The sequence below is a fragment of the Ctenocephalides felis genome, unplaced genomic scaffold, assembly GCF_003426905.1.
Source record: "Ctenocephalides felis isolate EL2017-DRISC unplaced genomic scaffold, ASM342690v1 CF-g0.4_SCAFFOLD_01886, whole genome shotgun sequence".
In the NCBI taxonomy this organism is placed as follows: Eukaryota; Metazoa; Arthropoda; class Insecta; order Siphonaptera; family Pulicidae; genus Ctenocephalides; species Ctenocephalides felis.
The window spans coordinates 33,344,528-33,397,316 of record NW_020538040.1 but is presented as its reverse complement, the minus strand read 5'-3'; the positions used below and the strand labels follow the sequence as shown (position 1 = coordinate 33,397,316).

Sequence of the window (52,789 nt, the reverse complement as noted above, 5' to 3'; positions counted from 1 at the left end):
ATAGAATTGGAAATGATGATCTTCAATGTTTGATATAATATTCACGTAGCATTTACACTCATGTTTGAAGTACTCTTGTCAGTTTCTTTAATAGATGTAATTTCCATATATATTTTCCAAGGAATCAAGTTGAATTTTCTGCTGTTGTTTTAAATAAATGGATTTATAATACATTCACACTATATATATATATATATATATATATATATATATATAATTGAGTATTTTGATTCGGGCAGTAACACCAAGTAAAAAAAAACTAAAGCACTTGTAAAAAAGCTTTATTTAACCATACGTTTCGGTCTTCGTCGAGACCGTCATTCAGCGGAACAACTAAAGATTTTATAAATAATGTAGGAGGGAAAATGATTTAAAGTAAATAGTCAATATAAAACAATACTAACAGATCACATTAATGAGCTCAAACATAACATAGATTTTTTCAATCTCACGATCCTACATTTCGAAAATAACTTACTTAAAAGATGATTTAGCGAAGGATGCCTAATATTATTACACAATGAGACTGCCATAAATAAGAGAACAGACAACAATTCGCTTTGCAATGACTATAAAATAATCCATTTTTCAAAACACCACCATATCTGAATGAAGCGTGTATTTTATTATTTTGTTATTTTACCAAAAATATATGTTTACCAGTCTTTTTACACTTTCACAAACAAAATTGTAAACACAATTAATTCAGTATTTAAATCATTTTTTATTATTTTAAAATCAGAACGGAAATTTGTAGTTATCGGGTTGGCAACAAAGTGCGCATTGTTGTTAGAAAATTAAAGATTTTTGGGTGGAATTAAATAGCATTGTTCTGTAATGTATTTACCATTTTGATAGATGACCTTTTGTTATCTTCAAAGAAGCATCATTATCCCACGTTTATAAAACTTATAGTTTTTATTAGCAAAAACTGAATTATAGGCACAATTTGACATCATATTTTTTTTTTAATTCAAGGGTTTTAAATAGTGGTGTATGGCATCGTGCCTTAAGGCAAATGGCTGGAACTTTCCGTACCAAAAACTAATTTTTTTAGAAAAAGATTTTTTTTTTAATATTTGAAAAAAATAGATTTTTGAGAAATTTTAAATTTTTGAAAAAAAAAATGACTTTTTTGGAAAAAAAAACTGTTGAAAAAAATGGTTTAATAAATTTTATTTTGAAATATTTTGGAAATTTTAAACTTTTTTTCAAAGAAATCGCACTGTTTTAGCTGCATAGAGACGAATTATCAAACCTTAATAAGATCTAAGAAGCATTTTTTGTTAAATGTTTTACTGATACTATACTACATTACATTCAAATCACCAACATTTTCATATTGCCCCCCGTTGGGGCGTGCGCCCCACGTTGGGAATCACTGCACTAGAATGTAACAAAAAATTGTCAAAAATCATTAGTTCATATTATTTTTCTCCTACATTATTTATAAAATCTTTTAGTTGTTACATTGAATAACGGTCTCGACGAAGACCGAAACCTATGGTTAAATAAAGCGTTTTACAACTGCTTTAGTTTTTTTACTTGGTGTTACTGCCCGAATCAAAATAACTCATCAAAATATATATCAACACCAAATTCACATACTTCAATATATATATATTATAAATATTATAAATATATAATAATGGCGGAATAACCCACCTGTATCTCGTTTTGCCTGGCCCTGCGCCGCCTACAACCACCTAGCCGAATAACCTATTTTTGTCTTGTCGTTTGACGTCTGACCATGAGAATGTGGACATGTTTGCAAACATTTTTCATTTGGTAATACTATTAATATTACATAAAAATTATTTAATTAGCAATAATTTTTTTAAATTTTGCATTAACAAAGGTCGGTTGTCCGAGAACACTTTGAAGTAGGCCCACAAAAAAATTCGTAAGTGTTTCTTATCGTGCATATTTTATTAACTATATAAAATGTCAAATAAAAATGAGATTATTGTATAACTAAAAGCAGTTTTTGACATTCTACTCGCTTTGTATAGCTGATAGGGTATGGCGGGGTACTAAGGTCCAATTTAACTTTAAGCAATTATATTGTAAAAATCAAACCCAATTATATCACAACAAATAACACATATCAAATGAACAACTATCTGTCTATATTCAGTAAAACTCTTACTGATTTCATTATTGTAGAAATTTATTTTTTTCTGATTTTCAACAATTTGCCTCCTGGTCCTTTTTACCGCATAGGTGGGGTAAAATGGCACGGCCAGGGGGCTATAGGTCTAATGTCTTATTTTTAATTTTAAATGAATTTTACGAAATAATTTCAACCAATGCAAATCATAAATTTTATGGGTACAGAGATAACATTGTATAAAACCTTGATCTGGAATTTTGTCAGAAATATTCATCAGCAGAGTTGAAATAACTATTAATTTCATTTATTTTTTCTAAAATCATTTCTTTTAACTGTTTTTACATTTTTATTCACGATTATTGTTTACGGTTTTGCTCAGGATATAAAGGTTAAGTTGATACTTTGTACCCCATCCATGTGTAAACTATTATATAAGTTATATAAAAAAAATTGAATCTAACTTGAAATTATTAATACATCCTGTAAAACAGTTAAATAACTAAAACCTAAAGATTATATTAAAGTCTCATAAATTAAACAACAGTGCTCACAACCAAAGAAAACAATAACGAAAGAAAATATTTTTGTCATGGATTTTCAAACATTGCCGTTTATCTTCCGAAAGCAACAGCGTAAAAATCAAGGCGAGGGCTGGTTATACATTTTTCCCCTCTACTTTCAAATATTGTTGTTAAATAATTCTTATCTTTTCTTGTTTTTGAGATAATGTTGGTGGACCTTTTTATCTCTGGATTTTTAAGCCCCGCTCTACCCTATATGTAGTATTTATCCGCTTGTTGGAGTATACGTAAAAAAATATTTAACTATCTTTAAACTAAATAAAATTATTTTTAATAATTGTTTAAATTTTGGTCTGCATCAAACGCTGTTTCGAACATCCGGCCCTTGTCGAAAACATTCATACTTTCTCTGCTGAATCCTTTAGGAGCCCTAAAAGTGAAAATATAATATTAATAACAGTTTTTTATATGTCAGAAATGAATATTTAGTTTTACAATTTAAATTTCAAAAATGCTTACGTGAGTCTACTTTGAAATTTTTCGATTTCTAGTAAAAGATCATCAAGGGCCTCGTCGTCCATATCGACGTTCAAATCGTATATATCTAATTAAATAAAGTCGACCATTATTACAATAAGAAATAATTAAGCAAGCATTAATTGGTTGATACTGACCAACTGGCAATCAACGTCATCTGCATTACGCCACTCCTTTATATGATTTTGACCTTTGGCATAAAAGACTTGCATTCCGAAGCACGGAATCTGTTGCACAGCTACAAAAGATTTGCGGTCTGAACCAACCTAATTGAAATGTAATATTTGTTTTAGGAAATAATCAAATACAGCAGTAGTAGTTTAAATCTTCATGGTTATGCGTTGGGTTAACTATGTTGAAAATGTTATGTGAGCTCCAAAATATGAAAGCATTAACACGTTCGCGGACGTGAAGTGAACAGTTTTATTGTGTTACAGAATGACGTAGATCAGTGATTCCCAAATTCATTTCAACTACCGCCCCCTTTTCTGAAAAAATATTACTCAGCGCCTAATTTTTTTCATTTCAATATTAGGAATTAATAAAGCATATAAAAATTATTGTATCTGTAAAAGATAAATTGACGAATAAGAAACAAATTTTGATAGAGTATACTATTTTAATAAATCATAAAACATTCGGAAAAAATTGCACCATCAATGAATTTGAAATTTTCTAGGCCCGCAAGTCACTATATTGAATTTTACAGATATATTACGGGTATAATTGTAATTGGTACATCACTGCTGACGTAAACGTTTTGCAAAACATTTGATCATTAATAATAGACGTTATTAAAATTAATCTTTTACTCTTTCAAAAAAGGTTGTAAAATAACATCAAATTCTGAAATTATAAAACTATATTCAGAATAAAGATACAAAATTTTAATTTTAATGTGAGGGATGAATCTGGTGTGCTGCTACCAATTCAGCAATTTTCGGTTCTAGTAATAGTAATCTAATCCTTCGTTAATAGTAATCTAAAATCACCATGATCGTCTATTTTTGTTCATAAATTAGTTACAGCGCTGAATCCACGCTCCACTAAGTATGATGACGGAAATGCAATCAGAAATTTTTCAATGAATGCTACCAGAATTGTTGGTAGCTATTTTAGAACTTAAATTTCAATTCATTATTTGCTACTATCACCATCAATTCTTTTTATAGCTATAAAGAATCTTTTGTAATATCACTTGAAAAAGGATCGAAAACACAATCAAGTTTGTTCATTTGCATAATATCTTCGAAATCAAAATCGCTATTCTATAAATTGGGCGTTAAATCTCAATCCACGAGCCTTAAGCTCCACGGTGTTGATGGAATTTCAACAAAATTGAATAATTTTATAAATTTAGAAATATTTAATAAAAATAGTACATTTGCAAAAAATATAAATGCCTTTGTATCGAGTCCACCCGCGCAGCGAATCCAAATTTCTGAACTAAATCTTCCTAATGGATTGAAACTTTCGGATCCGCACTTCAATATCTAGTGCAGTAAACAGAGAGGGAAAAAGGGTATAACCTCTGAATTTTTTTTACTGTGCTCCGAATTGAATGAAATTTTGGAATTAGGTTCATCTTACCCTCAAGTTCAAAAGTGAAAACAATTCGGGTTGCGCCATCACCCCCCGGGGGGATGACACCCCTTCTCAATTGTGTAATTACATTTTTCTCACTCTCAATTACATAAAAACTCACGATTTCATAAAAACTTATTTTTCATTTTTTTTTAAAATCGAAATTATTTTCATTATATCTCAAAAAGAATAAAATATACGTATAAAAGCATATAGATAAAAATCAAAGGGATCTTTCTGGCTTATTATTGTTTTTTATTATTAAGTAGTAAATACTAAGAAAATTTAAAAAATTTTAGTTTTAATAACCTCAGTAGAGTAATTGCAAATTACTTAATATATTTTTATGATTGCATCATAGTTCACGAAACGAGACAAACGAATAGAAGTCGCAACATTAAATTCGGTTTTACAAGCTTTTATGCAACAAACCGATCACTCGCGTTTATGAAGATGATTCAGATACTTTCAATCTATCACTGGCTTGCTAATTGTGTTATCACTAAGAATAATAATAGATTTTCAATTTTTATTTAAGTCAGCATTAAATTATGTATCAGGGCCGACAGTGACAAAGTCGAAATCTAAAGAAATTTACTAAAACGGGATTTGTAGTATTGTTAACTAAAGTATTATAAAATTGTTTATATCATATATGTTTGAATAATTTTAACTAAAAATTAAAACTAAAAGCGTCCACTTTGGGAACCACTGACGTAGATGATACAGCCAAAGATAAAAGAAGAGGCTACAGCATCCATCGATCGTATGACGATTAAAATGTGATAATGACAACCAATATAATACGAATTTAATATGAATACATTAACTTATTCTTAATCAACAGCGTTTATTCATATTTTGGATTTTGGATATCACAACCAAATTAAAAATAATATGAATGTCAATTTTTGTACCTTGCTGAAGCTTTTACTGTCCGCGAACGTGTTAACTTCGCTTGTAGTTATAAGTAATTAATCTTAACCGATTTTTCTTAAGGGGGGCGATACATGTAACAAGAAAAAAAAAATCGATTTTTTTTTTCATAAATCGTTACAATAACATCTCAAAAATATGCCTGTAAATATTCAAAACAAAATTATCATTATTTATACAATAAAAACTCATTTAAGTGCCACGCCTCAACTCGACGCTTGAGTGCTATTGTACCATTATCTGTTTCTGTGTCAAAACTTTAAACGCGTTTTTCTCAAAACGACATTTTTGAAATTTGCGGGCGGGATAACTCAAAAAGTTCTCAACCGATTCCAATGAAATTTTGCACACATCTACTTTACAGTAATAGCTTCTAGTTAAACCTCAAACATTCCAAAAAAATTTCCAAAAATTAACCCTTTTACCAAAAAAAACATTGAAAAAAAGGTGAAAAATCGAACTTTTTTTTTCTAAGGTGTGCCAATTTACGATTTTGTGACTTTTTTAAAATTTTTTTGGTTTAATTAGAAGATATATGTTTTATGAACACGTACAAACTAATTTTTTTAAATTCAGATAACCGTACGAAAAGTGAGAACGCCCGCAAATTGATGGCGTTTTCCGAGAGGGTCTTGGCAGATTTATTTTTACGGCAGCCATTTAAAAAAAAAAATAAAAAAATAATTTTTTTTGTGTATTTTAATATATAATAAATAACCCTAAAAAAGTTCAAAAAGATTCAATCATTCCTTCCCAGTTTAAAAAGTCCTCAAAAAATGGTAAAAATTAAGGCGACTACATGTATCGCCCCCCTTAAGCATATCATGTGAAATATTGATGGTATTATTAATAATTATTTTAATTGATAATACAGCACAATTATTACAATAATAATTTGTTTTAAGTTTTAATTATTAACAATAATGAATTATCTTACGTTCATTTGAACAGGCATAACTACACTCTGTAGTGCTTTGCGACGTCTGATTCGATCCGCCGTTAAGAGCGCAGCAGCCACTTTTCTAACCTTTGGATAACATGATTAAAGTTAAATCAAAACATTTAAATGCTTAAATTTATTTCTCGAGATTGAATAATCTGCTTTCGCCGATCTTCGCACAATTTGAGTAAAATGTGCATAGTTTATAAAATACTAACGAAAGCGATTATCACAATCGGATTCGAAACACTGTATAAACGGTCGTCTAGCCTCCAAAGTATCGATTGAGCTATCGATTGAGTATTATATTCAAGAAAAAATATTTGTATTGAAAAGACGAGGAAGTCAGATCTTGCGGTTTCGGAGATCTAGTAAAAAAAGTAAAAAGCATGGTATCGTGCTTTAAGGCAAATTGCTGCAACTTTCCGTACTAAAAATTAACATGTTTAAAAAAGATTCAATTTCGGTCGGCGGTCAAAAATGATCATTCATTAGACATATGGACATCAGATTATCAGATATGTTATGGTGATTTTATTAATGTGTATCAATTTTATTAACATTTTTGTGGGTTCCGTAAAATCGTATGTCCGTTAGACGGCGACGCGGCGCTTACAGCATCAATATTTCGTCTCTATGCAGCTAAAGCAGTGCGATTGCTTTGAAAAAAAAATTCAAAATTACCAAATTATTTTAAAATTAAAAAAACATTTTATTTCCAAAAAAGTCATTTTTTTTCAAAAATTTAAAATTTCACAAAAATCTAATTTTTTCAAAGTTAAAAAAAAAACTTTTTTAAAAAAATTAATTTTTAGTACGGAAAGTTCCAGCAATTTGCCTCAAGGCACGATGCCACATACCACTAGTTTAGAATAATATTGAACGTGCATATAAATCATTATTTGACACTATTAACATTGAGCCTTACGTTTATATTCTCTGGAAAATCTGCCAGTTTTTCATGCATTTCAGGATCGTCAAGGAATGGCCATGTTATGCGCCCTGTATGCATTACCATGAGCAAGAGCTTCAAATATAGATTGCGCAACCTTTTGAGTTCAGGACTAGTAATTCTCCTTAAGAATTGAATCCATCTTACAGCTTTCACGCGTTCTGTGTAAATAAAATTAGAGAATTTTGATAAAATTTAAAATTGCGGACCGTATACATATACTGCGATTATTTAAATAATATAGAAACAATTGCATAGTTTCACATATGTTTTCAGTTATCTTATATATAAAAATGGAGCTCTCGATCAAATGATTCGGTAAAACCCGAAAACGGCTAAACCGATTTGGCCAGTCTTAGTCTTGAAAAATTCGTGCCAATCCAGAGATGGTCGGAAAGGTGAGATATTGTTTCAAAATCGCGTAGAAACTTTACATTTTTACTTTGAAAATTTTTGTAGAGGCGTAATTTAAATAAAACAATGGACGGTGGCTAATACGTGAAATGTCAAACATTTTTGACAGATGATGTTCAATTACATTTAATAGGATGTTTTTCTTGAATATTATTTAATTATGATTAAACTGTAGTAAGTAGTTTTGTTTGCAGTTTTATTTATATACAAAAACATTAGTAAACGGGCCGCAAGTGTTACTAGAGGCTCAAAATATCAACTTTTTTTGAAATGTTAATATGTAAAATGCACTTTTTGGCATATTTTTCTCAAACATGGTGCTCTCATTTGTATAATTATATACTCATTGATATTTATAAAACTTTTTCTAGGTTATATTATTTTTTATTTATTTTAATTAAATTCAGAACCTAAATTTGGTATCGATCAAATGGACATTTTGTCGAATAACATTTTCCCAATTATAATTTTCCAGAATTTATCGAAGAATAGTTAGTAATATATAAAGGTCCGGGGTTAAAAAGGTCTACCACTGATGTGTCAAAAATCAGTAAAGTTAAGCATTGTTTAACAACAATATTTGAAAGTAGAGGAAAATGACGTATAACCAGCTAATAACCTTGGTTTGAAAACGGTAATCTTTGAAATGGGGGAGATGAACGGTAATCTTTGAAAATCCATAATAAAAGTATTTTCTTCCGTTGGTAGTTTTTTAGCATTAGTTAAAAATGTAATTATTTTGTAAAATACCTTTAAAATTATAATAAGGCTTTAAACCTTTTTGCCACCTGCCCGTTACAAGTTACCCCCCCTATAGGGTAAAAAGGTCTAGATTACAAATGTTTGAAAGATATAAAAAATCATGTTCGTTTGATATGTGTTATTTGTTGCGATATAATTGTTATGATTTTCGAAATATAGTTTATATTTGTTCAAAGTCAAATTGATATTAATTCATCGAATGTTATTTGACTTGAATGTTGTTTTCAAAAAACAGGTCAAAGAAGAAGTACTTATAAGTATTATAATTCATTTTCTATCTCTCCTCGCAGAAATATAAAAAGTTTGTATAAGCTCAGTAGTATTATTTACAATTATACTTGAAAAACTTGAAACGTAATCAATAAGTCGAAAGACCAAAAAAATACTCGGATGGATTTACTATGTTTTCTATAGAAAGTATATAAATCTTCCAGTTTGATTGTATTGACAAAATATGAACAAACTGATGGGGTTTATGGTTTTTATAATACTTGTTTAAAATAATTTGTTTTGAATATACCTTACTTAGCAAAACAACGTTTTCCGGGTCAGCTAGTATATTATATAAGGCGGGCGAGCGGTTAAGTCCCGGGTTTGATACCCACTTTGAGCAGCCTGTTGTCAGGCAGCAGTGACAACGATTTTCAGTTGGAAATATAGATGGTAATATGTTTCCAAGTGAAAATAGCCCTTAATAAGGCATTGCTGCATCAACAAAAAATGTCAGTCCTATTAGATAAATTCTAATAATACAAAATCATCAAATATTGATGGATTAACCATTGTGTTACAATCTAAGAATACGTAGTTTCACCTTAGCAGCTTACAGGGCTTAAGGTTCTGATTGCTGTTAAAATATATATATTAAAAAAATTAATACCTGCAATATACCTGCGATTTTGTTCGCGTGTAATTTAACAAAAAAATAAACTTTTTTTTATTCTTATTTTAATTGTCTTTATTTTCGGATTTTTGTATTAGCTTTATTGAACAATTTTTTATACGCAATATAAGGTATTGTGTAATACTTTATTATGTTTTTAAACACATTTGACTTTCTTAACATAATTAGTGTAAATCTGAAAAATGAAAAATCAATCCTGTATACAAAACCACCTAATAATTATATCCAAAATAATTGACCTATCTCAATATGAATATTGAACACAAATGTAATTAATTTATGTAGGTAGTTATAAATATTACTTAAAGGCAAAAAATAGTAAAAATGTAAAAATAGTTTTGATATTTATATGATATAATATATAACAATTTTAAAATATTTTGAAATAAAATAATAAGTTAAGGCAAAATGTAAAAATCACAAAAAAAACTAAATAAACTATTTAACTTTTTGTTAAATTTCACGCGGATGAAATTTTGGGTTTAGTCATTTTGTCTAAAATAAAAGTAGATTACGCCCAATTACGTCATCTATCCGCCTAAATAGTTCATTCAAATTCGGTCCAGCTGTTTCGGATAATAGTCGCAACTGGACAGACAAAAATTTAAAATAACCTGGTATATACCTATATCCTGTGCATATTTATGTGCATGTAGTAAAAGGTTCTTTTAATATTACAATTAGACTCTCCAATTTTATTTATATGTTAGATTTTCAAAAGTTATTCTCGCAGCATTCCATGTTTTTTTGCTGAATCGGCAGTACAAATAAATATGATTTTATATCATTATTATCTGAAAACCAGTTCCTATCCCCATTACAAGTACTATGTGATGAAATTCTCGTTTGCCTACTTTGACAATTTCCCAACAATATTCAAGCATACTTAATAGAGTAATTATGAAATAGGCTTAATAGGTCCGCAATATCAAAGCTATTGCTGATTAAATTATATATGATGATCTATTTTATCGTAATTAAATAAAAGCTGTACAAACCTTCATGATCGAGTACAGAGAATAGCATATTTCTCACAGACGATAGATATATCCGATATTCCCTTTCTATCATGTGGGCGGCAAACATTTTGACTGAGAATTTGTTAATGATTGAACAGAACGGTATAGTAAAGCAAAATTTTATATATTATGCATATCCAGTTAGGTTTGAATTTTGTTATTTAAAAGTCATGGCCCTCTCTGTTTTACCCACAGATTTTATGATTTAGTTCATAGCGTGCGCGATTGGTTCGAATTTTTTTTAACTACGTGTAAGTGGCATTTTGCTTCACGACAAGTTGCACGAACTTTCCGGCACGTGTAAAAAATCGACTTGTGAGAAACAGAAACTATTGCATTCAATTTAGACTAATTTCCAAAACATGCGATAGTTCGTTCGAGAAATTGTTTATATAATACACATTATTAAAAAATCAACATGGGCCTAATACATACACAGAGTGTTTCTAAGCGCGCAGCGATTAATCCAGGCTTTAATTAATTTTTTTAATTAAACCACTCGAGGAACATTAGAGGACTACTCTAATATTTTAGTATGTTTGGACCAGAAACCCAATGCCAAACAAGGTCTCACTAAAATCGCAAAAAAGTTTAAAATCAATTACGAAGAAACGAATTGACCGATTTATTCCAAAAACTTTTCCAATTACGATTTCAAAATTAACCACGAACGGCTCGGCTGATTGTCGCACAACACAATGAGCTAGCTATTCCTCATTGTGTTACATGGAATGGGTTTTAAATTTTTGAAATAGGTTCAGCCGTTTTTGAAAATGTCGATGAAAGGTGTAATAAACATACAAACACATAATTTTTCAAAATTTGTTTCAAATAATTAAGAATGACATGAAACGTCGAGTAAACATTAAATTCCTGAAAAATAAATTACAGATTAATTAATTAAATATATATTAATATATATATATATATATATATATATATATATAAATTATAAGCGAGTAATATTTCAAATATAAGCTATGAAATTAATTTGAAAATATATTAATCTCGGTTAAATTATAGTTTACTTATGTATAACCATAAACCTTTGAACTTCTAGAAATATAACTTATGATTTTTTACAATATCTGCTACAACTGCTAAATAATATAACATTTAGTAACATAAGTGAATAATAACATAAATATAAATAAAATAGAGTACAAAACAAAGTATTTTCATTAAAATGATATCCGTATTATGGTGATTTAATATAAAATAAAAGCAAATAATGATAATAATAAAATTAATAAATAAAATTTGTAAGTAATAAAAATAATACTAGAAAAACAATAAAGTAGACTAAAAGCAATAAGTGACAAATAATAATAAACATAACAAAATAACAATGTTAGAAATAATAAGTTAATAATATAATAATAATAATATCAATATTATCGTTTACAAATGGCATGCGCGGTATATTTGAATACATTTTTCATTTGCTCATAACAACCCGGTGAGTAATGGGTAAGAGTAGGTCGACCATTGTTTGACCCGGCGGGTAACGTATGGGTCTAAACCCACTGGGTTATAAATTGGCCCATAATGGGCTTATAATAACCCGGTAGGCTGTAAATGGAACCAAACAGGTCGATCATTGTTTGACCCGTGCTGTATGGGTATTTATGAGATCATTGGGAATTTTTCGTTTTAGCCTGATTGGGCGCACTTCTGAAAATACTTTCTGTGCCAGTTTAGGTGTTCGTTAATTCTTCTCTTATAGTTTTCTGATTTATGTTCAATTTCTTCATTTACTATCATCATGGTGCTGTTTATACGCACATTGAATATAAAAAGAAACAAATCCAACTGAAAATAAAAGATTTTTACTGGCTTTTTGGGAGGAAATCTGAAATCTCTCCGATAACAAGGTACTTCTGTACAAAACTATCATAGTGCCCATTTGGACTTATGGAATCGAACTATGAGGTTGCTATTGTAAATCAAACATAAACATTATTCAAAGGTGCCAGAACAAAATTCTGCGTATTCTAACTAATGCGCCTTGGTATATTTCGAACTTTTGCCTACATAAGGATTTGAAAATCTCTACAGTCAACGAAATGATCAAAATCAGAAGTTCATCTTTCAACAATAAATTATTCTAGCATACAAATCCTATTATTCAAGCGATTCACAGACGATTAAGCAAGAAATGGCCTTCCGATCTACCAAACACCTGGCCCAATGTCTGCACGCGCCCTGACTTAGTACGCGGCATACATCATCACTTCATATTTAATTTATGTTATTATTTTTGTATTCCTGTTATTATTTTATTTTTATTTCAACTTTTTTAATGCATTATCAATTTATTGTATTTTTCTGTATTTTTTCTTTTTTTTTGGACATATCAATTTTGTAAATAAGACATTAAAGTCTTGATTAACAAAAATAAATTATAACAAAAAAAAATTGCTGTCCTGGATATTGGCTTTTTGGACGGGAAAATTCATTAAAGTAAATAATTAGCTTGTTTTTCGTCGTCAGTTCGGATCGTTTATTCAGCAACCATAATTTAAGAAATAGAAGAAAAATATAATGCAAAGAGGGACTAATTATAAGGTATGGAGGCGTTAAAACCATAGGTAAACAAGTATGGTAAAAACTGGCGATAAAGGTATTAAATATTATAGTCATAGATAAATAAACTATCAAATTATAGTTAAATTGTCGTTAGATAACAACAATTTACTTGATGTCAAAATTAACATATTATGAAATATCATAGAAAAATTGGGTAGTTGACTAAAATATCGTAAAAACTGTGCAAAACGGTTAGTAATTTATCTTGGCATTCGGTGAGCATGCGTCCAGGTCTTATATTTATTTATCTCTTGTTCATTTATGAATACATCATATGCTTATATTGTCTAGGGAAATTCTTGAGATAAGAAAGTATAGAAGTCGTGGCAGAAATTACATAATTTTTCTTACATTTTTGTTCAAATAAAACTATCATATTTCTGTTTACATCATACAAAAAATTATAAAAAATGCATGGTGTTGACAAGTTAGTTGTATAAATGTTAGTGCCAATTTCTAGTGTTGTGTACACTTCTCTAGATGTAACCTACCAACGTAATATCCACTGATGATGACATTAAATTGAATGTCGAAACGTTTGGAATTAAAGATTATTTTATAAATCTTTGCCTTTTATTTGTTTGATGTATCGCCCTCAAAAACTCACTCATATATTTCAACATCAAAATTAACTACTAAATCATATATATATATATATATATATATATATATGTGTGTGTGTGTGTGTGTGTGTGTTTATTTACCTATAGCATATGATCTTTTTTATCTATGAATAATTGAATCAATTTGAATTACAAGCAACTACACTGCATTATGTTTACTTATCTATGCAACTACAAGACGTGTCGTTGCGGTTACAGTCACTGCGTGGCGCTGCTTTAGGTGAAGTGACAGTTAGGAATTATGTCCACTCTCTATATAATATGAAACGTGTACTATGAAAATATAGAAAACGTATGAGCAGAACGACCAGAACTCATCTATCAATTGTCAATATTTTTTGTATTTATTTTTGGCGCAATATATTTTCCTCTTTATGTTTTTGTATAAAAGATCACAGTTTATATTTTTATAAGCAAAAGTGTATATTATATGTGCGTAATGCGCGTGTAGGAATAAATTATTAATTGGCAATATATTTCACGGCTTTATTTGTTATTTTATATATTTAATCTATATTAAATTGGCAATTAGAAAATAATATACTAATTCTGTAAATATATTTATTAGTCTCATTTCCATTTTTGAAGGTATAAAAATGAATTATTTAAAATATACTTTACTTAATAGACATTCAATTAACCCATGGAATTGTTTCTCAGTTCTCTGAAATTCAAAAGGAAATGAATTCTCAAAGTTCCACTATTCCGACACCCACAACTGGAGTTCAGAATATGCACCAACAGTGTGTTGGGCCCACGACAACTTCTATGATGAATTCTGGAGTATCTGGAACTGGTGGAACTCTACCTATAGGCACTCATTTAAGTGATAAACCACCTCAAGCAATACACTATGTAATTTCAAACCCAATTTTATAGAATATATATATGCATATAGATTATATTCTGATCATATAATTAGAATATGTGTGTGTCTGCTATGATGATAAATGTATTTTGTGACTCCATGAAATGATTCTCACTTGCCTTTTAGCAGATATTGACAAAATCTAGACTTCAAGATTTGGTGAGGGAAATAGATCCAACAGAACAGCTTGATGAAGATGTAGAGGATCTATTGTTGCAGCTTGCCGATGATTTTGTAGAGAGCACAATAAATGCAGCATGCCTTTTTACAAAACATAGACACAGTAAAATAGTTGAAGTAAAAGACGTACAACTACATCTAGAACGAAATTGGAATATGTGGATTCCTGGCTTTGGAACAGATGAGCTAAAACCATACAAACGATCTACAATAACAGAATCTCATAAGCAAAGAATGAATTTAATACGAAGGTCTTTAAAAAAATACTAAATATTGTTAAACATTTGATTATTGTATATATTTATTTGTAGGATATGTTATGAGTGCTAAAAATTATTTCAGGGATTGTTCTAGCGACTTTAATTTAATATTTTTGATACAGAAATGCTTCAGGAATAGAGTTATGAACATTTGTTCACTTTTTTAATATTATTTATTTTTAATTGTATGAATATATGTATTCATATATTGCATATTTTTTATCACTCATATGCGGAGACAAGTCTTTAGTTTGTAATTATTCTAATTTAATTTAAAATTCATATTGTGTAAATATAAACATGACATGAGCGTTATATATATGTATATATATATATATATATATATGTATATATATATGTTTAAAACCATCTGATTTTATTAGTATTATAATTAAATATTTGGCTGTATTATCAAAGTGGTACACATATATAATACACGCTCATGTTTGAATCTGTACATATACAACACATATTGTTGTTCATTGTAAGTTGTTAAACATCATGCCTTGTATTCAGAAAAAATTGACATGCAACAGTGATATCTATTTTTACTGAATCCTGTTTTTAAAGTGCAATGAAAGATTGCTACACTGTAACTTCTTTTTGAAAATTTGAGGGAACATAACTCATATATTATGATTATTACTTTATATTTATATGTATATATATATATATATATATATATATATATATATATTTTATTTTGTTACAAAAATATATTTGTACGATATCAGTAATAAAATTGGCAATTTAATTTTATATTCATTTTTTTTTTGAATTTAGTTCTACAATTTCAAAATTATACCCACCTGCATATCAAAATAATGCACTGAATTCAGTGCATACTAATTATTGTATTATTTACATTGAAGGCAAGAAATTTTCATTCAAATATGTACGCAAAAAATATGCGCTCAGTAAATAACGCTTTTCATCAAAGTTTCACGGCATGTGCTATAATTATTGTGCAATGTAATTATTGATTGATTATTTTTTATGTTATTTTAATATTTCAAAATATAATTATGATTATTTAACTTCCCAAGAAGTTTGTTTTCGCGAAAAAATGTGATTTGCTAATTTTATGTTTTTACGACGTATCGAGTCATTTTGAATCGAATGAGACTAAATTTGTAAAAAGTATGTGTGTTTTTGACCTTTTGTCGATTTTTGCTCAAAAACGGCTGGACCGATATGGAGAATTTAAAAATCATTTGATGTAACACGATAAGGACTTGTAATTGTTTCTGCGTTTTGGCTGATCGGCCAAGCCGTTTATTTATAAATAACAGAAAGTGTAAAATTTTTCGTCCCACAATCGTCGACAATCACGAATCGATTTTACAAATTCCAAAACTTTTCGAAAGATATTGGTTGGGAATCTTGTTGATTAGTTTTTGGTATAGATCTGTCGGGCCGTTTCTTCGTAATTAATTTTCGAAAAAACTTTGTTTGACTATTTCGATTAAATAACATACTTCAAAATATTATAACTCTACGATAAGTGGTTGAATTATAAAAAATCATCAAAGTTTAGAATTTCGCCGCGCCCTTTGGTGCAGTATGCTTGGGTCCGATCCCTGTGTGGCACTATCGGGCAGTAATTATAAAAACAATTAAGGTTTATATTTAAACTACAAAACCAGTAAGAAATACAAACAACAACGTTTATTTTACATTAATAAGAATAAATATTTTTAAAATTTTAACAAAAAGCATTTTTTCTCATTTCGAACTCCAAGGCTTTAAAAGTTTAAAAGTTTTGAAAACATGGTGACTGCACACTAATTAGCTGGTTAAACCTATTAGTATATGTATAGTATGCCGCTGTATTCCGTAGAATAACTTTAAAAACGGCCAAATCCTTCGTAGAACGTAGGGGCTACGTATTTCGTAGAACATACTTTGTTCATGAACCTAGGCACAACGATTACCAACCAATAGCGAGTTCTTCTGAATTATTCCGAACCACCCAAAGAACGTTCTAATAGCCATTTAAAAAAGGCACATTTAAAAAGAATGAAATTTTTGAAAAAATATTAGACTGTTGGGTGCCGGACTAAAAGACTTCTACTGTACGTTATGTGTTTCGTGTATGTAATGCATTATAAAATGCATTTTATAACACGAAATAGATGGCATAAAATGTGTTAAACAAATTATAATTTAATTAGTACAATTACGGAATATTACAAGTATGTTTGAAAGGCTTCATTTGATAATCGAACATTTTTTAGTGAAAGCGAAAATTTTATTTTCGAAAGAACAGTTCAACATTTTACCTAGATAGCTGAATCTTAATTCTTATAGAATAAGTTTTTTTAACATCCTGTAGGGTAGTTACAGTAATGGGCCGAAAATCGATAATGAAAATTTTTGCATATTTTCACGTTTTGAAGGTTTCTAAACAATTTGACCTCAGAAAAATTTGATTTGTGTATGAGTGTGTTTTGTATGTCCGCATTTTTTTGTTCACTTTTTGGGGCGCACGGATCGACTAATTTGAACGGTTTAAAAACATTCGATTCCTATTGATAGGGAGATGTGCTGATTGGCAGATCCAGCCGTTTCGGAGATACGGAGCAAAGAGTGCAGAAAATAGAAATCGAGTTTTTGAGAGAACGGAGTATCCGATTTGAATGATCTAAAAAAGATTCAATTTGTAATGATTGGGAGAAGAGGTGATTAGTTTTTGACAAAGGCAGGTCCAGCCATTTTGAAGATACAGAGCTAAATGTGCAAAAAATGCAGTTTTTGAAAGAACTAAGCGTCCGATTTCAATGATTCAAAGAGCTTTCTGCTTATTTTAACAATATAATTGCTTTTGGGAAAAAAATTGTTTCAAATTTTTTTTTTCATATTTTTTTTTGTATATTGAAAATAATTCAGTCTTTAATTTTAATTCTGACTAAAGTTCTAATATACTTTCTCAATTCTTATAAATATTAGATAATGTTACAGCATTTATAATAATCTATTTGAAAACATTTAATATTCCTCGAACATTTTGTTACGGTACAGGAAGTTCCTGCAATTTGCCTTAAGGCAGATGCCACACACCACTAGTTATTATTATTTATTGACTTCTATTTAATAATAGAAGAATAGAATTTAGTCAATAATAGATTGAGTGGATTTATTTTTTTGTAATCAGTTTAAATCATCTTTATAAATAAAGATAACCTGGAACTTTGGTCTGGCTAACGCCTTTTGAAGCTCACGTAGGGCAAGGGCAATAGTTCGTCCTCGGTACCCCGTTACCTCGTCGCCGTGGTTTCCAACCTGTGGGGCGCGAGAATTTTGCAAGGGGGGGCATACGGCTGTTTCCAAAATACTATAATTGAAAATAAACCAAACATTTTGAAATGATATACAAAATTAAACTTAGTTTATATGTCGATTTTTACATAATATTGCATATTATTTCATATTATGATTGATGAATGATTTTTTATTATTAGAGTGGGGTGCTGTGGTTCGAAAAAGGTTGGAAAGCACTGCTTTATCTTGTCGTCACGTTACGTATCGCTTTCGTTGCATGATCAGATACAAGATATTCGAAAACGCCTAGCTTTCCTGCAACCATTGTGCACTATCATCTTGCAATACTACTGAATTTGATAGATCCGTGTTTGACGTTTCGCCCGATTGCCCGATTGTTTAGCGTCTGACGTTCTGTCTTGTTATGTTTTGTTGACTTGGGTGCATGTTTAATAAATAAGTGATATTGCAATTGTTCCGCTATTGTTTGATTTGTGTGAATTCGATTCGTTTTTATTCAATAGATGTTTTCAGTTGTGTGTATTGAGATTTTCAAAGGCGGGTGTAACCTAACCTAGGACTTTAGTAATAATCGCAATGGCTGATGAAGAAGTATTATTTGATGATATCTATGACTTATGTGAGATAATTGGCAAGTGAGTACAACATAAGACAATAATTAAAGACATTTTATTATATCGAAGTAAATTGTATTTCGTTAATGTTATGATCGCTTCATATATAATTGCTTTAAGCCATTTGCTGCGCCTTGTACACATTTGTTTATTTTGTTCGATATAATGTAAACAAATGTTCAAATTAAGCAGAGTATAGTTTAATGTAATTACAAATTTAGAGAGATTTTTATGTTAATGAACACTTCTCTAGTTGATGTGTGTTAAAATATTTAAATATGTTGTTGAATTTAGATTTAGGAAACATTTGTCTCATATGCTATTACCTTTGATTTGAATACTTATTTTTTAATTCTAATCATATGTAATAGCATTAACATTCTAATATATCACACTTTTCGTTTTCAATTAATTACCTTAAAAATGCATTACAGGAAAAAATTACATTAGAATGCTTCTAACGTCACTTATGATCTAAAATAATAATTTGCATGAATATCTTATTTCCTATAAATCCCATATGCAGTGGTACCCAGACACGCGAGCTTAATTCCTCGCTCGTATGTCGAATCGCTCGTATCTCCAAGCATTTTTTTCCATATAAATACATTGACATGTCATTACTTCCAGCACTGTGGTTTTTGAATATTAATATTAAATTAACTATTTATTAATTTAATTATTGTTTTTTCCTGTCTGTTCATGATATAAGTTAGACGTGATTCGTTAAAGAAACTAGCGGGGTGTATGGCATCGTGCCTTAAGGCAAATTGCTGTAATTTCCCGTACCGTAACAAAATGTTCGAGGAATACTGAATGTTTTCAAATAGATTATTATTAATATTGTAACATTGTCTAATATTTATAAGAATTATATTAACTGAATTGCAAAGTTGAAATTATTTGTTTAAAGTTTATTAGAACTATAGTCAGAATTAAAAATAAAATATGAATTATTTTCAATATACAAAAATTTTTTTTTCCAAAATCAATTATTTTGTTACAAGCAGAAAGTTGTTTGAATCATTCAAATCGGACGCTTAGTTCTCTCAAAAAACTGCCATTTTTACATATTTAGCTCCGTATTCTCGAAATGGCTGGGCCTGCCTTTGCCAAAAACTAATAAACACATCTCCCAATCATTACTAATTGAATGTTTTTTATATCATTCTAATCGGATACTCCGTTCTCTCAAAAACTCGATTTCTATTTTCTGCACTCTTTGCTCCGTATCTCCGAAACGGCTGGACCTGCCTTTGCCAAAAACTAATCAGCTCTTCTCCCTATCAACAGGAATCGAATGTTTTTTGAACCATTCAAATCGGTTGATCCGTGCACCCGAAAACGTGACTGGAAATTTGTATCCATAGATACATACACAGTCACACACACACACATATCCATTTTTTCTGAGATATGCCAAAATATTCAGAAACCTTCAAAACGTCGAGAAATGTAAAAATTTTCAATTTCGATTTTCGGCCCATTCAATAACTTACCCCACGGGAAGTTAATATTGGGTTGTTCGGAAAGTAACTTCGTTTTTTATAGACATTTTGGCTCGTAATTTTTGTACAATGAACAATTACTTTGATAAATTATGTATTGGCAGTTTTGATCAAACATTTTTTGTCATATTTTTGGTGCATAGTTCCGAAATCATAAATGTTTTGGTCATTATTGGCAAAAAATTGATCAAGTGCTTTTTGACAGGCTGATTTGAGGTAAAGATTTCACATCCTACAAATTTTTTTAGTGACCAAAACAAATAATGGTCAGATGATGGCGAGGTCTGGAGAATATGATGAATGTGTCATTGGGTCCCATTCAAGCTTCAAAAGTTTCTGGCGATTGACCAAACTTTTGTGAGGTCTTGCGTCGTCTTGATACAGGACTATACCTTGTTGTGGGTTAATTCTAACCTTTTCTATTGGTTATTGGTTCATTTAGTTTATCTTGCTGATGGCATAAGGCATCCAGATTAACCGTTTTGTTCTCCTGGAAAAGCTGAAAGATGAACAACTGCTTTAAAATCTTACCAAACATACTGCATCATCTTTTTCTGGCAAATTTCAGCTTTGCACCTGTTTTGAGCAAGTTTTTTTTGTTTCATGGACAAATGCGTGTATTGTATTCCTTGCATCCCGTTTGAAATTCCTAGTGACAATTCGCTTCAAAACCTGATAAGTTTCAAGACTTTTCAGATGTGAATCGCGGACGTCAGTGCGACGACACACGTTTCTTTCTATGAGAACCATACATTGAGCTTAGAGAAAAATCCCAGATCTGTTAAATTTGATAAATTTTTACTCAATGGAATCTTATGTACTATTATTCGTCAGTTTGCATCAACTGATGCTTTTCTCGCATCTTTATTAACTTCTTGGACTTGATTCATCTTGGACATCAGAATACTAGAAATGAAATTTAGCAAACCAATTTTGGCACTGTCGTACTATCAACACATCAATTCCGTTCACATCAATCAATTTCATTTTGACATAGCAAAAGAGTAAAATATGTCGAAAATGCTGCTTAATTCTTTCTGTATTCAAAGTGGCACCATCCAAAAACTACTGCATGTAATCGATTAGAATTTTTTAAACACAAGCCTTAAAATATAAGTTTTCAAATCATATAATAATTATAGGGCTTAAGTGTGATGTTAGGTTAAAAAAAATGTAGTTACATTCTGGTGGTATAAACGAAGTGACTTTCCGAACAACTTTGTATTACAGCCCATACTGGAACTATTGCAACTTTTTCGCGGTGATTTTTATCCACAATCTTTTAGAGCTTAGAAAGTTGCTTATAAATTTTTGTAAAGTCTCTAGCTGGAGTTATATTCTTTATCAACTCCTTCTACATCCTGGTCATCCTCATATTTTCCAATAATTTTACGCTTTATTTCAAGAGATATGGCTCCTTTCTTTGGACTCATGGTTATCAAAGTAAATAATGTTTTGTAAATGTGCAAAAAGCAAAAAAACGCGAACTCAACATTTATAACTGCAAAATGACTATTAATGTATAGTTAAAATTTCAAACGTTGAAATAATTTTTGATATATTGGTGTGGGTAAATCTTTACTATACAATTAATATATAATAAATATATTAATATATAATTAAAATGACTAATTATAAAATATTTCACTATCATGAAACAGCCAAAATATTTCTTTGGTAGGAAAATCATTGTTACAACTGACGAAATTCTTCATATTTTAATTTTGTCATTAACTTCGTCTAAAAGCTTGTATTTCGAATTTTGCTCGTATGTCGAAGCAACAAATCGCTCCTTTGGCGGCTCGTACCTATCTTGAAACACTCGTATGTCGGGGTACCATTGTATATTTATGAATATACAATGCAAAATTATCGGTATTATTACTACACAAATGGCATAAATATTTTTATAATTTTATTTATAAACTACATTCGAAATTATGTTAGTTATTATAATTGCTAATTATATTTACTAACATAATTATAATTTATATTATCAAAAATATTAGGTTAAGGTATTATGATTATAAAATTATTAAAGTTATATTATCATACTCTAGAATATACCCACATATTCAAAAATTCGTAAAAAGAGTTAAGAAATTGATGTACTGCATATGTGTTTATTATTATTTAAAATTATTTTATCGTATCGAATATTTTTCTATACATTTATTTTCCCTAATTATGGGAAAACTAGCTGTAGCCTATCTCGCCTTCCAGTTTTATACTTATAAATAAAAATCTAAACAAAAATATGATTCTGTTCCATCTAGTTATTATGATGGAAAATAGCGCACATAAATTTCGTGATTGATTGTTGAACTGTATTAGATGCCTTGTTGAGTTAAATATCTCATTCAGCATCGCAATATATAAACTTATAAGCATATCAGTATTTTTTAAGTTTTAATAATTAAACTGTGAAAACCAAACAAGGTACATAACAGCACATAACACATATCAAACAACCATCTATTGAAATATGTTTAAAAAATTCCTTTAATTTTTGTTTTTAAGTATAGAAATTAGGAGTGTGGTAGGAAGGTGAGAATTGAAGATTGCATGCATGATTTTTTCGAACTCGAGAAAGTTTATCGAATTTATTAAGAATAAGTTTTAGAGTTGGAAATCTCTTGATAAAATAATTTTTTTCATGTAAAATAGAGCTTTTTCATATGATTAAAATATCTCAATTAAATCTTAGTTTAAAACGATCACTGACAGAAATCGAGATATATAATGGTGTACTTAATATAATAATTCTTACGAAGTAGAGATTTGTGGTGAGAGGGTGAATATTTAAGATTATGTATTTTTTATATGCGCATTATAAAAAAATAAAAATTGGCCTGAAAATTAAAAAAAAATCTTTGCCTTGTCCAACCCTTATCACTTGGATTCAATTAAAATATGCGAAAACCTATCCAGGGATAATAGTTTTCCAAATTTTCAAATTTTCACGGCGATTGCATTTATGGTTTATGAATTCATAACTATTATACACACCCATAGACATACATCAATTTATATATATATATATATATATATATATATATATGAGTGAGTTCTTGAGGGCGATACATCAAACAAAGAAAAGCCAAAGATTTATAAAATAATCTTTATTTCCAAACGTTTCGACATTCAATTTAATGTCATCATCAGTGGATCTAAAAACAGTATGAAAATTAGCATATCTAGGTAATTATAATATATGTGGATTGGTAAAGTAACTGTACAATAAGAGAAAAATTAACAAATAGCAACACTTAACAACAAATCAAATATAAAAGATAGGAAAGGTAGTAGAGACTAGAATTAAATAAATAATTAAAAAGTATAGGCAAAAATATTTAAGTACACTCATATAAACTTACGCATATATACATATATGTACGTACACATATACACACATATACATATACACATATACATATATATATATATATATATATACATGCATATATCCATATACACACACATACAAACATATAATACACATATACATATACAGATACAACAATATATACCTATATATGTACACATATACATGTAAGACTATACACATATAAATATACGTATATACATATATGCAACGTGCATGCATATTCACAACGACGTACATGTACATGTATGAACCATATATATACTCATACCTATCTATGTAACTATAGCTATACACGTATACACATACATATACGTATAAACATGTATATACACACATATACACACATATATATATATATATATATACATATATATACATACATATATATATATATATATACACACAATACATATATATATACATATGTACATAAATGCTCACAAATATATATATATATATATATATATATATATATATACATATATATATACACATACACATATACATATACATATACACATATATATACATATATATATATACATATATACACATACATACATGCATATATACGTATATATAATTACATGTATACACATATAAATATGCACATACATACAAACATACATGTAAATAAGCAATATACATATATATACATACATACATACAAATACATATATATATATATATATATATATATATATATATAAACATACAATATATGTAAACTCGTATATATGTAAAGCGAACAAATTATTTATGAAGATGGATAATACATATAAAATACAAGTGGACTTACATTACGTTGGTTAGTTACATATAGAGAAGTGTACACAGCACTAGAGATTTGGCACTAACATTTATACAACTAACTTGTCAGCACTATGCATTTTTTTATATATAATTTTTTTTGTATGATGTAAACAGAAAAATGATAGTTTTATTGAACAAAAATGTAAGTAGAATTATGTAATTTCTGCCACGACTTCTGTACTTTGCTAGTACCGAGGCATGTATGAAAGTCACCACATGTTTTGAGAGATTTTTAAGGGTCATTCCAGGATTGTTATGGGCGGGTAGGTAGAAAATAGTCGGAAGTTGAAACTAGTAATGTTAGGCTAGGTTTGTATGGTTAGAATTAGGAGAAAAAAAAAAATTGGAAATATTATTTAGTATTACTAAGTAGTTATACTAATAACTCAAAAATCTAAAATAAAAATTTTTTAAGGTTTATTCAAAATTTGCTATGTATGGGTAGGTAAAGCTCGGGTATCAAGGCCGAAGTTAAACTAGGAAGTGTTGGCAAGGTTAGTAAGGTCAATTAGTTTTGTTCAGAGGAGATAAATTTGGAAACATTATTTAGTATTACTTGGTAGTTATCGCAGAGTAAGGAGGAATCCGATCTTTTGTTCACCACGTGGTCACATATTGATATGAAACAAGATTCTGCAAAACGTCTCTGAATGGTGTTCCGTTCATGGTAGAGAATACTGGCATTATAAAAGTTAAAGGAGTGTTTGAAATTTTTTATGTGTTCTGTTATCATAGTTTGGTTTTGGTTGGGGTTTTTCGAATTATTGTCGTGTTGTTTGAGTCTTTTTATTAAATTTTGTCCGGTTTCACCTATGTAAGTAGAAGGGCAATCATTGCAATTTATTTTGTAAACAATGTTGGAAGTACGTTCTATACTAGTGGGAGATTTCAGGTTTGTGTAGAGGGATTTAAGAGTTAGATCTATGTTGCAGGTTAGTCTGATGTCTACCTTATGAAAAAGTTTTTTCCACACTGGAAAAAGTTCTTTTACGTAAGGTAAACAAACGTTGCCTAGATATGCTAATTTTCATACTGTTTTTAGATCCACTGATGATGACATTAAATTGAATGTCGAAACGTTTGGAAATAAAGATTATTTTATAAATCTTTGGCTTTTCTTTGTTTGATGTATCGCCCTCAAGAACTCACTCATATATTTCAACATCAAAATTAACTACTAAATCATATATATATATATATATATATATATATATATATATATATATATGATGGATTTAATTATGCGACAACAGGTTAGTTACATTTGCATTAAAGTGATAAAAAAAGTCTGTTTTCAATATACTTAAAAATGTGTAAAAATAATGAAGATATGAAATGTATATGATAATGTACATCAAAATATGCAAGAAGTAAGCTGAGTATTTCAGAAAATACAAATAGAGTTTTTTTTTCAAAAATCAAGAGCTCGTAGTATGAATATCAAGGCAAAAGGGAAAAACGTTTTGACATTGTCTTTTAATAACCATTTCAATATATGTACTTAAGTATGTATTGACATCATAGTAAATTGTGATTGGCCTCAAGATTTTTACCAATTATTTGAATGGCCGGCTTGTGACCCGAGTAACCTATATTTCAATTGAACTTATCACTTCTGAGCTATGTAGTACACGCAATGTTTTAAATTATCAAGGAATTTAAATCTATCGCCAGGCCGTTCATATTTGGCTCGATATTTAATGTAGATATTTGGTATAGTGCAAAAGAAACTAAATGTAGATAGCATTAAAGACACGCAATAAAAACTTCGATAAAATATGTTGTTGATCCTATGGTTTGGACGATGCACAGGCACACCGAACCTTGACGATCGTTTTTTACGTTTTCAAATCCCACTAGCGTATACATTTTTAATGCAATTTTCCACATATAATTTAAAGTTTTTGTTTTGACCAAATATTCAAAGTGCCCCTGCGAATATTTGTGCCCCGCCCTAAGCAAACATAATAATAATAATAATGAATGGTAATCGAACCGAAGGCAGGTCCATGGTGCGAGAGCCACCACAAAAATGATTCCTTTACCCTTCGGCATATATCATTCCCATTACCAGTATGCCTCCTCCCCTCACACTTTTTTTTCATATATTTTCCTTTCCGAACTTCTGCTTCCATGCTTCCTGATCCTGCGCTTCTTCTTTCAGTTTCTCTTCTCGACGGCGAGAAGATTTTCTCTTCTTGCCAATCATTCGCATTCTTTTTCTTCCCATTCCTTTCAATCTTTCTTTTTTACCACCGACGACGTCGGACAGGAGGCACTCTTTTTGCAGAACGGGTCCGATTCAGTTTCCTTTTCTTTTCAGGATTCTGCTCAGTAGAGTCTTTTCTTCGCCCACTCTTCACAGGATTTCTTCATTTGTTAACTTTTGTCAAGACTCAATTTGCTTGCTAGTAGCGTTCTCTTCTTCGTGAATGCTGTCTTTGTGCTTTCTATCGTGCATTACAGTTCTTTGATTAGGATGCTTCCCAAATATTTGATGAGCTCGCTCGTAGGTAAGCGGTCAAGAGCGACGGGACTTGTTTCAGAGGTCCCGGGTTTGATACCCACTTCGAGACGCATGTTGTCAGGCAGCAGTAACAACAATTTTCACTTGGAAATATAGATAGCAATATGTTGCCAAGTGACAATAGCCCTTGCCCGGCATTGCTGCACCAATAAAAAGTCAGCCCTATTAGATTAATTCTAATAACAAAATCATCAAATATGTATGGATTAACCATTGGGTTACCATCTAACGAAGTAAGGAGAAGTTTCAGCCCAACAGCTCATAGGATGTAAGGTTCTGATTGCTGTTAAAAATATTAAGAAAAAAGTATTTGATTTCCATTCCGTATCGTCTATCCACTTCAACGGTTTTGCTAATCATGTGTTGTAGTCAAGTGTCTCGGTAACTAGCTATTCTCTGTACATGTTGAATAAGATGCTGCATCCTTGCCGCACTTTTCTACCTATTTTGACGCTGTTTCTATATCCCTGGTTTATTCGAATCTTTACCTTTTTAGTTTGTAGTATTTTTTTTTTAATTTCATTTATAATATGGGTACTCTGTTTATATGAATATATTTATTAACAAGTTGTCTTTGTGGGCTTATAAAGACAAAAAAAATTTAATAAATACATTTTACAATTATTTTTTGAATTAGGTCGACACACGCTAAACACTTTGGAGAGATATGCTTATATGACTTTTGCATTTAGACAATAAATATATTATTTTAATAAATTTTGTTTTCTATACCATTATTTTAATTTTATATTTGAAAATGTTTCAGGGGACCCTTCAGCTTGGTACGACGATGTGTTCATAGGGAAAGTGGTCAACATTTTGCGGTAAAGATAGTAGATGTAGCACGTTTTGCATCTAGTCCCGGCCTAAGCACCGATGGTAAGTTTTTACAAATTGGATATTGCACTTACGTTATAATAAGAGAATTATGGTATAATAAGAGAAACGCAGAAATTTAAAGATTTTCACGTGAAACTTATTCATTCATTTTTAATATTTCAGATCTTAAACGTGAAGCAACAATTTGTCATATGCTTAAGCATCCTCATGTCGTCGAATTATTAGAAACATACAGTTCTGAGGGCATGCTCTATATGGTTTTTGAATAGTAAGTGTTTTTGTTAATATTGTGATTGTAGCACTAATTAGATTAAAATTATTTAATTATAGATTTATTGTTTTATCATTTTTTTCATTTACCAATCTAATGAGTAACATATCCAATACCAAACAAATGAATTTTTGACACATGGAACAAAATACTAAATCAATTTTTTTTATAAGTAGAAATATTTTTTATATTGTTAAATAATTTAGTAAAGTAAACCAAAATGCGACAGACATAACTTAAAAAAATATATATGCAATTTTGAACTTGTTGCGTTATTTACTAAACTGAACTATATAATTTCATCTGCCAAACATATACTGTTGACTGTATCTAAATTATTCTAATTTATGTCACATCTCAGCTGCTGTTCGACAATAATAATGTAGACATTACATTTTTCTTGTATATTATATTATAATATTATCTAGGCTCATATTTTCAGCTAAATTCAAATTTCAAGTGAATTTACAATTCTAGCAGAGGACAGTTCAAATATTTTCAATGTCAAACAATGATAAGTGGTTTTTGTAATTTTTGCTATTTATTTCTACAGTATTGCCATTTTTGTTTATTCTGACGACATTCCACTCTGTCCTGAGGGTATTCATATCATATTTGTGTATTCAATCATATTTGTGTATTCAATCATATTTGGGGTAAACAATCACTTAATATCAGACTAGTTGTCAATATCTTTTAATTTAATTAATCTGTATTCATTTAATCTTTTTTATAATCACTTTAATTTATTGTTTTGTAATATAATGCTAAAGGTATAAAATACATCATTTTAAAGTTGCCGAAATTTGCAATAAATTTCCAAATTTAATAATTACCCGTAGATTTTCAATAAAAGTTTTTTTTAATAATAAGTAAAATTTGTGTTACAGCATGGAAGGATCTGACTTATGTTTTGAAGTAGTTCGTCGCGCACAAGCCGGTTTTGTTTACAGTGAAGCAGTGGCATGGTAGGTTTGATTATATACAGGATTATATACAAACAATTATCGAACTATGTTCAGTAAAATTCCCAGTTAACACCTTATTATAGAAATTCGTTTTATTACTATTTTTTTCAAGTTTGTCATCTGTTTCTTTTTGCCCTATAGGCAAGGTAACTAAGTTTTCTTCGTATATAACCTTGATCTAGTATTTCGAAAAAAATAACTTAATCGGCAGAGGAGAAATAACTATTAATTTTGTTTATCTTTTGTAATATTGCTTTTTCAACGCAATTTACTTTTTTATTTAATATTTCTTATTGATTACACCTTTGCCAATGTAAAGCTTTAATCGGACCATCATGTAAGCTTTTATAGAGGTTATATATAAAACTGTTGTATTTAACTTATATAAAACTATACATTTTACAAAACAATTTAATAACGTATTATCTAAAAATTTATTTATTTATTTATCAAAACTAAATACAAAGGCTTAAGCAGTGGTGTTGAGCTAATGTTTTTTTTTGCCGGAACGCTAAAATTAAAAAATCGATTCAAAAACCGGTTCTCGAAGAAACAAAAATCATTACAAATCCCATTTTGTGCACATATATATATATATATATATATATATATATATAATGTTTATTACAATAATAGGAACGTTTAATAAAAATTAGTTATATTATAATTTATAAAATTCACTTATTAAATCACTTTATGTATGTAGCGATTTTTTTTTAAATTTTTTTTTTTGCCGGAACGCGTTCCGGCCCGATAACACCATTGGGCTTAAGGCCAAACAATTACCAACGAAAAAAAAAAATTCACTATGAATATTGATGCATTATCTCCTGACAGCGACGTTGTAAAAATTGGCTGATGGCTGTTACACATCTTTTGCCTTCTACTTTAAAATAGTATCATTAAATAAATCAATACATTGCTTGTTTGTGAGATAATGATTGGGTAAAAGCATTATGACACTTTTATGATTTATTATTAATAGTTATTACTCATAATATATCTTGATCATACTTTTCAGTCATTATATGCGGCAAATTTTAGAAGCTTTGCGATATTGTCATGAGAACGATATAGTGCATAAGGATGTTCGACCACATTGCGCATTGCTGGCAACAGCAGACAATAGCGCGCCGGTCAAGCTCGGGGGTTTCGGATCAGCAGTACAATTACCTGATGATCGAGATTATGTTGACGATTCTGGTAGGTGATTTTGAAAGATATACTTATATTTTTTGGTTTCGGGTTAAATGACGTACGTATTCTGCAAAAAATACATATTCTTGCATAGTGCAGTAAACGGAGAGGAAAAAAGGGTATAACATCTGAATTTTTTTACTGTGTTCCGAATTGAATGCAATTTTGGAATTAGGTCCATCTTACCCTCAAGTTCAAAAGTGAAAACAATTTGGGTAGCGCCATCACCCTCCGGGGGGATGACACCCCTTCTCAATTGTGTAATTAATTTTTTTTCAAAATAACATCGGAAATCGATAGAAGAACTAATTATAAGAAAAAAAATTTTTATAAAATCGTGAGTTTTCTGAAAATAGTTTGTACTAAAGTAGTGAATCTGCTAGAATTCATCGAGATGTCTATAATGGAGTGAATTTTAGATGGAATGTGAATTACTTTAATTCTGGTGGAAATGGCGCTCATTAAACCATATGATTTAAGAGAAAAAAATTTCGTATATGCTTCTTATTTGCATGATAGCTCACTCATTTTACACGCAAAAAACTTGCAACAGCACTCATTTTAAAACTTATGTTGAGCACTATAAAACCCAATTTCACCGGAATGCATAAAATGTAAAACCTCGACACTAGATGGCTTTAAATACAACAATTAAATCTTGAACGAAATAAAAAACGACTTTGCTCTTCCAAATCTTCCTTAATATTTTTCCTAGAACACTTTATGTAATACCGATTTATTAAGATTTTTATTGACATTATTTTGTTCATTACTACATGATTTTCGTTAAAATGTATATTTTAGGAAATATTTGCAAAAAAACGAAGAAAAACGCCAAAAATATATGAATCTTTAGTGACCAGTAACTTGAAAAGTATTCGTTTTTTTGAAAAACTATAAAAGACATTTTTTTTCTTATAATTAGTACTTCTATCGATTTCCGATGTTATTTTGAAAAAATGTAATTACACAATTGAGAAGGGGTGTCATCCCCCGGGGGGTGATGGCGCAACCCGAATTGTTTTCACTTTTGAATTTGAGGGTAAGATGAACCTAATTCCAAAATTTCATTCAATTTGGAGCACAGTAAAAAAATTCAGTACTAAAACGCTCCGTTTACTGCACTTAGCATGACCTCCTGCATTTCTAAGGTATCATGGTATCAATACCTAAAAATGACATGTAGAATTGACTTTCCCGATTTCAAACTAAATGTTTTCTGTATTTTCTCATTTTCATAGATAAAATTGCAATATATTTGTTTTGGTGTCGTGGAATATGCAATAAATGCGTTTGTATCAGGTCGCTCAGGATCATGGCACTATGCTCCGCCGGAGTCTGTTACGATGCGACGTTATGGAAAGGCTGGAGATGTATGGGGAGCCGGTGTACTGCTTCACGTGCTACTTAGCGGCAGACTTCCTTTCACAGGCAGTGGCATGCGTCTTCAAGAGAGTATTATTCGTGCACGCATTACGGTACACTATTGGTCAATGATTATTTAATCTTTTTTGTTTCGCAAAATTAAGTTTTCCGTAATTTTTGAAAATTTTGGAGTGTATAAAAAAATTATGTTTACTGCGTAAATTGGCATTGTGATTATAGTTTAAACATTTTATTCATTTCTATAATGTTAGCACCGTTAAAATCAACTATGAAATATTTGAAATACTTATCAGTTATTTGTACCTAAATTCCTCCCAATTGGCTCAACAAAATTATTTATACAGTTAGCAGGACCAGAATGGAAACCAGTCAGTAATGCTGCAAAGGATCTTGTAACCCGTATGTTATCTAGAGATTCTCATGATAGGCCCACAATACAGCAAGTTCTCGACCATCCTTGGTTAAGATTAAAAGTGGTAATTATATATTAACATTTTTGATAGGTACTCTAGTTTTAGTTTTAAACTCTTTTAATACTGGTATTCAATTTTGTTTTGTTCAGGATAGAGAAAGAGATCGACATAAAAATGTGCATTTGTCAGAAACAGTAGATGAACTTCGTAGGTTCAATACACGTCGAAAATTAAGTGCAGCAGTTAGATCTGCTGCTGGTGTCTATGGAAGTTGGAGTGGTGGTACAAGTGAATATGGTGACTATCTAATGATAAAATGCTGCTTATTAAATTCATTTGTTAATAAGTATTAATTGTAGGTGGTGATGGAAATGAGGACTGGTGTGATGAATCATCTTTTGTAGCAGTTGCTAATATATTGGATAGTTTGGATGATATTAATGCTTTACAAGACCCTTATACAGATATAGATGTTATGCATGGTATATTACAAGATCGAAAACTTCATAATTTACTTGAGGTAAGTTAATTTGAATAGATGATATATTTAATTTGGGTTTATCAAGTTATAATTATTTTCAAATATCAAACAAAAATATTTCTTTACTAATAATAAGAGCATCAATGTTGATATTTCTTAGTCCATTTGGCTTGTTTTTTTTCTTTTTCAATTAGCGCAAAGAAGTTTATTAAAATTATATGTACAGAACAAATAATTTATTGAAACATAAGTAATAATTCTGATTGAATTAATTTTATTATATAATTTTTTTAATTTGCTTATAGTTATATGACAAGATATACTCTACGGTTGCATATCCAATGCGGAATCCTTTAAGTGTAGCTGAAGCGCGATATCGTGCTGTTCTTGAAGCAGCCGAACACCAAGATGGACGAGTATCGCGTGATTTGCGAGAATTCGTTGCAATTATGACTTCCACTCATATGCAGGTTTGTACTGAATTAGATTTTATCCATCAAATCTACTAATTGTCGTGCAATTATATTGTTATATATATTCTTGTTATCTTGTTATTACATTTGACTTAAAAACATACATCGCGTCTTCTGTATATTTTAAAAACAACTTTTTGTAGTTTGTTTATTTCCCGTAGAGTAAGTTATAGTAATCGCAAAAAGTCGAAAATGAGATTTTTTGCATATCTTTATGTTTCAAAGGTCCTGAACATTATGGCATACCTTAGAAAAAAATGATGTATGTGTGTATATATATATATATATATATATATATATATATATATATATATTTTGAAATATGTGAGTTTGGTGTTGATATATATTTTGATGAGTTATTTAGAACCGGGCAGTAACACCAAGTAAAGAAAAAAAAACTAAAGTAGTTTTTAAATACTTTATTTATCCATACGTTTCGGTCTTCATCGAGACCGTCATTCAGTGGAAAAAAGAATTAATTATACAAAAATACACTACACTATTACACTGTGATAACCAGGCTATTAATAATTGGAACATTTAAACTAATTAATTTTTTAGACAATTTTTGCTTACATTCTAGTGTGTACAAATTGACTAACGTCTAAAAACTGAATATATATATATATATATATATATATATATATATATATATATGTATGCATGTGCAGTACAAATTTTTGACGATGATTTTGATAGCACCGATCAAATGATTTAAACGTTTTAAAAATATTCGAATCTTATCAACAGAGAGACAGTTTTTGCAAAGGCAGGTCCAGCCGTTTCGAAGATACGGCGCAAAAAAATGGCAATTCAGATTTTGAGAGAACAGATTAAATTTTAGGGAAGGCAGGTTCAGCAGTTTTGGAGATCCAATGCAAAAAGTACATATGCATATCGAATTATCAGATATTTTATAGAGATTTGAATAATAAGCACAATATTTGTTTATCTTTTCTTTGGGTCTCGTGCCAAGATTTATAATGTTTAAAGTCCTTGATGGCAGTGTGAATTAAGAGACTTATTAATTACCAGATTAAATTGCTTTAAGGCGCGATGACATGCACCAGCACTAGTTCTTAACTGCTTTGTATGGGACTTTTTTCTAAGTTTGTGATTGTACCAGTACAATTTAATCAATCATTATGGATTTTAAATCCCTTCCTAAAATGCAGTTATCTTGACCGCATTTTATTGTGCGTACGCGGCCATTCCGTTCAGATATATCTTGAGCATCATTTAATATGTGCATCCAGTTTATACCTAAATACGTTATACGTTAATATAATTCACCCTCTAATACCGACACAGATTTTAGATTAGATACGGGGTGGATATGTGTGGGAGGAATATATTATCGACGAACCAACTGCGTTTGCGCCCGAAAGCGGGGCGTATACAGATGAGATGTGCAGTTCACATTGCGCGTCTAACACATTAGCGTGTGCGCCATACATAACTTATGACTTAAACATAATCCGATAGTGAATCTGCATGTACCCAGTTGTCAGACGTCAGTTCGGAAATGCAATGTTTTTATTAACAAGTTTTCAAAATCGGATGCTTGATATTATTAGATTTTAATTATAGTATTTAGTGCACGTATATGTTGTGTTGTGGTTTAGCGAAGCCTGTACAGCCGTGGATTCGTACTGTTTGGAACGTTGTCCGTGGAAACCGTCGGTATCTCAGAATTGCCGGGCTTTACCGCCCATACAAAGCAACCGTACCGTGCCACCAAACGGAGATGTTGGAAATTGTGAACACTGTTGGGAAGAATGTCGTGGGCCGCAACAGCAAGCGCCGCCGCCGTCCTCCCTAACAGAATACCGCCACGGGTTCGGTTGCCCCTTACATAGCCCATTTCGCGTAGCACAATCTCAGGTGACGACAGAATATAATAAATATATGCGAATATAATAAAATAATAATAATAAAATAACAACCAATTTGTTTTAAAACTCACTTCAAAATTTCTGGTAGGGTAACTAAAAACCGTTAATTAATTAATTTTATCATTTTTAAAGAGGCATGTATATTGTTTAAAAGCGTAGTATATGACTTCGTTAACTTAAAATTATTTAATCTGCTCGAACCCAACTTTTGTGTGGAGATATTCATATTTAAACGATTCCTTTACATTATATATAAATAAACATATATATATATATATATATATATATATATATATATATATATATATATATATATATATATATATTTACTGATTGAAAATGTATAACAACTTTTCTATGCGGAAACAGGGAATTTATCCTTGACCTCTCACCAAGCGTCCTTGACACGTAACGATTTTATTAGCTTCCCAACAGCGTTGGGTGCAAAATGCAGGAATATGAGTGTGTGCATATATTCGAATACAATTCTTTGTTCGAATGAAATGAAAATCTTATTTTTTTGTCTAAATAATGTCAATTCCATGAGATAAAAATTTTATTCACTTTTATTTTATTTACCTTTATTTTTTTACATAATCAGTTTTGTAAAGAAAACATTATCTAGTGGTGTATGGAATCATGCTTTAAGGCAATTTGATGGAACTTCTATCTCGAAAATATTTTTTTTTTTAAATATTCAATTTTTTTTAAAAAAAACTTTGAAAATTTAGATTTTTGAAAATGTTGAAATTTTCGAAAAAATGACTTTTTGAAAAATTTGTATTTCTTTCATATTTTGAAATATTTTGGAAATTTTGAACTTTTTTTCAAAGCAATCGCGCTGCGTTAGCTGCTTAGAGACAAAATATAGATGTGCGTAAGCGCCGCGTCGCAGTCTAACGGATAAACATTGATACGGAACCCATAGAAATAAAAACAAAATTGGTTCTAATTATTAAAATTTCAATAAAGCATCTGATAATTTGACGTGCATATGTCTAATGATAATCTCTGACCGCTTTTCGCATCTTTTTACTTTTTTTATTGGATCTCCGAAACCGCTAGGCCTGCCTTCCCAAAAATTTTATCAGTTCTTCAATACAAATAAAATCGAACACTCTGTTATCTCCGTTATCACGGCTGGATATGCCTTGCCAAAAACTAATCAGCACGTCTCCCCGTCAATACGAATCGAAATCGTCGACGAAAATTTGTATGTGAACAGACACATATACTGGATGTATTTTTTTATAATGTATGCCATAATGTTCAGAAGACTTTGAAACGTAAAGATATATGCAAATTTTCATTTTCGATTTTTTGCGATTAATATAACTTATCCTAAAATATTTTTAATATTCAGTAAAAACCATTAACACTTATAATGACCATTACCACTTTTTATTACTCTCAATATAAGTATAAGAAGTGGGCGTACTGAATATTTTTTCCTGATTTAAATTATTCGAATTAAACAAATAATGATTTGAACCGAATTGTAATATAAACGGGCCTGTATAAGAAATAAACCATATATGTTACACAAAAATTATTACTTATAATGTAAGTTTAAAATTTGTGACTACTTTTTGAACACTTCAGTTTATACTACCGCTATCTTTTGTATATTTAAATTCATAGCATCAATTAAAACATTGCAGCCTTTTGGTTGATTTAGCTAACCTAATAGGTCGCATTTAATTCAACCTTTTTTGGAGCCGGAATACACAAAACTTGTATAGAGAAATTTGCATTCCGAACTGGAGCACAGCTTAAACCAAATTATTTGAAGAGCTGATTGTCTTTTGGAATGCAACTAAATTGGCTGTTTTACTATATTCAATGGGTTTATTTTTTAGATGAATTATTCCTTAAGTTATCCATTCCGCGTTTGTACTCGAGGAGCACAATTGGTACAAAAAAATTATATTATCAACACTCTATTGGGATTAATAATTTAGCTGGTGAATCCCAATATGTAATTGAATTTAAAAAAATAGATCCCAAGCGCCAAACTACTATCCGGTAATTTGTCCGAGTCTATCTCGTTGAAAGACTTCTTCAAATTTGCTCATAACACTTATGTATGCTTTGCTAGCAATATTAAAATTATGATTGAAACTCCCCGGCGATTAAAAGCATATTTGTTTATATTATGGCTTACTCCTAAACTCAAATGGGGCACTAAATGTAAGGTCGCTAATAAGGTAATGAACACTAATGACATTACCTCATTTTGTATACTTTATCCTAAATTAGGAAAGTTTATTATAAGGGATTCCTTGTTGCTCTTTCACGTGGCACATATTTATACACACATATATGGATTTCAATAGTTGTATAGTTATATATAAGTTTTGACCTAAAATTCTACGTCATTATCAATGGATATGAATAATAGTTCGAAAATTTATATAGTTTGCACGTAATTCTACAACTGTCATCAATCATTATTTAAATAATTTTTGAGAACACATAGTAGCGGATGCATCCAAGTTAAACTCAGACTCAGTATTTTATACATAAAGATAGCGAAAGTAAAGGGAAAAGCTATTGTACACTTGCGTATGCCTTTACAATAATATTAGGTTGTCAAAAAGGCGGAAGGGAGATATTTGACAACCTATTATGAATATTGTATAACATACATATCTTTTTTCAGGTTTTACTTCAGACACACGATTCGGTGGCACGTGAGGTATACTCCGAAGATGCTCTCCGAATTACGCCACCTTCATTGAATCCCAAAGGATTTTTGAACGGCAGTGACAACATAGATGGTTCAGAATTGGAAGAATCAGGCTGTGATTTGCAGCCGCACATCACTCGTGTTCGGCTAGTGCAATTTCAAAAAAATACAGATGAGCCAATGGTCAGTATTCTTTTACAAATTGCTTTTAAACATTATAAGGAAAAAGAGGGGATCGTTCAGAAGCATTTTAAATATTATGAGAATATTCTATGCGATGTGATTGTATTGTGTGAACAAAATTTATGGCATTGCTTAAATTTGAACCGTTCGAAGCTATATTTATATAGTTATGAGTTATACAAGTGTTGTTACATTTAACCCTTTCGCTATGAGATTGTTGTCCGGCAGCACTAGCACTGCTGTACGATCAGTAAACCACCTAAGTATTCGTTATACAAGATATTTTCAGATTTTTCAATCATCGATAAAAGTGTATTTAAAAATTAAAAATTGTACTTTTAAAAAACTAAAAAGCACAATAAAAATTACAATTTTCAAGAATTTAACTCAGAGTGATAAATATTGGCACAAGAAGTTTTTCACATTGAATGTCGTCTATAGGTGACATTCGTACACGCAGGCCGTCAATCGGATGTCATCTATAGATGATTCGTAGCAAAAAGGTTAATTTTGTATTCGTTTCAATAATTATTCATTAACTTGTGTTTTTTTTTTTTTAAAAAAATTAGTAATTCATGTTCGATTTTTAAGTTCAGTTTTTATGTCCTTTTCGTTATTAATAAAATAATATAACGAAAAAAAACATTAGGTAAATCTCTTTGCACAAACAGATAACAATTTTTACAACAGGATTGAAAGTTATTTCAATTTATAGCATTGATTTATACACCGTGTTAATATTTGTTTCATATACTGAAATACTGATCTAGTTAATATACTGAACTTGTAAAGATCTTGTATGTAGGCTGTTGAAAGGCAAATAATCTTTGTGGTTTTGAGAATCTTATAGTATTTCCGATACTAAAGATAAAAGTTTATAAGACGGTTTAATAATTATAAAACAGGCATTGTAATACATAGAAAATAGGAGGTTTAGCGTTATTACCGATCTCATAACAAAAAAATATGTAAACTGGACTTCATTAGCCTAGAGATGTAAGTTTAAACTTCAGAAAATCCGAATGTTGGTAATTTACTTATCACGTACTTTATTTTGTCATTTTAAATTCGATTAATAAATATATAATCTTAACATGTTTAGTATTAAATCTTCAATACTAAACTCCAATGCAATTACAAATTTGTAAAAAAAAAATTCTGATAAATAAGGGGTCCATGGCAAAGCCAAAGGGGGGGTCCAATGCGCCAAAATGTTTGAGAGCCTATGATTTATAGGGTGAGTGTTTATTTACAGGGAATTACTTTGAAGATGACGGATGACGGCCGATGCATTGTGGCACGTATTATGCACGGTGGAAATGATACATCGGCAGGCTACACTTCACGTCGGGGACGAAATACGTGAAATTAACAATCTCCCGGTACACAACCAAACTGTTAATTCCCTGCAGCGCCTGCTGGTAAGTTACTGCTTAACCGTTGCCAAGAAAACATAATTTACTATTGTTCTTTTGACCTTCGAATCCTTTGATCTCTAAAATAAAAAGGATTGCGGGGAACACATTTTAAGATATTCTATTTATTCCAAGTATATTCGCATGTTCGTATTCTAAACTGTTCATTTGTTCATTTCTGCATTATCAGCCGAGTCAATAAAGGCGTAAAGCAAGCATTAATCACGTGAGGTTTTTAGGGAGAGGGGGGGTTTGACAAAAAATCACGAAATATCACATGGGGGAGGTGGGGGTATAGTAAGATATCACGTGTATTTATTTTTTACTTGGAATTTCATTAAAACAATCCAAACATTTAAAAAAAAATTAAAAAAATACAATTTTTTCTAGTAAGTAAAAATACACGTGATGTTTGGTGGGGGATGAGAGGGTTAATTTTGAATATCCGCACGTGTCACCAAGGGAGAGGGGGGTCCAAAATTCCTTGAACAATCGATCATGTGATTAATGGACGTCCCCTTAGAAAGATTTTCTAACAGGCAAACATTAAAACAAATCACTACTTTAAAAAATTTCAAATTTTACAAATATCACCATTTTTTCACAATAACTCGAAAAATATTAAAGATGCGTATAAAAGTCTAATGATAAGAAAACATTTATCGTCTTTTCTGGAAAAATTCGAAAATATTGTTTTTCGAAACAATATTTAAACATAGAACATAGAACATATGTATTTTTTATACAAGCAGATTTTTTTATGACGTATTGTATTATTAATAGCAGTAATAGCAACTATACTTATTATAACTATTCTTAACACGAAAATTAATATACCTTAATCATTTACTTGGTGCTCCATGGTGGTTAATGGTTAAGCTCACGAACTCAGGTGGATGGGATCGTGAGTTCGATTTAAATCTAGATAAAAATATGTTCCCAATTGAAAATAGCCCATTTTTGGGTACTGGCCATTGCCATTGCGAAATGGCAATGGGCACTAATCTTCTCTTAATTGAATTGAAGTACTGCTCGCGGACGTGCCCCAGAGCAGTACTACCCATCATTTATTAATGATTTCCTTATGTAAATAGCATACACATTGTTTAAACAATTATTTCTTATAAAATGTTTGTAATTTTGATTATCATTGAAAAATAAAATTGAAAGAAAAAGAATGATTAAAATCGGACTTGTTTCTGGGGATTTTCTTTTTGACTCGGCTATATGCACTTTAGATTTAGTGCTTTTTACAATGTTTATCAATTTTCATCACTTTTGTTTTTTAGAGGGACGCCAGAGGTTCTATAACTTTCAAAATCGTTCCATCATACAGAAGTGCACCGCCTCCTTGTGAGGTAAGCGCCGCATCTGATGCAATGCGTGTAAGGATGTTTCTCATATAATTTTCATGATTTAGATATACTAAATTTATGAAATATTATTTTAAATAATAATCTTAATATATATTTATGCTATACATAGCATGTGCATTGTAATAATCGACCCTTAATGAGTATAATTAGGTCATTTTTACTTTCGACGCTTATTAATCTTTTGGCTCTTATTGTATGCAAAATATTTATAAACCTTGAGTTCAATTTATTATTTATCTGATAAGATAAATCTTTGGATAAGGATTAACAAATGCCTATATTTCTTGAAGTGAAAGTAGAAAACAAAAATCTTATATTGCAAATATAATAATTAAACTAATCTTAGCAACTTGTTGATACAGTTTGGGCTTTTTAAACATCACTTAAGAGATTACGAGATTGTATGTTATATGTTCATTTGTTACGATGTTATATGTTCATTTGTTTCCTTCGCATTAAATCGTCCTTAAAAATCTGTTTAAAGCCCTTACAATTCAAAACATTAAGTTTAACTTAACTTTTATATAATATTCAATTTTGATAGTAATGATATTTTATTTCCATTCAGTTATTCCGGATTAGGCCTACACCTGTATTAGTAAGTATTCTGAGTGTGACGTAAAGTTTTGTATATTTCACTGACAATTTATAATATTACTCTTTATTTAATAAGTAAATTAGTATATAAATTAATATGAAACATGATTATCAATTTTTAAATCTATTATATCTTTAGTATTGTGTGGTGGTTATTCCATTCCATTTTATAAATATCTTGCATAAATTGATGTAATATTTTAGACATTTGTAATCTATCTGACATTGCTATTGCTCTATAATATGTATTTGATCAAACTATTGGTAATCATGAGGTTTTCTTTTGTATAGAAGACATTTGTGGATGTTTTGGTGGTCTGAACAATGTGAATATAAAATAGGTGAAGATATAATTGTTGCCTTTTTTCTTATGTAGGTATTTGTACGTGCCCAGTTTGACTATGATCCTTTGGAAGATGATTTAATACCATGTGCTCAAGCTGGTATTTCCTTCAAAGTTGGGGATATATTGCAGGTGAGTAATGGTTAATCATATTTATATTGAATGATTTTTTTTTTAGTTCACAAGGGTTCAGATTTCTATTGCTCTAAAAAATTTATAACCCATAGCTTTATTCCATTATTTTATCCTAAAAACTTCGCTGTGTATTTAATTTTATCAGTTAATTTTTTATGTTATTAGATTATCAATAAGGATGACTATCACTGGTGGCAAGCAAGAAAGGATGCTGTTGAAGGGTCTGCTGGATTAATACCTTCTCCTGAACTTCAAGAGTGGCGAATAGCAAATGCGGCTCTTGAAAAGAATAAGAACGAACAAGGTTAATTGCATATCAAATTATTAATTGAAAATACTATAAATTCCTGATAAATATATAACTGGAAAATAATGATATATATATATTATTTTGCTAAAATTTTAATAATTTTGATGTTGAGATATGTGAGAATCAGTCTTTAGGGCAATACATCAATTAAAAACTTGTATGAACTTATAACTTAGGTAGATCGTGTGCCCTCTACCTAACTTTTAACATGTGGTGCGCACATTGGTGCACATTTAGGTTTCACTTTCGCATCGGAATACGGATTTGCGACATGTACTATACAATAAAAAACTCATTCTAAAAATTTATATATTGTTCCGATTTAAAGTGACAAGAATTGTTTTTATTGTGCATTGTGAACAATTATAATTATGAAATAATTAGGATTACTACAATTACATGTAAGTTTTTACACCATATCACTTTCTTATAAATTAGTTTTAATTAATAATTTTTATCTGTGCTTTCGAACTAGAGTCCACTGAAGATGACACAAAACGTATGGAAATGTGTCGAAACGTATGGAAACAATAAAAATATTATAAGTTCATACAAGTTTTTTATTATATATATATATATATATATATATATATATATATATATATAATATATATATATATGACAACTGTTGTCAGTTTTCTGTGTGACATATATTTTTCTCTTATTTTAAATTAGCACACTGTTCCAAAAAATGCAGCTTATAATGTATTTTAAAAATCATTAATCTAGCGTATGTTTTCCCCTAAAACTTGAAACGTTTACCTTGTATACAAGTAATCTATGAAACGGTCACCTCATGTACTCATATATATACTTTTATATATTTAAATATTTAAGAATTGATATAAATATACATATTTTTCAGTTAATTGCTCTATATTTGGAAAAAAGAATAAAAAATGCAGAGATAAATATCTTGCAAAACATAATGCTGTTTTTGATGGATTGGATCTTGTTACCTATGAGGAAGTTGTGCGACTCCCAAGTAAGTGTGAGTTTTATGAATAACTATTTCATAATTGTAAAAAAATTTATTTCATAAATAGTGAAATAGAATATTATATTATTCTATGTGGCTGTGAGCTGATATTTTTTTTATAAAACATATTTAATATTCTCATTTAATTTGTACTATATAAAATATAGTAGAACAAACATATATTCTTTACTAGGTGACCCCACCTTTAAGAGAAAAACTTTAGTACTTTTGGGGGCGCATGGAGTTGGTCGAAGGCATATAAAAAATACATTGATAGCGAGACATCCAACAAAATATGCATATCCTTTACCTCGTAAGTGGAATAAATAATTTTATTTATATATTTGACATCTAGTTTTTTATATAAATTATATATATATGAATTTTATATAAAATACTATTTAAATTATATTATTCAATCAAGACTTATTAACATTGCTTGTGCAATTTATCTAATTTATTTGACTCAATTACTGTTAAAAAAATCAATATATGTGCGCATGTTATATTTTGCCAGTATGTTAGATACTACATTTTCTAGTATTTTGGAGAGAGACATGATATCCGCTGTGGAAGTGACAGATCCAATAGGTTAAGAGTTATTGAGAAAAAAATTTCAAACATTCGGTATTTGATGAGCATTTAGTAATTACATCAAAGTATAAGATTAAATGGGTTTAACTAATTTTATGTACTAAATTTTTGTATTTATATTATTGTAGGAAGATTTTTAAAACAATTGTAAGTGTGATTGGTAAAACCTTCTGTTTATAATTAATAATTCACTAACACAATTAAAAAATAATGTCTCATAAAAGTAATAACCCAATAATGCCTTCATTTTTTATTGTGGGTTTTGGGAATCAGATGTAAGTAAGGTTAAAAATCATTTCACTTGGTACTTGTCCACCACTCTTGTCTGAACTGTCTCTATTTAAGAATGTTTGTGAACTATTTTAAATAGATTTTTGTTAAAAAAAAAAACTAAAATTAGGAAACTGATACATGATGTTATATGTCCTTAGATACTACACGTCCTCAGCGACCTGATGAAGAGAATGGTCTGAACTATTGCTTTGTCAGCCACGAGGAAATGGTTGCAGATATTCAAGCAAATGAATACCTTGAATATGGTCAGTTATTATATTTTTATTACATATGAAATTACACATGTACATATATATATATATATATATATATATATGTGTGTGTGTGTGTGTGTGTGTGTTCGTGTTATGAGTGAGTGTGTGAACATCATCAAATATCTAACTTGGAGTAACTTAGCAGGTACTCACGAAGATGCAATGTATGGAACCAAATTAGATACAATTAGAAGAATTCACATGGAAAACAAAATAGCAATATTAGATGTCGAACCACAGGCCCTGAAAATTTTGCGTACTGCTGAATTCGCTCCATTTGTAGTATTTATAGCCGCACCTATACTGCAAAATATTGCTGATGTGAGTAATCTTACTATACATCCATAGTTTTTTAATTAATCATATAAATGCAAGTACTTGATAGATAACACATATAAATATGCTGTACTATTATGTAATATTAAATTAAAGCGAACAAAGTTATTATGCTTTGATTAAATGTCTTCCATAATGTTTGGGAATGATAAATATTTGTTACAAAATATCAGTATTAGTACTACTATAATAATTACAAAAAAGGCTTTCTGAAAAGCTGAATTATTACCATGTTTCACTTTTGTGACTATACTCTGAATTTAGTTTTATCCATGGAATAAATTTTGTGGTTTAAAAAATGAGTGAATATTTTAAATTTAAATAATATTATTAACAACTATGATATAATTCACAGTTCACATATATTATGGTTTAAATAATCAAATTAACGAATAACAATTTTATTCTTAAATGTAAGATATAACAGTTACTATAGTGTTACTGAAAATATGTCAAATTCAGTATTAATGCTAGTTTATTAATTAATAGTATGATGGAAGTTTGGAAAGGCTTGCGAAAGAGTCAAACCTTCTAAGGCGAGCCTATGGACACTTCTTTGATGTCACAATTGTTAACAACGATATAGAGGAAACAATTAGCACTTTGGAGGCTGCAATAGAAAGGGTCCACACTACTCCACAATGGGTACCTGTAACTTGGGTATATTGACAAAACCCTGACTATGTCTAAATGGCAGATATTATTAACTAAATAATAGGCTCATTGTAAATATTTAGTTTATGTATATAAATGTGCATTTTAGGTGGACACTACAAAATTAATTTATTTATAATTGATTTATAAATAACATATTAATTTGTTCAAGATATGCATTCCTAATTAATTTATTATAGTATTGCATTAGTTTCTAAGATATTTATAAAATGCTATATTAAAAAAAAATATGTTAATAGTATATAATATTATTTTATATTATGTACTATGATATATATATATATATATATATATATATATATATATAACAAAGTGTATAAACTTATTACGAATCATTTGAAATTTGAAATATCTTACTACTTAACTAGTGTACTAATTACCAATATAAATTAAAAGATGATTTAATTTATTGACTTGCATATAGACAAAAGGAATCATTTTTGATCTCTGCATATGTTTTTGTGACAATCTTGTATAACAGTGAATGTTTTGTTTTATTCTCAACTATTTATTGCACTATTATGCTAAAAACTATTAGTTCACTATCACTAATAGTCATAGATTGAATATTTTATAATATATTTAATGATATTAACAATACAATTACTTTAGTCATTCAAAAATAAATAAAAAGTGATATTTGTATTAACATTTATTTAAAGTATTCTACCTTAGGATTACTATATGATAATTCTGGGAATTATCCAATTTATTATAAAGTAAATATTTAAAATAAACTTTGACAACGTTATCTATTACGTAAGTATTAGTTAGGTGATGTATTTTATGCTAAAGAAGCAATTTAATTATGTGTTATTGAAAAAAGTATTTATAATTTGTTAACATGTGACATGATTAATTTTATTAGTGGTATGTCAAATGTAAATGAATGGAATGTGAATTGTAAGAGTTAATTTCCAATAGCAAAACATCTACCTATTATGAATGTAATTTGTTCATAGCACGCTATTTCCAATTGAATTCATTGTCTTAGATTGATCTATCATAATTATTAAGTTTGCATTATACTGTCAGATTCATATCTGAAATGGTTTACTGTACTTAAATTTCATAAATCTGTTTTATTTAAGTACTGTAATATTTACAGCTAAATTAAGGAAACTCATTAGTTTTTATTGAATGCTCAAATTAATTTTAACTACAATGCAATACAATTGTTTCTTCAAAATCTAATAGCTATTTGCTTATGCAATATTCAAAAATATTGCCTAAACGAATTGGTTATCCAATTAAACTGTAAATACAAATTATGGCTGGACTTGTTTTGAACAGCATTGAGTTATTGTTATATTAAATAAACCGTAATATTCTATATATATATAGATATACACACATATATTAAAAAATCCGCAATAAGAAATTGATATTGAATTGGTTTTATTTTATAAAATATATTTCATAAAGATTTACATTACATCTAAAATCACAGTCTAAAACTTATTCTCTTTTTAACACAAAACAAATTTGTACATTATATTACAGAATTTTATTATGACTAAAAGGTGAAGATGCCGTTTGGACAAAGAGATAACTGTTGAGAAATATTGTGTCATCCAGACATGTTGCTATTTTGTCAACAGCAAGCTCATAATATTTTGTACTGATAAAAATATATGTACTATTATTGTTTTAAAAAATGTAATTATATTAGATATTAAATAATAATAATAATATAGATCCAAGCAATATCTTTATTAAACAAAATTCATGAATATAATACAGTATTAAATAATGCAAATAATATGCATTTCTGTTCCGAAGAATGGTTCAGCTTTTCATAAACCTATCTATATAATATTTCAGATAAATTCTCAGTGTTTATAATACTATACATTCGCTTTTCTCTCTGCCTTGTTTACTATCTATTTACAATATAATTACGATTTATTTTCATCAATCTTTTAAAGTTCGTCTTGTTCTTTCAATGATGTTCAATATGGACCTGATTCAGTTTACGATTAATCTAATTGCGAGTGAGTACCTCAGTGATTTACGCACCTGATTTTGTGAAGTAAGTGACTATTATGCTTTTAAACTTGTTTATGTATACTTATATCCAATTCAACCGCAAAATATAATTATACACTTATATATTCAAACTTTGTTATTCTTATGAAAATGTTGTATTGCTCTAATTATTTTAAAATCTTCTCTCACTCTCTTTCGCTCTATTTCCATAATTATCAGAATAAATCGTATATTTTCTTTGTATTTCAAGAAATTTTAGAATTCACGCAAAACCTATTTTATATATTTTTGTTCATTTTAGGATACCAAAATGTATTGCCATGTGGCGCAAGATTTGCAATGTATATGAATTGGAAATTGAGAAGAAAAGATGTATTTTACTTATTAAAAAAATTCAATCAGATACTAATTTTAGCGTTAACGGCTCGATAACGGCTCGATAACGGATTTTGAATATTTTACATCCGTTATTCAAACTGCTTTTTATGAACGTGGCAATGCTGCTGCTACTACGCGTCAAGAAGACGGAAGTTCGCCATTACAATAAATATCTTAATAACTGAGAAGTTCATAGGATGAGTGCTTTCTGAAAATTAATTGTTAATAATTATTGGAGATACACGGTGAGATTTTGTGATTAAATGTGCCATAAAGTTTAAATTAGTGATAAGTGTATAGTTGTGATGTTTTTCGTAACTTCTGTTTTTTAAATAACAGTGACGCTGAGGTCCCGGGTTTGGATACCGCCATTGCTCTTGTCGCATAAGTACAATAAAATCATTTTTAATGATTGGAGTATCGAGAGGAGAAAGAGACCGCCTAACCGTTAAAATTCATAACATGAAAAGGAGTGGATCTAGAGATTCACCTCCTCCGCGCACAAAAAGATCCAGAAGCAGTATGGGCAGATACGAAGATAGTTCTGATGAAAGGATTACACCAGAGCGTATTCGTCGGAGGGCAAGATCGCCCAGTTTAAGGACTAGATATATTTCCCCTCACAGGGAAGAGTACATGCGATCACGGGATATTCCTGAGAGATCTTATTCGTATAAAGTACTTTGTGTAAGTGCTCTGCACCCAAAAGCCAGCGATGAAGTAATAAAAGATACACTTTACAGAGAGTATAAAAAATTTGGTGATTTAAGTATTCGAATATCTCATGATCTAGATGAGAGGGTAGCCTATGTGTTTCAGAACTGCAGAGGATGCTCGAGAAGCAAAGCATAGTAAACCACGTATAATTTTATATGACAAAGTTGCTTTAGTAGAACCTGTTTATGAAAGCAACCGAGCTGAAACCTATCGAAGCCGACCTCGATCATTCACTCCAGAATATGAAAGAACATATTATGCACGATCACCAGAACGTCGCAGACCTATTGAACACTATGAACGAAATTATGGACCTCCCCCTACGAGCATTGCTCATAGGGAGTTTCGTCCTATTGCACACCATGAATATCTTCCTCGTGGACCTCCCATGCATCATGGACCTCCACACATGCATCCAGGTCCACCGCACCACTATGTTCCTCGTCATCTCATTCATGGTGGTCCCAGGCCTCACACCCCATTTGAAAAACCAAAATAAAAAAGATAAGTTTCCAAATTATTTGCATCATGTTCAACCAGAAGATGATCCATTGGCCACCAGAACGTTGTTTGCAGGTAATTTGGAAATAAACATATCAGATGAAGAATTACGTCGTATTTTTAGTAGGTATGGTATTGTTGAAGACATTGATATTAAAAGACCTCCACCAGGCACTGGGAATGCATTTGCTTTTGTAAGGTATCAAACATTAGATATGGCACACCGTGCCAAAGTTGAACTGTCAGGTCAATACATAGGAAAATTTCAGTGCAAAATAGGTTATGGTAAAGCTACACCGACCACTAGAATATGGGTGGGCGGTCTAGGGCCATGGACTTCTGTTCCACAGTTAGAGAGGGAATTTGATAGATTTGGTGCTATAAAGAAAATTGAATATGTTAAGGGGGACAATAATGCTTACATTTTGTATGATTCTATAGATGCAGCACAGGCTGCTGTTAAAGAAATGAGAGGTTTTCCTTTAGGTGGGCCTGATCGTAGATTAAGGCTAGATTTTGCTGATGTTACGCCTGGTGGTCCATTTCGCCCTAAGCATGCATATCCAGTTGCAGAAGATAGTGTTGAGTTTAGGCGAGTACCAGAATATGAAAGTTACGAAGGGTGGGAAGAAGGTAGTTTCTATTCTGGTCCTCCTAGAAGTTATAGAGGCCGTGGTGGACCTTGGCGTGGTACTAGAGGTGCGTACAGGGGAGGATATCATGGTGAAGGCTATAGAGAAGAGGATTATGTCAGTAGACGTCTGCCTCCTGAGTTGGACTATGAAACTTCTCGCTGCATTAGGAGATCAGGTTCTCGGGAGCCTGGAGTTGATAGATCTCGATCCCGTTCACCTAGGCATAGATCACCTGAAAGTGATTCAGATACGTCAACTCGACGAGGTTGTGTTGGTAGTGGCATGTTAGCTTCTGCCAGAACTTTACCGGAAGTTGCGCGCAAATCTACAACAACCTGGCATGGTGCACTTATATTAAAAATTCTCTGTTTCCTGCTAAGTTTCATTTGACTGATGGTGATAATGATATTGTGGAAGGACTCATGAAAGACGAAGATGGCAAGCATCATCTGAGAATAACTCAAAGATTGAGACTAGATCAACCAAAACTTGAAGATGTTCAAAAACGGATTGCAACATCTAGTTCACATGCGATATTTTTAGGTCTTGCTGGATCTACTGGTTCAATTTCAAATGATGATACTAGTGTGCAAACTAGGCCACTAAGAAATCTTGTTTCATATCTCAAGCAGAAAGAAGCTGCAGGCGTAATATCTTTATTAAATAAAGAAACAGAAGCAACTGGAGTGCTTTACTCTTTCCCGCCTTGTGAATTTTCGACAGAATTGCTAAAGCGAACATGTCACAACATCACAGAGGAGGGGCTTAAAGAAGACCATTTGGTTATTGTAGTTGTCAGAGGTGGAACAGCCTAATCCATATTGGTTTTTGGTATGATACTGTAATTTTACTATTTTTATATAATTTTTGTAGGGCTTTGAATGAATCATTCAAATATTTAATTTTACAATTTCTAATTTAAAGAGCTTTTACATATTCCAAGTTATTTATAGGAATATTATGATAGAATTCTTGTATTATCACTTGCAAATTGAAGGTAAATTAATATTTAAGTTTTACTTTGACTATAAAATATAATAATATAGTCCATAAATATAATATTAAGGTACTTTATAAGAAATTTAGATTTATTGCACATGATCGCAATGGAAGAAGCAGCATTGATTTCATTTAAACACGTTGCAAGAAAACTGATGTGAAATGTGATTAGTATTGAGTGAAGTATTTGACAACAAATTATTATACAATTCAGCATTTATTTCAGATTTTGATTTTAATTTTCAATTCAATTACTTTTCAAAACGTTAAAATGAAATTGATAAAAAAAAATTGCTGTAATTTTACAAGTGAATTTGTAATTGTGAGATTTTCCATTCATAATGTGTACTAGATCTTTAGTGGTGACGTGGAAAGTGTATGATAGGTTCATTTCATGTAATTAGTAATTAGTTATACATAATATTTGTGTCGTGTTAATATCAGTGTCAGGGTGGTTTGTGTAAAAGAAAATTTAATTTAACAGAATTTAACATTGAAGTTAAATTAAATTATCTTTTTTTTTGTTGAAAACCTTGTGCAATTAAGTGAACAAATCATCAAATAATTGTGGTTTTGTGACAAATAGAATGTTAGTTCTTAAAGACAAAAGTTGTTTTTGTAACTTTATATCCCAAAGACCTCGCGTTTTCAATAATTGTGTGTCGTTATCTAAATAACTTACGCTTGTGATTATAAATTAAAAAATGAACATTTAGAATTTTTCCTTAGTAATTTATTACCACGATATTTAAAACAATATATTTATTGAATTGATTGTAAAAAATATTTTTGTGCAGTGTTAATTGCAATAAATTTATGTGCTTTCAAATATAATCTTTGCTTTAGTAAGTCGTTATGAAAGTTTTGTAGAATTTTTGGTTTGCAGTTATATTGATAATTTTTTTACAACAAAAGACACAGTTTCATTTATATTAAGTTATTTGCCTTTGTTGGAAATGCACAGATCAGTAGAAACGGATGAAATTGCTGAGACACAATATTCTAATTGACGGACGCATTAATTGAATAGCCACTGCACAATCATAAAATATATTACTCTAAATTATTTAAAATGACATCTGTATGTTAAATATGATGAAGATCCGACTTCAAAAGTGCATGATTTGAGAAAATGTACTTATTTTTTCTTGAATGTCAATAGTATTTTGATCCATCCTGCAAAGATGCCTTTCTCAACATCACATAATTGGCAGTGGTGCAAAATAATGTAAGTATAAATTCAAATACAATTTAATTAATAAATTTTGATACCATGTAATTTTTTCGACTGGAAAAATAAAGTGTTTGCTCAGATTCATGTAAAGATAACAGGTATTCAAATGGACTACACAATACACAAGTTTTATTTGTTGAATCTGCTGAGTTAAAATAGAAAATATTGCAATTTTAATATGTCATTCGTTGTCAAAATTATTTAAAAATTAATAGAGAATATGAAAATTATATCGACATCATAATTAACTGCTATATATTATATATATATGTATATATATATATATTGAATGGTAGAGTCTTGGATTTGTGTGTATATTTTGTAGAGTTTCGAACAAGAATCCAAAAATAATACAAAATAAAAACAAGAAAAGTTTTTAAAAAAACAATTTCTTTATTTAATTATTTGTTTATTGTCGACGTTTCGGAACTAGGTACGTTCCATCTTCAGGACATCTGTCAAGAAACATGATCTTGATGAGATTTTAGCAAACAATATGTTTAGGAAAAGAAAATAGATTTTTCTTAAAAAATGAATTAAATTGTAAAAAATATAATAATGTACAGAAATATGATAATATGTTCAAAATAAAAATGATAAAAATAAATGAGTGGATTATCAGAACAGGATATTAAACATAATAGAAAATTTTTTTTGAAAGTTATGGAAATTTTTTTTTTTTTAAGAAAAGGTAATGACAAAGTTGAATTAATTACCTGTATGTTTGAATATTTGTTAGCACTTTTTCACTAAACAAGCTTTTTTAACAAAAATGATTTTGTGAGTTAATTTTCCGCCGAATAATAGATTTTGTAAATCAAAATTACTAAAAAATTTGTCTTTTTTAAAATTATTATTTGAAAACACAAATAATATTGTTCTCTGGATGTTGTTCGAT

General features: G+C 29.8%; 3 protein-coding genes across 4 annotated transcripts; all 3 read left to right on the top strand.

The window, feature by feature from the left end:
• The first annotated feature begins 14,266 nt into the window (after positions 1-14,266).
• On the top strand, positions 14,267-15,432 carry LOC113377689 (transcription initiation factor TFIID subunit 12-like). 2 transcript variants are annotated; one of them, XM_026618082.1, is made up of 3 exons: positions 14,267-14,482; positions 14,555-14,749; positions 14,889-15,432. In XM_026618082.1, the coding sequence occupies exons 2-3, from the start codon at positions 14,576-14,578 to the stop codon at positions 15,210-15,212; spliced, it is 498 nt and encodes a 165-aa protein (XP_026473867.1). In that variant the 5' UTR covers positions 14,267-14,482; positions 14,555-14,575; the 3' UTR covers positions 15,213-15,432. The 2 variants fall into 2 exon arrangements, with proteins under 2 accessions (XP_026473867.1, XP_026473868.1); XM_026618083.1 differs by having other exon boundaries at positions 14,282-14,482; positions 14,892-15,432.
• A 3,628-nt stretch (positions 15,433-19,060) lies between these two features.
• On the top strand, positions 19,061-45,475 carry LOC113377152 (peripheral plasma membrane protein CASK-like). The gene is given in 22 exon segments (XM_026617367.1): positions 19,061-19,119; positions 28,101-28,213; positions 28,337-28,442; positions 29,336-29,413; positions 30,435-30,616; positions 31,913-32,088; positions 32,341-32,472; positions 32,559-32,706; positions 32,769-32,929; positions 33,196-33,360; positions 37,921-38,130; positions 39,386-39,448; positions 39,450-39,551; positions 40,835-40,903; positions 41,490-41,519; positions 41,895-41,993; positions 42,162-42,300; positions 43,172-43,291; positions 43,476-43,598; positions 44,311-44,418; positions 44,573-44,748; positions 45,253-45,475. Coding segments are annotated over 22 exon segments (2,739 nt in total). The 3' UTR covers positions 45,433-45,475.
• A 2,469-nt stretch (positions 45,476-47,944) lies between these two features.
• On the top strand, positions 47,945-50,570 carry LOC113377153 (RNA-binding protein spenito-like). Its single transcript, XM_026617368.1, is given in 5 exon segments — positions 47,945-48,050; positions 48,145-48,614; positions 48,616-49,014; positions 49,016-50,016; positions 50,019-50,570. Coding segments are annotated over 4 exon segments (2,256 nt in total). The 5' UTR covers positions 47,945-48,050; positions 48,145-48,213; the 3' UTR covers positions 50,474-50,570.
• Positions 50,571-52,789: the final 2,219 nt, after the last annotated feature.

Coding starts and splice junctions, on each gene's coding strand:
- LOC113377689 (XM_026618082.1), top strand. CDS start 14,576: ATGAATTCTCAAAGTTCCACTATTCCGACACCCACAACTGGAGTTCAG. Junction 14,750..14,888: donor CACCTCAAGCAATACACTAT/GTAATTTCAAAC, acceptor CTTGCCTTTTAG/CAGATATTGACAAAATCTAG.